This window comes from Thunnus thynnus, chromosome 1 (genome assembly GCF_963924715.1).
Source record: "Thunnus thynnus chromosome 1, fThuThy2.1, whole genome shotgun sequence".
NCBI lineage: Eukaryota > Metazoa > Chordata > Actinopteri > Scombriformes > Scombridae > Thunnus > Thunnus thynnus.
The window spans coordinates 27,526,597-27,598,685 of NC_089517.1; the positions used below are offsets into that span (position 1 = coordinate 27,526,597).

At 39.1% G+C, this 72,089-nt stretch overlaps 4 protein-coding genes and 2 long non-coding RNA genes across 6 annotated transcripts; 4 read left to right on the top strand and 2 right to left on the bottom strand.

Moving 5' to 3' along the window:
* Positions 1–1,624: 1,624 nt before the first annotated feature.
* Positions 1,625–7,062, top strand: LOC137185700 (mucin-7-like). Its single transcript, XM_067594018.1, has 3 exons — positions 1,625–2,851; positions 3,449–4,860; positions 5,458–7,062. The coding sequence occupies exons 1-2, from the start codon at positions 2,659–2,661 to the stop codon at positions 4,552–4,554; spliced, it is 1,299 nt and encodes a 432-aa protein (XP_067450119.1). The 5' UTR covers positions 1,625–2,658; the 3' UTR covers positions 4,555–4,860; positions 5,458–7,062.
* A 2,404-nt stretch (positions 7,063–9,466) lies between these two features.
* Positions 9,467–13,294, bottom strand: LOC137185707 (uncharacterized). The gene is made up of 3 exons (XR_010928901.1): positions 11,081–13,294; positions 9,911–10,269; positions 9,467–9,720 (listed from the first exon to the last, which is right to left on the bottom strand). It is a non-coding gene; the product is annotated as an uncharacterized lncRNA (long non-coding RNA).
* Positions 13,295–15,578: 2,284 nt separating this feature from the next.
* On the bottom strand, positions 15,579–18,181 carry LOC137189490 (uncharacterized). Its single transcript, XR_010929648.1, has 2 exons — positions 16,593–18,181; positions 15,579–16,452 (listed from the first exon to the last, which is right to left on the bottom strand). It is a non-coding gene; the product is annotated as an uncharacterized lncRNA (long non-coding RNA).
* Positions 18,182–22,773: 4,592 nt separating this feature from the next.
* On the top strand, positions 22,774–27,461 carry LOC137189495 (calcium-binding tyrosine phosphorylation-regulated protein-like). Its single transcript, XM_067599401.1, has 3 exons — positions 22,774–23,248; positions 23,846–25,255; positions 25,853–27,461. Exons 1-2 carry the CDS (start codon positions 23,056–23,058, stop codon positions 24,196–24,198), a joined length of 546 nt encoding a protein of 181 aa, XP_067455502.1. The 5' UTR covers positions 22,774–23,055; the 3' UTR covers positions 24,199–25,255; positions 25,853–27,461.
* Positions 27,462–46,996: 19,535 nt separating this feature from the next.
* On the top strand, positions 46,997–51,382 carry LOC137188964 (serine/arginine repetitive matrix protein 1-like). Its single transcript, XM_067598569.1, has 3 exons — positions 46,997–48,680; positions 49,278–50,203; positions 51,293–51,382. Exons 1-3 carry the CDS (start codon positions 48,488–48,490, stop codon positions 51,380–51,382), a joined length of 1,209 nt encoding a protein of 402 aa, XP_067454670.1. The 5' UTR covers positions 46,997–48,487.
* LOC137185712 (mucin-7-like) lies at positions 50,118–52,905 on the top strand. The gene is made up of 2 exons (XM_067594039.1): positions 50,118–50,689; positions 51,293–52,905. The coding sequence occupies exon 2, from the start codon at positions 51,620–51,622 to the stop codon at positions 52,382–52,384; it is 765 nt and encodes a 254-aa protein (XP_067450140.1). The 5' UTR covers positions 50,118–50,689; positions 51,293–51,619; the 3' UTR covers positions 52,385–52,905.
* Positions 52,906–72,089: the final 19,184 nt, after the last annotated feature.

A 72,089-nucleotide genomic window follows, 5' to 3' on the forward strand; every position in this document is an offset into this window, starting at 1 on the left:
CTGGAGGCTCAGGCTGTCTTACATACCTTATCACACTGCTGGGTCTGACGGTGCTGTGTGTATCATTATGTGTTTTTGTGTGTTAGCTACAGTATAAGTGCAATTCTTGTGTTTATGTTGTAATGATGGAAGGCGGATGTCGGATGATGATGTTAAGTGCATGATGATAGTGCTCAGGCTGCATTTGCTCCCCACAGTAATTTAGGTTGACTGATTATTTAATTGACTTTTTAATGGCTGACACTGCTTTTTGTTATGTTTAGTTGCATGATCATATCCTAACAGCTAGTGTACATCTTTATAATGAACTTGTACAATTGAGACACTAACAATTTAACACACAAACTCAGAATTTTGTTTACTTAAGCGAAATATTATTTTGCCTTTATGTGCTTTCATGCAAATAAAAATATTCCTTCTTGTTAATTTGATGGTTTTTCTTATGTGATAACAGCTGATCAGTTTGCTCAAGTAAGAACTTTTTTTTGCAAAATCAATGATGTCTCCAACACTTCCTCTGTTGTTACAGTTGTACCTGGTTCCAGACATTTCAAGCTAAGATAGAAAGTAAAAGGGAAAACTGCTGGTGCTTTCTCCACCATCTGACTGGATGCCTACTAAGAGCCAATGGCTCCTCTTCTTTGTATTTCTTGACCTTATCCTCAGCCCGATCATACAGTGACAGAGGAGAGCCCTGCCTTGGATGAGCTTGGATGAGAAGACGTCTCTCTAAATAAATCTGCTAGAGCACAGGTACCTGCTGAGTTCATATTTCTTCTGCAGTGCAGGGATTTGGAAAAAAAAAACACTGTCAGCTATTTCTTGTTCTGGTACATAGTTCTTTTTTTTTTTTTATTTGAAATTGAAATTACTAATACAGTTTTAAAAATCAAGTCATCATAACCAAGGCCAGATGGCTTACATTGTCATATTTAATTATATGTGTGTATGAATATGTGCGCTGGAAATAATACAGTGACACACTCTACATGTGCCAACCAAAACTGAGAAAAACATTTTCTCAGTTTGACAGATTTCCCTCTGCTGTCATGCTGTGGGCTTCCAACTTTTGTCTGAGAAACGAAACAGGAATGAGAGAGAGAAAAAAGTGAACCCACAGAGAATTATTAGCCGACCCTGCAGTTCCTTTCTCTACAAAGCTCATTGATTTGGTTTTCCAGCCCACAACTTCACTGTTTTGATTCAGGCAGTCTGCAGCAGAAGGCTGTTTTCATTGAGAAATCAAGTGAACACTACCTGCCAAGCATCAAACAGCAAATAATCTGAATAGGCTACTGTTTGCTAACAAGTTCACAAATACAACCTAAAAGGTGATTACATGTGAATGTTGTCCTCACAGTGTGTTTCCGCTGCCCCCGAGTGGCCAAAAAGTGTTACCTGCAGGATTAATGATAAACATAATCTTTCTGTTACTTAATCATGCAAAAGGATTCTGTTGTGATAAAACAAAAAGGAGGGAGAAAGCCAATTGTAAGCAACATACATGCCTAATGCATGCCATGAAGAGGACTTAAGGTGCACAGGTGAAAGAACGTGATAAATGAGAGGCAAATAAAGTCACATTAGTGAGGCAGAGTTTGTTAATTATCCAGGGTAATACCTTTCTGCAATATTTTTTATTGATGTTGTCAGACAATCAATACATGAGTATTACTATAACAGCACAACATTTAGACCTGTACAGGCAGCAACGAGAGCAGCTGCAAATAAACTAAAATGTATATAAAATTATTGTCAGGTTGGGGAAGCAGGAGTGGACGCCAAACGCAGAGGCTGGAATGCAGAGTTGATGAAAAAATCTCCTTCAATCGTGGATGGTCATTAACAGGCAAACAGAGCTGAACAGAACTAGCAGACGAAACAAAACGAATGATCCAACAAAGACTCAACTCAAAACCAGACCTTAAATACAGACTAAACTAATCAGGGAATGGGGAACAGGTGACGAGACACAAGGGCAGGCTGGGAGTGATTGGCTGAGGAAACACAGGAAGCAGGGCAAGGCTGACGAGACTGATACAAGGCAGGTGTGGGGAAGACACAGAGCAGGGCTAACGAGGGTGAAGCAGGGCAGGTGAGGAGGAGTACATGAACACACACAAGGGAAACACAGTAACAAAACCAAAACCCAGAAAACACAATACTCTAAATACAACCCACACCAACCTGTCCAAGAACCATCATGAACCTAAACTAAAGTATACAACACACCAGGCTAAACAACAAAAGGCAGTCCAAACCCACCACCCAAATATAACAAGAAAGGAAGGACTAAACAAAAGTGCAAACCAGGAGACCCCAAAGAACACAAGAACATAAAAATACCAAAAAACACACAAAGTCCAGGCAGGGTGTGACAATTATAATGTTAGAAATAGTTAATAATGAAAAAAAAAGGTTTTTATGATTAGTATTGTAAATTAAGGTGGCTAAAAAGTCAAATACAATCAATGATGTAAACATTCTAAAAAAAAACAGTATGACTCAATAAATAGACCTCAGAACACAAATGATGTCAGAGACTTCTATGACCTATCAAAGGCTTTCTGCAGGAGGGGGTACAAGCCAGTAAAGCTTAGTTCACATTTAAGAGTCTAACATTACTGTAAGAAAGAGTACTTTCGAAGAGACGTAAAGATGACTTCCCACAATTTGTGCCCTTACGGACTGAAGAGCTTGTTGGAGTGTATTACCAGAGCAGCACTGCTATCTCAACCTGGTGATAATCCCGACTTTTTATTTGAGTATTTATCAGAGCTGATCAACTTCAGAAGATGTCACCCTGAAGATGATCCCAAGATTGTTTCCTTCAACTACCAAGAGATGTGGGGTAAGCTACTGTTCAAAAATATATAATATAATCCTTATTTATTTCATAATTTGTAATAATTAATTACACAGCAAGCTAACCTGATCAAGGACTTTTTCATAGATTAGTCAAGTAATGTTAGCTTAAGGTTTTGATGCAGCCAATCAGCCAAATACTTCACCCATTGCAACACAGTAACTTTTGAAGTGGTGAATAAAATTAATATTCTTGCAATATTTAAAACAAACAATCAGATACTTACATTTAAGTTTTGTTTAACTTATGTGTGGGCCAGTTTAGAATCTTGTTAGTGAGGGTTTATACATTTTGTAGTCGTAGTCATGACAACATTTAAACTGCTACATTTGTTGTTTACACATAAAATTTCAGACTCCGTTCACACTAAACAACCTGCTTCAACTTTCAAACATATCAAAAACACTTTATCAATTTTAATCCAAGGCTAGTTAAAGTATTGGCACAAACTGAATGGATTTAGATCAGAATTAAAGGCAGAATTAAGACATCACTGCAAATAATATATAATAAAAAAAGATCATTGAATTCTATCTCTTGTGGCACACAATCTCATGTCATTTTGTAAATTGCCCTTTCCAGAGAACAAGTTCCTGGGAACGAAAAAAGCGTCAAAGACTCCAATCACCGCGTCTGCAGCAGCACCACAAGTTCCATCGCAGGCTGAGGTAGAAGAGACTTTGAAGGAGCTGTACTTGGATTTGGCATCTTCTACTGATGGAAACGTTGTAAAAAAACCTCAAAAGGAGAGAATGCCAACCAACAAAACTTCAGGAAAGGACAAGAAGCCCTCTGCATCTCCCATGTATCCCACACCGACACCACCTCCCCGTGTGGGAAGACAACATGGGATGAATGTACCACCACCTTTCCTTGTTGTAAAGGGAGAAAGGAAGCCTGCACCACCCCCCCGCAATGTCAGCATAAAGACACGTAGAGTGTCCTCAGTGAAGGTTCCTATTCAACAGGAGAGTAAAGGAACCTGTGAAGATGTCAGGAAAACGCCACAAACTCGCCGGCGCACACTAACACCAATTCCAGCCAAATCTTCAGAACCGGAGAAGGTTTCAGTGTCAGTATCCAGAGTGGCCAGTAAACCTGCCAAACCTTCCAGTGTTCCCATACCAATAGTGACACACAAGCTTGTTCTCCCACCTATTCCACAGAGGAAAAAACAAGATGGCCAGGTATCTGTGGTCAAGGGCAAGGCTGCGCCCACTAAACCCAGGAAAAGTTCACCAATGAACAGGGAGGTGATGCCAGACGAGACCAGCAGCAGGCCTCCAGTACGCAAAGCACGGGGGCCACTAAAGGCAAAGGCAAAAGCAGTACCAAAAATAGCTCCTGTACCTGGACCAGAGAGCACTAAAGAACCAGGACCAGAGAGGCCCAGAGAGACCACACCTGCCCCACCTACTGATCCGAAGCCAGAGAAGAAGAGGATACGTCCTGACACGGCACCAGAGAAAACCAGAGCACCGAGAATTCTGCGGCCACTGAGGGCAAGGGTAAAGCCGGTGGAAGACAGGACTGTAGAGGGTATTCAGGGTACAGCCTTCGGTAGACCAGGCTCTAGTACTTTTACTAACACTCACCCTCATTTGGCGCATGTGGTCCATATAATAAGATATAGACGGATGCAGATTAGATCCTCTTCTCAGGGTCACAGTGGTCCCTCATTAAGTTAACCACACCACTATTAAATATAAGGAGGTTTCCCAAATAGAGTAATTCCACTAGTGCCCCCATAGTGAGAGTCTAACATTACTGTAGGAAAGAGTACTTTCGAAGAGACGTAAAGATGACTTCCCACAATTTGTGCCCTTACGGACTGAAGAGCTTGTTGGAGTGTATTACCAGAGCAGCACTGCTATCTCAACCTGGTGATAATCCCGACTTTTTATTCGAGTATTTATCAGAGCTGGTCAACTTCAGAAGATGTCACCCTGAGGATGATCCCAAGATTGTTTCCTTCAACTACCAAGAGATGTGGGGTAAGCTACTGTTCAAAAATATATAATATAATCCTTATTTATTTCGTAATTTGTAATAATTAATTACACAGCAAGCTAACCTGATCAAGGACTTTTTCATAGATTAGTCAAGTGATGTTATCTTAAGGTTTTGATGCAGCCAATCAGCCAAATACTTCACCCATTGCAAAACAGTAATTTTTGAAGTGGTGAATAAAATTAATATTCTTGCAATATTTAAAACAAACAATCAGATACTTACATTTAAGTTTTGTTTAACTTATGTGTGGGCCAGTTTAGAATCTTGTTAGTGAGGGTTTATACATTTTGTAGTCGTAGTCATGACAACATTTAAACTGTTACATTTGTTGTTTACACATAAAATTTCAGACTCCGTTCACACAAAACAACCTGCTTCAACTTTCAAACATATCAAAAACAGTTCATCAATTTTAATCCAAGGCTAGTTAAAGTATTGGCACAGACTGAATGGATTTAGATCAGAATTAAAGGCAGAATTAAGACATCACTGCAAATAATATATAATAAAAAAAGATCATTGAATTCTATCTCTTGTGGCACACAATCTCATGTCATTTTGTAAATTGCCCTTTCCAGAGAACAAGTTCCTGGGAACAAAAAAAGTGTCAAAGACTCCAATCACCGCGTCTGCAGCAGCACCACAAGTTCCATCGCAGGCCCAGGTAGAAGAGACTTTGAAGGAGCTGTACTTGGATTTGGCATCTTCTACTGATGGAAACGTTGTAAAACAACATCAAAAGGAGAGAATGCCAACCAACAAAACTTCAGGAAAGGACAAGAAGCCCTCTGCATCTCCCATGTATCCCACCTCCTCGTGTGGGAAGACAACATGGGATGAATGTACCACCACCTTTCCTTGTTGTAAAGGGAGAAAGGAAGCCTGCACCACCCCCCCGCGATGTCAGCATGAAGACACGTAGAGTGTCCTCAGTGAAGGTTCCTATTCAACAGGAGAGTAAAGGAACCTGTGAAGATGTCAGGAAAACGCCACAAACACGCGCACACTAACACTAATTCGAGCCAAATCTTCAGAACCGGAGAAGGTTTCAGTGTCAGAATCCAGAGTGGCCAGTAAACCTGCCAAACCTTCCAGTGTTCCCGTACCAATAGTGACACACAAGCTTGTTCTCCCACCTATTCCACAGAGGAAAAAACAAGATGGCCAGGTATCTGTGGTCCAGGGCAAGGCTGCGCCCACTAAACCCAGGAAAAGTTCACCAATGAACAGGGAGGTGATGCCAGACGAGACCAGCAGCAGGCCTCCAGTACGCAAAGCACGGGGGCCACTAAAGGCGAAGGCAAAAGCAGTACCAAAAACAGCTCCTGTACCTGGACCAGAGAGCACTAAAGAACCAGGACCAGAGAGGCCCAGAGAGACCACACCTGCCCCACCTACTGATCCGAAGCCAGAGAAGAAGAGAATACGTCCTGACACGGCACCAGAGAAAACCAGAGCAATTCTGCGGCCACTGAGGGCAAGGGTAAAGCCGGTGGAAAACAGGACTGCAGAGGGTATTCAGGGTACAGCCTTCGGTAGACCAGGCTCTAGTACTTTTACTAACACTTACCCTCATTTGGTGCATGTGGTCCATATAATAAGATATAGACGGATGCAGATTAGATCCTCTCCTCAGGGTCACAGTGGTCCCTCATTAAGTTAACCACACCACTATTAAATATAAGGAGGTTTCCCAAATAGAATAATTCCACTAGTGACCCCATGGTGATTTTGAAATGCTTGAAATTCAGCCCCGACCTAATTTCTGTCATGCTGCCCACCAGGTACCCATCAGCCTTGGAAGGGGGTCCCCTCTTGTGTGATCCTTCTCAAGGTTTCTTCCCCCTCTACCTGTTAAAGGGTTTTGGAGGGAGTTTTTCCTTGCCCACTTGAGGGGGGGGCCTTATCATGTGGGTTTAATGTAACATAATTAAATGTTAAATTCGAGGTGGTCAAGGGCGTAAGTTAGGGTTAAGGTTGTGTACACACACACACATATACATACATACATATATTCATGAGTATACAAATACACATACATCATATGGGTTAAATTTGTTAAATGTGTTAGATGAGTCTGGTCGAGTTGGCGAAAGTTTGGTTTCACAAGGTGATGGTGGGGGATGCATATACATATATATGCTATATAAAACTGTTAAAATCAATAAAATACCTTAAATAGATTCCACAGTTGTGATATTTTATTATTACTGAGAACAAACCTTAAAACAATGTGAACTCTCACCTGTAAGTCATAGCTCTTTGCCAGCAGCAAGATGGCAATTGATGTAGATTCATTATTTATGAGTTATTTGTTTCTATAGGCGGATGGTTCTGCCCAATTTACTGACTGAGAAAAAGACATTTCCCGTCTAAACTTGATTTAATTTAAATAACTGGCTAAGAAGTTAAATTGTCCCACAAAAAAGAAAAGATTAGAGTCAAAAATGAATACAGATTTGCGTGGGAGAACAGTTCTTCTTTCTAACCCCATTAATCATATTAATCTTATTAATACCTGGTAAAGACACTGAATAAAGCACGTTAAAAATCAGTATTTCTCTCATGCTGTTCTGCGGACACAGGACATGTGGATGGGCCGTGAGTCAAACTACCGCAGTTTGCTCGGCTTGTTTTGACAACTTAAGATCCAGACATTCAGGAGGATTTTAACGGGAGCTGAATTATCCACAGAGGTCTCCTCCTCCCGAAAACAAACTTACACGGTAATTAAAAGTGGTAAAAACACTGAATGAAACAGTTTCATGTTAAAAATCAGTGTTTCTCTGACGGACATCGGATGTCCGGATGGGCTGCTGATAACGTTTTCTCAGCTTGTTTCTCTGATAATTTAAGATACAGACGTTCAGGAGGTTTTTTTGGAGCCAGATTATCAGCAGGGGACTCCTCTGCCCCAAAACAAATTTACACATGGATTAAAACCGGTAAAAACACCGAATAAAGCAGTTTTATGTAAAAAATCAGTGTTGTGCAGGTGTACTCTTTGGAAGAGGGGGTATGACGCCATTGAGAAGTGACAAAATGAAATGGACCGTTACCTTGATTAAAATCACGGATTTCTCTGGGTTTGAAAATTGTTGGAAATATTTGGGATATTGTAAGTACACAACTGAACAAAATATATAAAATAGGTCTAGTTGTTTTTTAGACATTTCAATGTGGAATAGTTCCATATTATCCCAGACAGCAGACCAACACTGAATCAATGTTGATTGATCAACGAAACTATCATTGAATCAATGTTGAAATTTAACTCTAACTCAAAGTAAATAAAACATCCTTCAATCAGACATTAATTAACATGCAATTTTATTTATTTGTGCCCCACATCCTGTTTGAACAGGAAATAACATCACATTCAGGAAAGCAAGAGGCTCTCAAAATGTCATTTCATTCATTCAAAATGTATAGAGCTTAGAATCTTAAAATACAACTTATATGATAAGTTAGATGACAAAATGACTTAAACAATTAGATGGGAATGTTAATTCTGAATTTATTAAAGCAGAATCCGCATGATGCACTAAAGTTTGAATGTCATAAATTCTTGCGAAAATGAAGTGTGTGGACACAGCTTTTTTTGCAGCTGTTATTTCCAAGAGAAAAGCCTGGAAAATCATAACATATGCAAAAAGCAAGAGAAGTAAATGCAAATGGAAGCTTGCCAATATTTAGAGCTTAAAATACAATTTATGTATTACAGATTATGTTAAATTGGGTGACACACTGACTTAAAACATTCCTATCTATCAGCACAATGCCCTTAACAGTGCACAAAAATTGAAAAGTCATAAATTCATATGAAGTTTAAGTGCAGAGACACCTTTTTTCTACAGCTCTATTTGCCAGGAGAAGAGCCTAGAAAACCATGACAACATATACAAAATGCAAACTCACCCACAAAGACAGAAACACCACAGTACTACAGACTCAGATATTACCATAGTTCAACACTGTTCAGGACTTGATACTTTCCAAGGACTGAGGATACTCTCCTGAGGCCAAAGGGTGGCCTTAACCCTCATTAAATGTCCCCAAGCTGTTCAGAGGCATAACAAAGCCATTTTTTGCACTGTCACAGCAAAGACAAACTCTGAGGCCTCCTTTTTCTCTGCATTCACTTTTGTAATGCATCTATAGAATAAAAAAACAGGAAATTAGAACTGCACAGTGTGTATGGGGTGTGTCAGTTGCAGAGAATTATTAGTGCTGAATTCACATGCCTGAATATCTGTTGTTATATTCTGATTATACTGAAAGAAAATTCTATCAGGATTTGAGTTTTTTTTCTCATTTCATGCATTTATTTACATTACTAGATTGCTCTGATCACATTATATTTGCAAAACATAAATATATTGAATATTACAAGGTATTCCCACTAAAACATATGAAATACGTGGCTTATTTTCTATTTAATTACAGTCTAAAGCTGGCAAAGTGTCTTGCTTTGGTTTGTCTGTTGGCATGACCAAGTTATGATAGACAGAAGGTGGGTCCATAATATTTGGAAATGTGACCAATTATGTGTAATTAATTTGCCACAAAATCAAGTACTAGTGTAACTTGAAATTTGATAAAATGTTTATTTTGAAGTTAAATTCAAATTTAAGACTATTTGACTTGATATAGACATTTTCCTTTTAAAGACCTGCAGACACACTGGTGGACTGAATGGAAAAGCAAGGTAAAATCCAACTTGGTTCCATGTCTGTAGCTACTACAGTCCTTTAAATATGGTACTTGGTATGGGGCCCAAACAGTGATCCATTGGCACTAGAGGGAAGGTCACAGGGTCACCAACATTGACAGGATTCACCCTGTAGGCAACATTAATGTTTACAAAAAATTTCATTGCAATCCACCAAATAGATTTTGAGATATATCAGTCTTGACCTTACTGCTGACAAACAGACTGACGTGCAGGGTTCCAAGCAGACCAAAAACTTTTGCACATAAAATTTATGGGATGGAAGATATTTTAAGAAAAAGAAAAAACTGAAATCATACCATAATTGCCCTTTTTCTCCATTCTCCACTGACAGTGAATGCAGTTTTTTGTTTATGCGTATCTTTCAGTTTCTTCCCTGCACAGTTCATCTGAGAGGCCAGCTGATACTCAGGGGCATATTGGCATAGAACATGAATAGGTTACAAAAAATGCCATGCAGGTACATGGGAACATATTTTTCATATTCAACATATCCAAAACAATATTTGTCTAATATGTGGTGAATGAAAAACTTGCTTTTCTTAAAAAACTTTAGATTTAAATTACCATCACACATCTGCCATCTTCACTCTGACGATCCGCTCAGCTTCTTCCAACTTGGTCTTTCAGAGAAGCTGGCACTGCCTGGCTCTTTTACCTCAACAAAAGATGTGTTTTATCATTTAAGTGAATTAGTAAAACCCCCGTCACCCCCACCTATATTGATATGGTCATTCACATACAATTTCTCAAGTGAGTGGCTTGCCATTTGTGGAGTTTCCAGCATTCTTACATAAAATGTAGCACTTTACATCTTGGTAAAGGAGCTCAAAACTAGCAGGGCTTGCAGTGACTGAATGGATAGCAATCTCTAAATTTTTACACACAGACCATGTGCACTATGTAAATTTTTTTTTTTTTTTTTTTTTTTTTTTTACTAAGACTATTTTTTGGCATTTCTGATTTATTTGATATTGATAGTGAAGAGAGACAGGAAAGGCAGAGGAGAGAGAAGGGATGACATGCAGCAAAGGGCCTGGGCTGTATTTGAACCCAGGCCGCTGTGGTAAGGACTCAGCCTTTATACATGGTATGCATGCTCTACAAGGTGAGCTACCGGGCACCCCCACTACCTAAAGTGAGAGAGCCAAACCACAGCCACTGACTACAGTGGGATGAAAAAGAGCATATCAGTCTTTTAAGCATCAGGGGCCAGATTTAAAATATATAGAGGTAAATGGACTATTACTATGATTGTTAATCAGCCCAGTGTTTAAAATGAAAACATTATGAGCAGACATGCAGTCAATGGCTGTGAAATATAACATTTTCTATAGATTTCCACTAGCATAAAGTCATTGTGGTGTTGATTGGTTGCATTACCAGAGCAACTGGTTCCATATTTTTTGTGCTTTGTTAAAGTTCATTGTCAAGTTCATTGTTTTAGATGTCTGTGGTAAGAGCCCTACCAGCAGGTAAAAGTTGATGAAAACAGAGCTCAAGGTGATGCATATCTTTCTCCTGGCTGAGGGCAGCTGCCACATCAGGAGAATGAAGAAGGCCATGTTGGGCACCAGCAGCAGAGGGTCCCAGAACTTAGTTATCAAAGGCAAAAAACACAATACATGTGATATTTACGATTGATTACTTTAGTCAATGCAGCAGTTTGTATCTTGCCTGTTTACTGGAGCCTACAACTTCCTAGAGGTCAAGCAAAAGTGCAGTAGAACAGATAGCTGTGGCCTCTGACTGTGGCAAATATCAGTGACAAAGTGACAATAACCATTTGTTATCTCTCTATATAAAGCAAGGAATCTCTGTCTGTATGTATGTATGTGGGTTTCTATCACGTATCTCGAGAACCGTTCATCCGATCGACTTCATACCTAGCAGGTGGATTGCTGGGTAAACGATGAAGTGCAATGTTGATGTGTGAAATTGTCTGGATGAGCAGTTCTCGAGAAACATATACCAAACACCTCATAAATAACGTTGATTTGCTTCTTCTTCTACCCATGGGATCAACAAACTTAAATACTGACAGCGCCAGTCTGTATGTTGAGTTATGTATGTTCACGACATAGTGCAGGATGTCTCAGGAACCTTTTGAACAGACACTACAGTTCATCTGATCAACTCCAGCTCAACTCAAAATTGTACACGTGTGAAGAGTTTGGTAAATTAGTAACAATTACCAAATTGTAACATCTACCAATAGCCTGCATACGAGGCGTTTAGGGAACATGGGTAAATTATAGTGTTTACTGATAGACTGCATGTGAGGCTTTTAGAGAATATGGGTAAATTATAGGCTGTGTTCGAAATCGCATACTAACGTACTACTCATACTAAGTATGACGTCAAATTGAGTATGTAGTGCGTTCCAACTGCATAGTAAATGGATTTTGTGTATGCGAGAAATACCCGGATGTATACTACATTAGCAAGAATTTCTGAGTATGCGGTGTGAGCTTACTGGACACACTCAACTGCCCCACAATGCATTGCGTCTCTTCAGACTGCGCAATGGAGGAGATGAGCCAGGCTAAAAGCTGTTGTAATTTTCGCTGTAGGACTGTTAATATGTCACTTCATTAAGTTTTAATATTTTTTCAGGCGAGAAAGTAACCATTTAGATTCACAATATGGGGTCAAGTTATCCAAATAACGCCTGTTCGTAAATTTGCTCCAATGTTTTCGGAGATGTGAGGAGCCGCTGGCCGGGATCAGCTGGTCATCTCAGCTGCTAGCAGCCTGACTCCTGAGATGATCAGACGGTCAACGTCCATCGTCATCTTGGGGAGAACATGATCCACGAACTGATCGTTGCAGCTCTTTGTTATATGATATAATTCCTTTTGGGAGATAAATGTTAGTCTCACAGATGAAATCTAACAATTATAACTGCCACATTAGTTTTTCTGAATGTAAAGTGAAACTTCATGTTTTTACTGGACAGAACAACAGCGCTGCCTCTGGGGCTCTATATGTACACATATCACCACATTTACATACATATAAATGGATTAAAATGAACAAATCAGTCTGTATTAAATTTCATTTTATTTTATTAAGCGTCCCCTGGTCCTCAAAAGTTTGTACTCCTGAGTCAAACTTGCCAACTCCTCAACCCAGCTACCCGTCTTTCTGTCCTTGATCTATGATCTATGATGATCGGTGAGTGCAAGGCGCTGACTACAAGGCGGCGCCATCTTTCTCTGTCTGACCAAGACCCCACCGTACTTCCGCCATTCGGTTCTCGTGTGACGTGACTTCCTCCCATAGTCACGTCCGCGCCGCAGACCGACAACGTCATCACGTCGGGCCCCGTCACCGTCTTGTCGCACACACACACACACACACGCACGCATTCCCCTGCATGTGTTCAACCCTGTACATAGCTGGTGTTTGTTTGGTAGAATTAGATTTTAGAATAGTTGTTTATTGAATGAAGCATTTGTTAACTTTGTTAATTTTGCTAAGTTTAATAAACACTGTTATATCTTTAAAAAGAAGTTCTTTTGTCATTATTGTGTGTAACATGTTGTGAAAAGTGGCTGATTGAAGGAGTCAGAGCTCGAATTCACCCTTCTTTATTCAAGCTTGAATGTTGATCTCTTAGATATTAACATTCTAGGTGAACTCCCATTTATGAGACTACCTTGTTTGGTTATTGGTCCTGGTTTCCGGGTGGTACCCCGTATTTGTTAATTCATATTAATAATTCTATTAATTGTTATGATTAGTTAATGCAAATAATCAACCGTGTTCCTCACAGATCCAACAGTTGGTGCCCGAATTATTGATTAAGATTAACAATATCTTGAATTATTGCTAATAACCAAACACACTGCCGGTCCCAATAGGAGCATCGGTAAATTGTAGCATCTACCAATAGTCTGCATGAGAGGCATTTAGGGGAGGGCCACAACTCTCTCTAGGTATTGAGAAATCAGCCCGTTCCAAACGGGCACGTTTTGAACAGGCACTGCACTAGTGCCTTAAAATAAACAAGCACAAATGAAGGTGTTGTTAAATGTATACGGCACTGATTAGCACAAATGTATGATGATCTCATCCTGAAATTAGTTAGCCTACCATTTCTCGAGGATTTCCCCATTCCTCTGCTGGAGGTGGATGCACCAATAATGCCTGGTCCTGTCCTTCTGTTGCAAAGGAAGGAGGAGCTAATCACAGTCAACTAAAGCTTGGGACAAACACTGACACTATAGCCTCTGATTACTGTCAGATTTTTGTAGAATCAAAAACATAAAATTACACTGAATAAGCATCTAATTGAGGACATGACAAATTTATTGGAGACATATATAGGAAACATGAATTTGTTGTCTTTTTTAAACAACACTCATATCAATTTGTGAAATATGAATTAACTGCATCATTAAGTGCAATATGAATTAAGTGCTGTATGAATCACTGCTCCATGACAACAGGAACAAACAAGCTTCACAAGGGTAGCCAGTATAACAGACACTTGGCCCATCTGAATAGTAGTAATGTACAATAACACATAACACTGCCAACACATTCATGATGGCCATAAGCCGTCGTCAGAACAAACCCACTGCAATAAACAAGACAGTTATGTATTTTAACAGTCTAGTAAAGTATGTTAAAGTTTGTGAGGGAATAACCACATAAGCACTAACAAAATCTCTTTTTTTGAAGCAAAACAAATTTGATAGTGTAGTTACTTAACTTGTGTGTTAGGGCTCTGGCTGGGTCTCTAGTTTTTCTCCTTGTGTTTCTGTTTTTTTCCCCCTGTGTCTCCTCCTCCCCAGTTTGTTTGTGTGTGTGTGTGTGTGTGTGTGTGTGTGTGTGTGTGTGTGTGTGGCCACGGCTTCCCTGACCTGATACCTGGGTTCAATTCCACTCCTGTCTACAATCAGCTCGTCAAGCCTCAGCTCAAATACTCCAGTTCCCCTTCCACTCATCGCCAGATTGTTCAGTCACCTTAGTGGTACCTACACTCTCGGCCACTCGGTATTAGCAATACTAGAGTTATTTCCATGTGCTCTCCTTTGCCCAGGTCTCCAGTGTCAACCTGGTCATCTGTTGTTCTTCAGCTGCAAGCCCATTCTCCAGCCACACCATGCGAAGCGCACCCAGCCACCTATCTCTCTCTGCCACACAACCCCTCTCCAACCCGCCTGCCCCTTGCCAGCACCAGCCTCCCTCCCTCCCTTCTACCCTCCAAAGGTTGCTCATTAAACCATCTTTTTCTCATCCATCCATCTGTTTTCTGTGTCTGCTTTTGGGTCCAAAAACAACCTCAGCTGTAACATTGTGATTAAAAGATAGTATCTGTTTTATGTTTTAGGGAGGAATACCCCTCTGCTAGCTCAATGTGGTTGTAACATTGGGGTTAAAAATTTAACAGCAAAACTATTTTTGTCAGCTCATATTAGCTGCTGCATCAACACCACACAGTATGTTGAAATTGGGCGATTGAGCTTGATTTCTGTATTGGAGATAGGGTCGAGTCACCAAGGCATTGGATTTATACACTAGAAGACTTTGAAAAGACTTTTAAAAGACTTAAGTCTGACACCCTCTCACATCTAAAAACAATGTGTCATAAGTCACTAAGTTTACTTACAGACTAAGATTTTGCAAAGACTGGGGATCTTGCAGGGCCACTATTTGCAAGACTACAACTAAATTCATTTTGAGATTATTTCCCATCCTGCTCCTGGTGAAATTTACAAACAGAAGCTGCCCTCGTGTGTGCAGTGAAAAACCAGCCAAAAACAAAATGTAAATTAATTAATTCAGTTATTACTGACTTACTTACTTGTTACAACCACTGTGAAGAGAAACAACAGACACTACACACTGATTGTTCCTGTTATTAAGTCATTTTCATTTAACAACTCTTTTTTTACAAATAATATTTTAAGGGGTTAACATTTCTTAGATCATTTCAGCTAAGACAATCACATTTCAAAAGGTGTCGCCTTGTACTTGAAAAATGCCTTAAATTTCCAGGTTTTCCAGGATGCGTGGGAAAACTAGGTATTTTTGCAACATTAAAACAGCTACACAGTTTATACAGCTGCCCACAGAAACCACATTCAACCATTAACTATCTGGACACAGCACTTTCAGCTGCTGGATGTTGGAGTATTTCTGTTTGAAAACCCTGCAAACTCCATGAAATACAGTAGAAACAGCAGCAGCCTGGAAAATTATACAAAGGCAGAAAGCGGCAGGTTTAACTCCTCCAACTAGACTGAAATCATGTGTGAAAAAGCAGTAAATACACTGCAGACACACAGCAGCTGAAAGAAAAGGGGAGGAGGGATATTATGAGCTTTAAAGTTTCATCGGGATCATCAATATCATGTTTACAATTAGCTGATAATCATCCTGATCAGCCACCATCAGTAATCAATACAAAAACACATTATTAGACTGTAAACCATTAGGGATGTTCTTAATTATTTTATTATTATTTATTTAATTTCGACTGACTAATACTATCAGTTAAACAGTTAAAGTTGGAGTGCAGGAGTGCATTTTTGTCTCCCACTTCTGGCAGTGATTGTCTGCCACAGGCATGCAGCTCACTCTTAAGAAGGTCTGAATCTTAAGTTATCAGAGAAACAAGCTGAGTAAACGTTAGCAGCAGCTCAGCTAACAGCCCCTACTGGGCGTCCAGCGCCAGCCGAACAGCATCAGAAAAATAATGATTTTTTTACGTGAAACAGTTTTATTCAGTGTTTTCACCTGCTTTAATCACCGGGTCTGTTTGTTCCGGAGAGGAGGAGACCTCTGCAGAACATTTGGCTCGTGGTAAAAACCTGCTGAACGTCTGGATCTCAAATTGTTAGAGAAACAAGTTAAGCTAACATTAGCAGCAGCTCAGCTAGCAGCCTCTACTGGGCATCCTGTGCCTACTGAACAGCGTCAGAGAAATGCTGATTTTTAACGTGAAACTGCTTTATTCAGTGTTTTCACCTGTTTGAAACATTGGGTCCATTTATTTTGGAGAGGAGGAGCCCTCTGCAGATAATTCGGCTCCCGGTCAAAACATCCTGAACGATGAACACTGAAGTAACCCTAACCTGAAGAAACTGGTTGTATAACAAGACAACAACTCCCATGATCCCATGCTACTTCACACTGTCATCACACTCCGTCTTTTGTTATTGTATTAACTGAGAGACCACTAGCAGCTGAAATTACATATTGTGCATTTAAGCTAAGTTACTGGAGGAGTCTATAAGAGCGCGTAACGTTAAACGTTAGCCTAACCTTACTCTGCCCTGGAAGCAACATGAGGAGAACTGCACTGAGTTGCACCAGCTGTGCTTAAGTTCAAACGTAGCCTCGTTTGAACGTAAATTCTTACTTAGGCCGGAGTTTACGTGCTACTAACATTTTAAGGGTTGCACCAGCTGAAATAGTTACAACATAGGCATAAGTATAACTTAAATATTACACCTAGCCCTTAGTAGGTGTAAAGTCCTCCGTATAGTAGCAGTTGGCACGGTTAGCATGGTGCATCGTTTTGAAAGGTGGGATAACTTATACCGGCTGTTTTGCGTCGGCAACATGTTCTCCGTGATAGATTACATCCGTTGGACATTTATGATGACCTTGATTTATACTCGTGCTTTAGTTTTCCATGAGCGGAGATACAACAGATTACCGACCTTCTAGCAGCAGACCTGCAACATGACACGGACAGAAACGGTGCCCTCAGTCCTTCCCTACAAGTGTGTCTGGCTCTAAGATATTTTGCCACAGGATCATTTCAAAACTTGGTTGGTGATTCAAGTGCATAAATCTACTGTATGTAGAGCAATAAGATCAGTCGCACTATTGTTGTGTCAGCGCTTTAACGACTACGTTAAGTTTCCAACTCAGCCTGAGCAACAGAATATGATGCGTGAGAAGCTCTACCAGATAGCTGGTTTCCCCGACCTACTTGGCTGTGTAGATGGCACACACATCAGGATCAAGAGACCCAAAGACAACGAAAATTATTTTGTGAACAGGAAGGGATACCACTCAATCAACACTCAGACTGTGTGTGATGCTGACCTTGTTATCACAAATGCTGTGATCAAATGACCAGGGGCAAAGCATGACAGCTTCATCCTCAAGCAGTCTAGCCTTTGGAGAAATTTGAGGCAGGAAGATACCCTGGGAGGTTGCTGGGAGACTCAGGATATCCCCTGAGAAAATGGCTTATGACCCCATACCTAAGTCCAGCAAGTGTCAGTGAGCAGCGCTACAATTCAGCACACACAAAGACAAGAAATGTGGTGGAGCGATGCATAGCTGTTCTGAAGAACCGATGGGCCTGTTTGCAAAGAGGTTTCATCCAAACATCATTTCCTACATTATTTTTGTTGTATATTTTACAAATCTGTGTTAAAAGCAGACAAATTCTTACCAGTATAGCTTTATAGATGGTCTGGCTTTGTGTTGGTAAAGTTATGATCATGATTGATTGTTTTCAATGGATGCATTGATCTGGCTTGAAGTGCTTTTAGTCAAGTTGAAAAATAACACTTGTATAACTTTTAGCTATATTATATATATACATATATGTGTGTGTGTGTGTGTGTGTGTGTATATGTATGTATGTATGTATGTATGTGTGTGTGTGTGTGTGTGTGTGTGTACATATATTTATATATATATATATATATATATATATATATATATATATATATATATATAAATACTTTCATATTTTCATATAGGCATCTTAATGGAGACTGACAGAGCTGCAGCTGTAGCCGGTGCCTGTGTTGTCTTTCACGACATGGCAATGATGTGGAAAGTACCACTGGTGGAGGAGGGAAATACAGATGATGGGGATGACAGAGATATTCCCTTTTACAACAAGGACCTTACTGCATCCTACTTTGGATGAGCTGAAACTCAAAAGCTACATAATAGGCATGAAAAAAATGTTTATTTAATAGGCCTACTGTAAATACAACAACACAATGTTTGAAATATAAAACTGCACAAATAAATAACAATAATTTCAAAATTTCATTAAAATGAATATAATTGATATAATAATTCAGAATAAATATGATAAATCTATCATTTTTTTCAACAAGCTGTGAACAAGCTACTGCAATAAGAGGCCTACTGTAAATACAACAAAGTCTTTGAAATATGAAACTGCATAAAAAATAACACTCAATAATTTAAAAATCAAAATGAAATAATAAATATAATTAATAAATTAATTTATAATGAATTATTTTTTTCAGAATGTTTTTCTTTTTCATTCTTTCTGCAAATCCAACAGTATTAGCAATAATTATTAGTAACATAATTAGTAATAACAGAATTAGTAATAACAGTAGTAGTAATAACAGAATTAGTAACAATAGAATTAGTAAGATTTGGCCGAATTATAAGATTTGTTCATTTTTTTTACTGTCTAAAAATAATGTGACTAACAGAGGAAAGTTATTGTGTGCTGGTAAGTGTGATGGTGTATCCTTGTGCTTTTATATCTTCTTGTAATTTAAATAGTTCTAGGTTCAATTTGATCTTTTCAAGCTCAATTTTTTCTGTTTCTGCTTTGATCCTTTGATCTTGTGTGTTTCCTGTTGGAGCTTCTCAATTTCAGCAGTAAACAGGCGACATCTTAATGTGTTGACATGATCCTCTTCTGTGCTCGGAGCAGGAAGCCTCCTGTTGCCTTTAGCTGCTGGACTGATCCTCAGGGGACTGTGTAGGCTGACTGTCCACATCCAATCCAGTGAAGGTGGGCTCTGGAGGTTGGAGGGATGGTGGCAGACATGCTTCTGCAGGTGGGGGCAGAGGTTGTTCAGGAGTATGAAGGAGGGGTTGTGCTGCTGGTGGGAGAGATGCTTCCAAAACAGGCGCTGGAGCTTCTTCTGCTGTGCCACTCTCAATCCCAAATGAAATTACAATTACTGAGGGGGGAGTCGTCTCCCCCTCAGTAATTGGAAGAAAGAAAAAATTCTTTCACATCCCTGTGCTCCACTCCCTTTACACAGATGGCGCCCGTGATATCCTCCCATATTTGTTGTTTTTTTTTTATTGGTGACAAAGTTATTACATTTAGATTCCAGTGATTCTTTGCTTTGTTTATATTTTGTGAGACAGATGGCCAAATCCCTGAAACAGTACACAAACTAATGTCAACATAGTAATTTATTACACTATGTTATAGGACTAGCACTTGAAAGATTAACGTTAGACACTGACGTTATAGTGTTGGCAAGCAAATATATAGCGTTAAACAACTTTCTAATTAACAACTACTAATTTATAACAGTTTTTGCTAGTGTGGGCTATCATTATGTGTGTTACAACGTTACAATTTCATCTCAAACAGTGTACCGTTATGTTACCCTATGCTGCAGTTGAAGGTTTCACCACTCGATGTCACCATTGTTATTTTTCACTAGCTGTAGACCAAGGTTGTAAGTGAGGTAACACCTTATCATAATGTTTTGCCCGAGTTAACTCACCTTTTTTGTTGCTGTCTGGTGATAACCGTTTTTTAGCTTTTTTTTAGCTGTTAATGTCAGCCGTTTAGCCGTTTAATGTCTAATGTCTTGGCAATTGTGTAGCAAAGTGTTAAAAGACAAATGGGCACGAGCTTGTTTTTGCACACACTTAATGAGCATGACAGGTTTTAACATATAAAAATAATGTTACATTAAAAACAACAATTAATACAGTGATTGGCAACTCAAGTACTTTATTTTCTGAGACGATCGTAATGTGGTAAATTACAAAGCAATGATAATGAAAAATGCTCACCACAGATGTAATGTGACAAAGTTACAGTCTATGAACCTAACGAATAGCAATATCATTATTATTTGGTTAGTGTTAATGAAATATGAAAGCTCTTAACCCAGATTGTCAGCCCAACTGTCATCATGTTTATGTACTTTGACAACACGGTAATAAACACTGAGTCAAGGATGGTGCTTTTCCCTGATTGGTCACAGAAAGTGAAAACGTCATTTTCTGCAACAATATTTCAATTAGTGTGGACTTTATGCCAGTGTAGATAAGATGAACACTACGTCTGCGTGGTGCAACTAAACATCGACACGGATTTAAGATCAAACTAACTAGTTTCAACGTATCATTTAGTGTGGACTTTACACCCTATCTTAAGAGAGAACTTACGCACAGCTGGTGCAACAGGCCGCTGGATTTTTAACATTAACAATAGTGGAAACACTGACAGGGTTTTTCACAAGTAACTCAGCATTTAAAACTAAGGAATAGTTGCAGAGGTCAGCCACCCAATAAAACCATAGCTATATACCCGCTCAAAAAAATAGCTATAGCTGAATAGGAAAAAGCTAGCATGCAACTCTCACTATGCTAAGTGCTCATTCAAATTTCTTGCTGAAATAATAATTAAAAAGGCCTATTAGCTGTTTCTGCACCCAACTCCTATAAATGGTTAGCATTGCCCTCAAAAACCTAAATATAATTTATCATCAACAAACCATAGCAAATAGGAAATTAATGCTAACCCTGCTAGCTATGTGTTAGCGATACCCTGCTAATGCTAACGCAACATCATCAGTAGGACATAACCTAACTTAAGCTATGCAACACAACATCCATTAACTGTGATGAGCTAAGTATGCTAGTAAATGAGCCAGCAAGAAAACTATTCTTCTTCTTTTTTTGTAAGATAACATGACAATTGGCAAAAAAATATTCAAAATGTACTATATATGGATTTTGTGTTCTCCTCCAAAACCCCTCAGTCAATGTATCTTCCTCTCTATCCTGTCTTCCTTTGCGAAAGACACTTAACTACAGCTCAGATAAATGGGAAATCTGAGACACACTTACCAAAAAATAGGAGTTCCAGAACTGTTGTTTTTTGTTTTGGTTTTTTAAAAAACAAGTTAAAAAAGTTAGTTTGTAAAAAAATTTCCCAGTTCCCATTTGTTTTGAAAGCAGCATAAGGTCAAGTGAGGAAAAGGGAGAGGACTCTTTTTAAAAAATGCACAAATCATTGTTAGTTGTCATTCAGTTTACCTCATGCTTTTCCCCCCTATATGTCCATGAGAAGGCAGTGTTTTAGAACATACAGTACTGTGAAAAAGTTTTAGACACCCTAGATGTTTAGATTCTTAACCATTATGCAATACCATCAGGGAGGTGTCTGATCGGTCCCAAATTTATTCATGACATGGCAATGGCCCCAAGCATACAGCTAGAGTCATAAAGAACTATTTTCAGCAACAAGAAGAATGATGAGTCCTGCAACAGATGATATGGTACGGCCCCCACAGAGCCCTGATCTCAACATCATGGAGTCAATCTGGGATTACATGAAGAAGCACCTGAGATGGCCTAAATAATAAATCCACAGAAGAACATTCTTTCTCCAGGATTGTTACAACAACTTACTTGCAAATTACCATGAAAAACTGTGTTAAAGTGTACCGAGGAGAACTGCTGCTGTTTTAAAGGCAAAGCTGCTCACAGCAAATTGATTTCATTTAGGTTTCTGCTGTTTACTCAATGTTGCAAGAAGTTAATTGATGACTTAAAAAAAATTATAGCAATATTTCTGTAAGCATTCTCACTTTACTTTTAGCTTTTGCACAGTACTGTATGTCGTTAATATGAAAAGAGGGCTGAAATGTAATAACTTATTAATACCTTAAAGGAAATAGAAGAGATACTTCTGATACAAATAAACAATGGTATAACAAATAATAATAAATACATAAAAACTATTGATTAAATAATTACACAGGTGCTCTGCTAAAAGGTGTAGCAGCAAAAATAATTATTTATAGTAATCATAATAATAATGATAACACTCGGCAGCCCCACCCCTACATTTGGGGCATATTCTATTGCATAGAAGCCAAAATGTGTCTGTTGGTGGGTTATGAGGTCACAAAATTAACAGGGTTCATCCTCTGAGTAGCATGAATGTGCTTGCCAAATTTCACGGAAATGCAGCCAATAGTTTTTGAGATATGTTGCCTTGAAATGTTGAACAAAGGTTGGACCAAAGGATAGACCGACATGGCAATCCTCAGCCCCACTTGCCAGTGGGGAATTATCAACACTGATTCAATGTCTGTCTTGAAAAAAGCAAGGAATCATCAACATTGACTCAATATTATTTAGCCTGGAATATTCAACCTCAACACTGTGATGGAATTTCAATGTTGAATCAATGTCACCTTGGTATAACTTTAAGGTGGCTAAAAAGTGTAATACAGTCAATGATGTAAACATTCTAAAAAATTCAGTAACCTATGACTCAATAAATAGAACTCAGAACACAAATGATGTCAGAGCCTTCTATGACCTAACAAAGGCTTTCTGCTGGAGGGGGTACAAGCCAGTAAAGCTTAGTTCACATTTAAGAGTCTAACATTACTGTAGGAAAGAGTACTTTCGAAGAGACGTAAGGATGACTTCCCACAATTTGTGCCCGTACGGACTGAAGAGCTTGTTGGAGTGTATTACCAGAGCAGCACTGCTATCTCAACCTGGTGATAATCCCGACTTTTTATTTGAGTATTTATCAGAGCTGATCAACTTCAGAAGATGTCACCCTGAAGATGATCCCAAGATTGTTTCCTTCAACTACCAAGAGATGTGGGGTAAGCTACTGTTCAAAAATATATAATATAATCCTTATTTATTTCATAATTTGTAATAATTAATTACACAGCAAGCTAACCTGATCAAGGACTTTTTCATAGATTAGTCAAGTAATGTTAGCTTACGGTTTAGATGCAGCCAATCAGCCAAATACTTCACCCATTGCAACATAGTAATTTTTGAAGTGGTGAATAAAATTAATATTCTTGCAATATTTATAACAAACAATCAGATACTTACATTTAAGTTTTGTTTAACTTATATGTGGGCCAGTTTAGAATCTTGTTAGTGAGGGTTTATACATTTTGTAGTCGTAGTCATGACAACATTTAAACTGCTGCATTTGTTGTTTACACATAAAATTTCAGACTCCGTTCACACAAAACAACCTGCTTCAACTTTCAAACATATCAAAAACACTTTATCAATTTTAATCCAAGGCTAGTTAAAGTATTGGCACAAACTGAATGGATTTAGATCAGAATTAAAGGCAGAATTAAGACATCACTGCAAATAATATATAATAAAAAAAGATCATTGAATTCTATCTCTTGTGGCACACAATCTCATGTCATTTTGTAAATTGCCCTTTCCAGAGAACAAGTTCCTGGGAACGAAAAAAGCGTCAAAGACTCCAATCACCGCGTCTGCAGCAGCACCACAAGTTCCATCGCAGGCCCAGGTAGAAGAGACTTTGAAGGAGCTGTACTTGGATTTGGCATCTTCTACTGATGGAAACGTAAAAAAACCTCAAAAGGAGAGAATGCCAACCAACAAAACTTCAGGAAAGGACAAGAAGCCCTCTGCATCTCCCATGTATCCCACACCGACACCGCCTCCCCGTGTGGGAAGACAACATGGGAAGAATGTACCACCACCTTTCCTTGTTGTAAAGGGAGAAAGGAAGCCTGCACCCCCCCCCCCGCGATTTCAGCATGAAGACACGTAGAGTGTCCTCAGTGAAGGTTCCTATTCAACAGGAGAGTAAAGGAACCTGTGAAGATGTCAGGAAAACGCCACAAACACGCCGGCGCACACTAACACCAATTCCAGCCAAATCTTCAGAACCGGAGAAGGTTTCAGTGTCAGTATCCAGAGTGGCCAGTAAACCTGCCAAACCTTCCAGTGTTCCCATACCAATAGTGACACACAAGCTTGTTCTCCCACCTATTCCACAGAGGAAAAAACAAGATGGCCAGGTATCTGTGGTCCAGGGCAAGGCTGCGCCCACTAAACCCAGGAAAAGTTCACCAATGAACAGGGAGGTGATGCCAGACGAGACCAGCAGCAGGCCTCCAGTACGCAAAGCACGGGGGCCACTAAAGGCAAAGGCAAAAGCAGTACCAAAAATAGCTCCTGTACCTGGACCAGAGAGCACTAAAGAACCAGGACCAGAGAGGCCCAGAGAGACCACACCTGCCCCACCTACTGATCCGAAGCCAGAGAAGAAGAGGATACGTCCTGACACGGCACCAGAGAAAACCAGAGCACCGAGAATTCTGCGGCCACTGAGGGCAAGGGTAAAGCCGGTGGAAAACAGGACTGTAGAGGGTATTCAGGGTACAGCCTTCGGTAGACCAGGCTCTAGTACTTTTACTAACACTCACCCTCATTTGGCGCATGTGGTCCATATAATAAGATATAGACGGATGCAGATTAGATCCTCTTCTCAGGGTCACAGTGGTCCCTCATTAAGTTAACCACACCACTATTAAATATAAGGAGGTTTCCCAAATAGAGTAATTCCACTAGTGCCCCCATAGTGAGAGTCTAACATTACTGTAGGAAAGAGTACTTTCGAAGAGACGTAAAGATGACTTCCCACAATTTGTGCCCTTACGGACTGAAGAGCTTGTTGGAGTGTATTACCAGAGCAGCACTGCTATCTCAACCTGGTGATAATCCCGACTTTTTATTCGAGTATTTATCAGAGCTGGTCAACTTCAGAAGATGTCACCCTGACGATGATCCCAAGATTGTTTCCTTCAACTACCAAGAGATGTGGGGTAAGCTACTGTTCAAAAATATATAATATAATCCTTATTTATTTCATAATTTGTAATAATTAATTACACAGCAAGCTAACCTGATCAAGGACTTTTTCATAGATTAGTCAAGTGATGTTATCTTAAGGTTTTGATGCAGCCAATCAGCCAAATACTTCACCCATTGCAACACAGTAATTTTTGAAGTGGTGAATAAAATTAATATTCTTGCAATATTTAAAGCAAACAATCAGATACTTACATTTAAGTTTTGTTTAACTTATGTGTGGGCCAGTTTAGAATCTTGTTAGTGAGGGTTTATACATTTTGTAGTCGTAGTCATGACAACATTTAAACTGTTACATTTGTTGTTTACACATAAAATTTCAGACTCCGTTCACACAAAACAACCTGCTTCAACTTTCAAACATATCAAAAACAGTTCATCAATTTTAATCCAAGGCTAGTTAAAGTATTGGCACAGACTGAATGGATTTAGATCAGAATTAAAGGCAGAATTAAGACATCACTGCAAATAATATATAATAAAAAAAGATCATTGAATTCTATCTCTTGTGGCACACAATCTCATGTCATTTTGTAAATTGCCCTTTCCAGAGAACAAGTTCCTGGGAACAAAAAAAGTGTCAAAGACTCCAATCACCGCGTCTGCAGCAGCACTACAAGTTCCATCGCAGGCTGAGGTAGAAGAGACTTTGAAGGAGCTGTACTTGGATTTGGCATCTTCTACTGATGGAAACGTTGTAAAACAACATCAAAAGGAGAGAATGCCAACCAACAAAACTTCAGGAAAGGACAAGAAGCCCTCTGCATCTCCCATGTATCCCACCTCCTCGTGTGGGAAGACAACATGGGATGAATGTACCACCACCTTTCCTTGTTGTAAAGGGAGAAAGGAAGCCTGCACCACCCCCCCGCGATGTCAGCATGAAGACACGTAGAGTGTCCTCAGTGAAGGTTCCTATTAAACAGGAGAGTAAAGGAACCTGTGAAGATGTCAGGAAAACGCCACAAACACGCGCACACTAACACTAATTCGAGCCAAATCTTCAGAACCGGAGAAGGTTTCAGTGTCAGAATCCAGAGTGGCCAGTAAACCTGCCAAACCTTCCAGTGTTCCCGTACCAATAGTGACACACAAGCTTGTTCTCCCACCTATTCCACAGAGGAAAAAACAAGATGGCCAAGTATCTGTGGTCCAGGGCAAGGCTGCGCCCACTAAACCCAGGAAAAGTTCACCAATGAACAGGGAGGTGATGCCAGACGAGACCAGCAGCAGGCCTCCAGTACGCAAAGCACGGGGGCCACTAAAGGCAAAGGCAAAAGCAGTACCAAAAACAGCTCCTGTACCTGGACCAGAGAGCACTAAAGAACCAGGACCAGAGAGGCCCAGAGAGACCACACCTGCCCCACCTACTGATCCGAAGCCAGAGAAGAAGAGGATACGTCCTGACACGGCACCAGAGAAAACCAGAGTAATTTTGCGGCCACTGAGGGCAAGGGTAAAGCCGGTGGAAAACAGGACTGCAGAGGGTATTCAGGGTACAGCCTTCGGTAGACCAGGCTCTAGTACTTTTACTAACACTTACCCTCATTTGGTGCATGTGGTCCATATAATAAGATATAGACGGATGCAGATTAGATCCTCTTCTCAGGGTCACAGTGGTCCCTCATTAAGTTAACCACACCACTATTAAATATAAGGAGGTTTCCCAAATAGAATAATTCCACTAGTGACCCCATGGTGATTTTGAAATGCTTGAAATTCAGCCCCGACCTAATTTCTGTCATGCTGCCCACCAGGTACCCATCAGCCTTGGAAGGGGGTCCCCTCTTGTGTGATCCTTCTCAAGGTTTCTTCCCCCTCTACCTGTTAAAGGGTTTTGGAGGGAGTTTTTCCTTGCCCACTTGAGGGGGGGGCCTTATCATGTGGGTTTAATGTAACATAATTAAATGTTAAATTCGAGGTGGTCAAGGGCGTAAGTTAGGGTTAAGGTTGTGTACACACACACACACACATATACATACATACATATATTCATGAGTATACAAATACACATACATCATATGGGTTAAATTTGTTAAATGTGTTAGATGAGTCTGGTCGAGTTGGCGAAAGTTTGGTTTCACAAGGTGATGGTGGGGGATGCATATACATATATATGCTATATAAAACTGTTAAAATCAATAAAATACCTTAAATAGATTCCACAGTTGTGATATTTTATTATTACTGAGAACAAACCTTAAAACAATGTGAACTCTCACCTGTAAGTCATAGCTCTTTGCCAGCAGCAAGATGGCAATTGATGTAGATTCATTATTTATGAATTATTTGTTTCTATAGGCGGATGGTTCTGCCCAATTTACTGACTGAGAAAAAGACATTTCCCGTCTAAACTTGATTTAATTTAAATAACTGGCTAAGAAGTTAAATTGTCCCACAAAAAAGAAAAGATTAAAGTCAAAAAATGAATACAGATTTGCGTGGGAGAACAGTTCTTCTTTCTAACCCCATTAATCATATTAATCTTATTAATACCTGGTAAAGACACTGAATAAAGCACGTTAAAAATCAGTATTTCTCTCATGCTGTTCCGCGGACACAGGACATGTGGATGGGCCGTGAGTCAAACTACCGCAGTTTGCTCGGCTTGTTTTGACAACTTAAGAACCAGACATTCAGGAGGATTTTAACGGGAGCTGAATTATCCACAGAGGTCTCCTCCTCCCGAAAACAAACTTACAATAAAAAAGTGGTAAAAACACTGAATGAAACAGTTTCATGTTAAAAATCAGTGTTTCTCTGACGGACATCGGATGTCCGGATGGGCTGCTGATAACGTTTTCTCAGCTTGTTTCTCTGATAATTTAAGATACGGACGTTCAGGAGGTTTTTTTGGAGCCAGATTATCAGCAGGGGACTCCTCTGCCCCAAAACAAATTTACACATGGATTAAAACCGGTAAAAACACCGAATAAAGCAGTTTTATGTAAAAAATCAGTGTTGTGCAGGTGTACTCTTTGGAAGAGGGGGTATGACGCCATTGAGAAGTGACAAAATGAAATGGACCGTTACCTTGATTAAAATCACGGATTTCTCTGGGTTTGAAAATTGTTGGAAATATTTGGGATATTGTAAGTACACAACTGAACAAAATATATAAAATAGGTCTAGTTGTTTTTTAGACATTTCAATGTGGAATAGTTCCATATTATCCCAGACAGCAGACCAACACTGAATCAATGTTGATTGATCAACGAAACTATCATTGAATCAATGTTGAAATTTAACTCTAACTCAAAGTAAATAAAACATCCTTCAATCAGACATTAATTAACATGCAATTTTATTTATTTGTGCCCCACATCCTGTTTGAACAGGAAATAACATCACATTCAGGAAAGCAAGAGGCTCTCAAAATGTCATTTCATTCATTCAAAATGTATAGAGCTTAGAATCTTAAAATACAACTTATATGATAAGTTAGATGACAAAATGACTTAAACAATTAGATGGGAATGTTAATTCTGAATTTATTAAAGCATAATCCGCATGATGCACTAAAGTTTGAATGTCATAAATTCTTGTGAAAATGAAGTGCGTGGACACAGCTTTCTTTGCAGCTGTTATTTCCAAGAGAAAAGCCTGGAAAATCATAACATATGCAAAAAGCAAGAGAAGTAAATGCAAATGGAAGCTTGCCAATATTTAGAGCTTAAAATACAATTTATGTATTACAGATTATGATAAATTGGGTGACACACTGACTTAAAACATTCCTATCTATCAGCACAATGCCCTTAACAGTGCACAAAAATTGAAAAGTCATAAATTCATATGAAGTTTAAGTGCAGAGACACCTTTTTTCTACAGCTCTATTTGCCAGGAGAAGAGCCTAGAAAACTATGACAACATATACCAAATGCAAACTCACCCACAAAGACAGAAACACCACAGTACTACAGACTCAGATATTACCATAGTTCAACACTGTTCAGGACTTGATACTTTCCAAGGACTGAGGATACTCTCCTGAGGCCAAAGGGTGGCCTTAACCCTCATTAAATGTCCCCTGTTCAGGGGCATAACAAAGCCATTTTTTGCACTGTCACAGCAAAGACAAACTCTGAGGCCTCCTTTTTCTCTGCTTTCACTTTCGTAAGGCTAGAATAAAAAAACAGGAAATTAGAACTGCACAGTGTGTATGGGGTGTGTCAGTTGCAGAGAATTATTAGTGCTGAATTCACATGTCTGAATATCTGTTGTAATATTCTGATTATACTGAAAGAAAATTCTATCAGGATTTGAGTTTTTTTCTCATTTCATGCATTTATTTACATTACTAGATTGCTCTGATCACATTATATTTGCAAAACATAAATATATTGAATATTACAAGGTATTCCCACTAAAACACATGTAATACGTGGCTTATTTTCTATTTAATTACAGTCTAAAGCTGGCAAAGTGTCTTGCTTTGGTTTGTCTGTTGGCATGACCAAGTTATGATAGACAGAAGGTGGGTCCATAATATTTGGAAATGTGACCAATTATGTGTAATTAATTTGCCACAAAATCAAGTACTAGTGTAACTTGAAATTTGATAACATGTTTATTTTGAAGTTAAATTCAAATTTAAGACTATTTGACTTGATATAGACATTTTCCTTTTAAAGACCTGAAGACACACTGGTGGACTGAATGGAAAAGCAAGGTAAAATCCAACTTGGTTCCATGTCTGTAGCTACTACAGTCCTTTAGATATGGCACTTGGTATGGGGCCCAAACAGTGATCCATTGGCGCTAGAGGGAAGGTCACAGAGTCACCAACATTGACAGGATTCACCCTGTAGGCAACATTAATGTTTACACAAAATTTCATTGCAATCTACCAAATAGATTTTGAGATATATCAGTCTTGACCTTACTGCTGACAAACAGACTGACGTGCAGGGTTCCAAGCAGACCAAAAACTTTTGCAAATAAAATTTATGGGATGGAAAATATTTTAAGAAAAAGAAAAAACTGAAATCATACTGTAATTGCAGCCAAAACTGAAATCATACCACAATTGCCCTTTTTCTCCATTCTCCACTGACAGTGAATGCAGTTTTTTGTTTATGCGTATCTTTCAGTTTCTTCCCTGCACAGTTCATCTGAGAGGCCAGCTGATACTCAGGGGCATATTGGCATAGAACATGAATAGGTTACAAAAAATGCCATGCAGGTACATGGGAATATATTTTACTTGCTAGACAATATTCAAAACAATATTTGTCTAATATGTGGTGAATAAAAAACTTGCTTTTCTTAAAAAACTTTAGATTTAAATTACCATCACACATCTGCCATCTTCACTCTGACGATCTGCTAAGCTTCTTCCAACTTGGTCTTTCAGAGAAGCTGGCACTGCCTGGCTCTTTTACCGCAACAAAAGATGTGTTTTATCATTTAAGTGAATTAGTAAAACCCCCGTCACCCCCACCTATATTGATATGGTCATTCACATACAATTTCTCAAGTGAGTGGCTTGCCATTTGTGGAGTTTCCAGCATTCTTACATAAAATGTAGCACTTCACATCTTGGTAAAGGAGCTCAAAACTAGCAGGGCTTGCAGTGACTGAATGGATAGCAATCTCTAAATTTTTACATAAATAAATGTTCACTATGTAAAAAAAATTTTTAATTTTTTTTACAAAGACTATTTTTTGGCATTTCTGATTTATTTGATATTGAGAGTGAAGAGAGACAGGAAAGGCAGAGGAGAGAGAAGGGATGACATGCAGCAAAGGGCCTGGGCTGTATTTGAACCCAGGCCGCTGTGGTAAGGACTCAGCCTTTATACATGGTATGCATAATCTACAAGGTGAGCTACCGGGCACCCCCACTACCTAAAGTGAGAGAGCCAAACCACAGCCACTGACTACAGTGGGATGAAAAAGAGCATATCAGTCTTTTAAGCATCAGGGGCCAGATTTAAAATATATAGAGGTAAATGGACTATTACTATGATTGTTAATCAGCCCAGTGTTTAAAATGAAAACATTATAAGCAGACATGCAGTCAATGGCTGTGAAATATAACATTTTCTATAGATTTCCACTAGCATAAAGTCATTGTGGTGTTGATTGGTTGTGTAGCACTCGGCTTCTAACACTACTATTTAGTAAGGATTTTAATAATGTTGGAACAGAATCAGAGGATACCAGATTCGAACAGGAGGCAGAAATGGTTATTTGCAACATTAAATGACCACATGAGACAAGAAGCTGCAAACTGGTACCTTGTAATATCTTTTTTTTTAAATAAACAAAATAAATAAAAAAAATAAAATAACTTTAAGTGCAGTTAATAGTTCAATTCCACAAAGTCAGTTTCTCAGTTTCAATTTAGCAACAAATTATTTCTTCTGTCACTTTTTCTTTTGGTTTTGAACCACTGAGTTCTTTTCAACTACTTGTCTGTTTTGACTGGGTGCACCCTTCTATAGGTAAACTAAATTCTCAATATCTGGATCCAAGGTTAGTTAGGTAACAATATCAGAACCATATCCTGTTCAATATTATCACTTCACAACACTCTTCAACCTTGCAACAGTTCACCATTCACTGCTCTAGCAATAACAAAATCACTTTAACCAAGGCACAATAATACACCATATCAATAGTATGAATACTTAGTCCACTCATTTAAACCAGTGCTGGTTATGGCTCGGTCCTTCCACAGGCACAGGGAATGCGTTTGAAGAAGAATGAAGAAGGTAAGCGTCTTTTCCAAATCAAGTCAAAAAATGAAGAGTAAAGTCAGAGTCTGGGATTTTGGATTGTGCAAGTGGGGCTGGGGGTTGAGCATGAAAGTGGTGCTGGCCTTGTGCAGTTAACATGTTTACCCTACCGCCGTGGCAGGAGAGAGGTAAGGTTGACAGTTCTCGGCTCTGGGCTCTCGGTTCAGGGATCTTCAATCCAGGGATCTAATGGTCTTGTCTGGTTTGGCTCACCATCAACTTCAAATCAACTCAAAAAACCTGACTTACAGTCATTGACACGGCCAGAAATGATCATTAATCAATTGCCATTCTGATTTGTCAGGAATGATTAATTCCTTAAACCTCAACAAAATATATACATATAATGTAAAAAATCAACACATTTTAAATAACCTTTACAGTAAATGAATTTCTGAGTAAAATGAACTAAATAACTATTTTTTATCTTAACCTGGTATTTTTAAATTAAAACAATATTACATGAATTACAGACCAACAGTGTGAACTTTACACTCTATATTCTTGGGTGATTCTTCAATTCGGGGCACTTTTGACTTTTGGAGTTTTGAAAAAATAATGTTCTTTAATCTCTGTTTTTTCTATTTCAAAAGGTTTATCAATTGGTCTGGAACAAAGATCTTAGCATAGCTTTGATTGTACTTCATGATAATTTTGATATTATGATGCTCTTTTCAAAGTTGTCACAGCAAAATGTCATTACCATCACAAAAACAAAACAGTGATTTTAATACAAAATGATTTGACAAGCAAAGTTTTCACAATCATTCCAATAAGTACAAAACATGCTCTTTAAGAATTATGTTCTAAATATTTGTAAGTACATTTAAAATACATTTTAACAACATGTTCTCACAAACTTTTTAATATATTGCCTTGTCTCAACAATGAAATATTGCGTAATAATCAGAATATTTGAATTGCAATGTATATTTTTTCAGAAAATGCAAATTTAGACTTTTAAACATTACCACAATGATTGAGGTAAAACCCAAGTTAACAAAAAAGTAATATTTTCTATAAAAAAATGTCTTGTGACGGTAATGACAATGTATTCCGGTAATGACAACATGTTTTGGTAATGACATAAAAATTAACACTGGTGTTTTTTGTTGTTTTTACAACTAATGAAAGATAAAGAAAATACTACTTTTTAAAAAGAACACCTTTTGAACACTTAACCTTCCATTAAAACGAATCACTTGGTAAACTACCACAGCATTGCTTATGTAATATCTTCTTTGGGCCAGCTGGCTCATTTCTGACATAAAAAAGGATCAAACAAGAGAATTGGCATGCTCAACTCAAATGTCCCATATGATGGGTGCCAATCCAAAAATGATAAAATGGAAAATAAAGTTTTCAGCACTCTCAAATAAGTGTGTAGCATTTTAATTCATGCACAGCAACAGTGGCGTGACCCATATTAAACAACAGTCAGGGACCTGCCGGTGATTATCAACCAGCTTATACAAATCATCAGAACAATGTCATTGAAAGACAAATACTAGTACGAAATACAGTAGAGTAAGAAAAATAGTATTTAAGTCAGTAAAAAACATATATCACATTCTGTGACTGCAACAACCACATAAGTAACCAATTGATTTTACACACTAGCAATAAGAAAATGCACTTAACAATATAAAAACTCATCATGTGCAGAACCTCAATAGCAGAATTAAAGTGTCTGGCTTCATTTTTTAGCACTTTTTTTTAATTAACAGCACTCAAATATCACTTTGTAAAAAGATATTTTGACAGTTTAGAGTGTGCTACCAATATAAACCTTAGACACAAGTTTGTCTCATTCTCATTCTCATTCACATTCTCTGGTAGCCTCATGTGCCTTTTTGTGACAGGCTGGGGCTCTGGGACAAGACCAAGCAGATCATGTGGCTGATACCACAGGACATCATCTTTCATAGGCCAAAAGAAACGGTTCTTGCTAATGATGCTCATTGTTTTCACAAGGGTACAACCTGCTGCATCTACATCCTGAATGATGCCTGGATACACATCTTGGTCATATTGAATGGCACACCATTGTCCTATCAGTTGATCTGTGATCTCTGAAATGGGGACAAGTGTTGATGGCTGTATGTCCATCTCAGGTGGCTGCAGATCCAGGGGTGATCCTTCCTGGCTTGTAGTTGGCTCATCTCGCTGAATGGCCACTGTCTGTGGGCCATAGCACTTGCACTCCTCTGGAGCTGAACAGAAACAGCTGAGTACTCGCCACTTGATGTGACCTGGATTGTTGGTGAAAATCTGTACAAAAATTAAAACAATTGGATGTTACTGAATATGCTACATTCACAGAGTACATAAAGACTAATTTAATAAATAAATATTATAATATAATATATAAAATACTCCACCTGATGTATTTTCATTGTTCCATGAACTGTTTCCAGTTGATTTGGTAGCAAGGCATCCTTTGCTGAAATGTCTTCTTCAGTGACATGGAAGAGCTTGATCTTTGATTGCTCCTTCGACAGGACATCGAAGAGGATCTCACCACTTGGTATATCTATTCCACGGGCAACAATAGCATCAGCATTTCGTTTTATTGCTGCCCCAACTCCATCCGCAGGCCCTTTGCCATGCCCGGCCTCCAAAAAGTTCCAGGTCACCCTGTTGAACCCAAACCTAAAGGGCATTGTGGAGAGTAAATAAAAATTCTTCTTGGATCGGTACTGGGTTGTAGGGCCGTCACTTATGACATGCAGGGTTGTTGCAGAGGGGTTCTGTTCCTTCAAGTGGGAGAGCACAGGAGAGAGATGTGCCCATATAGCTGAAGGATCATGCCTCATTGATGAGGAAACCGAACACAATGACGATATCCCTTTTCCTGTGTAGGCAACTCCAGTGTGAAGGGATGCTTGCTTGTGTGAGTCGCCAAAATGTACGGCTTGAATCTCAGATGCGTATTTGCAAAGATAATTCTCAGCAAAATCCACTTGAAGAATAATCTCACTCTGCCCAACATTTTCTTTCAGACGACTCAGCGTGGTGTACTGATGGCGGATGTTGAAGACATGTCTTGCAAACCTCTCTTTTAAAGCAGTTGTGTAGTCTTCCAAAAGAGATTGAAGGGTACCATATATCCGCTCCTTTGTTGTTAAGTGTACATTGAACTTGTGTTTTGTTCCATCTTTGTTTGTCTTCTCACGTTCTTCAACTTTATTTTTCCAGTTAAACCAATAGGTCTGTAAGCCAGGATCAAATTCACCAGTTTGCAGCTCTTTTGCTTTGCAGAGGTTACACTCTCTGTATGCACATTCTTTTGTTGGCTTTTCACAGCATAAGGTCTCCATCATCCTGTCAGGGTTTTTGCTTTGTATCACTCTATGATACGCTAGCTTGTCAGCCATAAACTGCACATTGGCATGTATTTTGCATAAGCAGGTATCTCTGTCGCGTGAAGTAGGTGTCACAACCCAAAAAGGTCGGTTTTTGCAAAACTCTGTATATGACAGCTTCAACAGTGGACTTTCCATTTTGAACTTCAGATAAAGGTTGTGAAGTGTGTCATTTAGAAAACGCTTCTGCTTTTTCACCTTCTGTCGGGTGAGTGTCTCCCTTTTCCCTGTTGTTGCTCTGCTGTTATCGTCTTGTTCCAAGAATATCTTAATTCTCTCAGTGGTATCCACGCTGATTATGTTTTTGTAGGGTTTCCTATGAAAGTGAAGACCAGCAGGCCGTTCGCTGTTTTTCCGCATCATCTTGGCTGAGAAACCAAGTTGGTTTTGCGCTTCTTTCACCAAGTGGTACTTCTTTAGAATCTTCAAAGCCAGAATCTTTGACACTACTTGTTTTTCTTTTGTGCCAGAATCCTTATATTTTTTTCTCAGCTGAGAAAGCACTACATTCTGAAACAGTAGTGTTCTTCGAAGGGCCTTCGGTTTTAGCTGCATTTGTTGCTTTAATTTCATTTTGGGGGATTCTGAAATTTTCAGCTTCTCGGAGAGCCTTTGATATCTCTTTTTATACTTCTCAACCTTTCTCAGACCATGTTCAAGCTTCAGATGGTACTCAGCAAGGTCACGGTAAGCTTTTGCCCTATTTGCTCTCACTTTTTTCCGTCCTCTCATATGACTTGGGGTTTTATGATGAGAACTGTCAGAAACATCAGGTGAAGCTTCAAGAATGGGTACTTCATTCTCATGTTCTTCCTGACCTATAGGAGATATGGGGGGGGTGTTTTCAGTTATATAACTTTGTATCTTCTCTCTGTTCTTATCACTGGCCCTTTTGTTTCTTTGGTTAACTTTCCACTGACGTCTCCTGCATCTTTGTTCCCTCTTTGATAATTGTGATATGGCTTTCAATTTTCCTGTCTCTTTTCTTTTTTTGTATCTCTCTTTTTCTCTTTCAAGACATTGCTGATATTTCTCAGGATCTTCCTTGATTTTGTCTCTGTATTTTTTTGACCGTTGAGCTGGTTTAGCTGGGGCCATGTTGACATCTTCAAACAAAAATGTAAATAATGGTAGGTCACTGTTCAATTATGTATCATAGTAAAGTAGTAAATAGTAAATTAAGCTAATATATTCTAGTTATAAGGTAATAAACAGATAAATTGTCATTACCATCACTGATTGTCATTACCATCACAGTCACTTGTGTGATGGTAATGACACGTGATGGTAATGACAATTTTCACTCTTTGCAGAAAATTTTAGCTAAGTTTTAGACTTGCTAAGCTAACTGGTTAGCTAGCATACAATGTACACTGAATATATGTAAATAAAGTGAAATTTCCCATTAATGAATTAAAATACACAAATGGTAACTTGTTTGGTAATGACGCCTAATAAACATACTCTCAGATCAGGATGTATAAAACACCAAATTACTTACATATATGGGCATAAAAAAATCAGACCTCTGCCTCATGTCAGTTTTAGTTTATTTAAGCTCTACAACAGTCGGCTAATTGCACTGTTCAGCACTAAATGCTAATTTTTATTAGGTCTAGGCTCATTCACTTGAGCTAGCCAGCTTAGCCTAGCATCGTGTGGCGCAGCATTTAATTGTTTACTTTTACTACTACTCACCAATTCCGGAGTTCCTCTGTGTCACTCGGCAGGTTTCAGTGAGCAGCCTCTCACACACACACCTCTACGAGCTTACAACAAAGTACAGGCTGTTACTGTTTTGTTTTAACAACATTATTTGGTGTTTTTACTGTTTTATCTGAGTTATATTTTTACCGTTCAGCAGCACGTTGTGTAGCTTGCCTGCGGTGCTGTGCACCTGCACTCTGATTGGCTGAAGCACTTCTGTGTTGTTAACCCTTTGTGACCCGGGTTACAGTTGCATAACCACAGCAACTGGTTCCATATTTTTTGCACTGTCATGTTAAAGTTCATTGTCAAGTTCATTGTTTTAGATGTCTGTGGTAAGAGCCCTACCAGCAGGTAAAAGTTGTTGAAAACAGAGCTCAAGGTGATGCATATCTTTCTCCTGGCTGAGGGCAGCTGCCACATCAGGAGAATGAAGAAGGCCATGTTGGGCACCAGCAGCAGAGGGTCCCGGAACTTAGTTATCAAAGGCAAAAAACACAATACATGTGATATTTACGATTGATTACTTAAGTCAATGCAGCAGTTTGTCTCTTGCCTGTTTACTGGAGCCTACAACTTCCTAGAGGTCAAGCAAAAGTGCAGTAGAACAGATAGCTGTGGCCTCTGACTGTGGCAAATATCAGTGACAAAGTGACAATAACCATTTGTTATTCCATTGTGGAATCTCTGTCTGTATGTATGTATGTGGGTTTGTCTATCACGTATCTCGAGAACCGTTCATCCGGTCGACTTCATACCTAGCAGGTGGATTGCTGGGTAAACGAGGAAGTGCAATGTTGATGTGTGAAGTTGTCTGGATGAGTGGTTCTCGAGAAACATATAACAAACACCTCATAAATAACGTTGATTTGCTTCTTCTTCTACCCATGGGGTCAACAAACTTAAATACTGACAGTGCCAGTCTGCCATTGCAACCCACATTGTGGTCGGAGATGGGACTACACCCATAGCAATAAGAACTACCATAGAGAATTTATTGAAAAAGTTTAGAGAGTTATGTATGTTCACAACATAGTGCAGGATGTCTCAGGAACCTTTTGAACAGACACTACAGTTCATCTGATCAACTCCAGCTCAACTCAAAATTGTACGCATGTGAGGCGTTTGGTAAATTAGTAACAATTACCAAATTGTAACATCTACCAATAGCCTGCATACGAGGTGTTTAGGGAACATGGGTAAATTATAGTGTTTACTGATAGACTGCATGTGAGGCTTTTAGAGAATATGGGTAAATTATAGGCTGTGTTCGAAATCGCATACTAACGTACTACTCATACTAAGTATGACGTCAAATTGAGTATGTAGTGCGTTCCAACTGCATAGTATGTGGATTTTGTGTATGCAAGAAATACCCGGATGTATACTACATTAGCAAGAATTTCTGAGTATGCGGCGTGAGCTTACTGGACATACTCAACTGCCCCACAATGCATTGCGAGGAGATGAGCCAGGCTAAAAGCTGTTGTAATTTTCGCTGTAAGACTGTTAATATGTCACTTCATTAAGATTTAATATTTTTTCAGGCGAGAAAGTAACCATTTAGATTAACAATATGGGGTCAAGTTATCCAAATAACGCCTGTTCGTACATTTGCTCTGTTTTCGGAGATGTGAGGAGCCGCTGGCCGGGATCAGCCGGTCATCTCAGCTGCTAGCCGTGCTTTTCGCTGACCGTGCGAGAACGGCCACCATCTGCATCCGAGCCAAGGACAGAAAGACAGACTACACACACACCCTGCTCGCTTTCTGAAGCGACCAAGTAAGAGGCATAAGTCTGGGCAGAGGCAGTGTTAGTTGTGTGTTCTTTTCAGCATCAGTTGCTGTTGTTTAGCATTTAGCTTTTTAGCTTTATTGCTATTGTTTTGTTGTGTGAGTTGACAGACCGCCGAGTCCATTTTTCTCTGCTTTACTCTTAGGAGTATTTTAAGTTTGCTGCCTGTTTAGTTGTGTTCACCACGCTAGACTGTTTTGTGTTTGTCCCGCTCGGGACTACCGTGTGTTTGTGTCATTGTGAGTGAGAAAGTAAGTTGCTTTGTCGATCAGAAACCAGACAACGTGCGTCACAGACTGCCGTCTGTATGTGCGCTCTCTGTGGACAAAGGAACTGCTTCTCTCCCTCTCATGATCGCTTTCTCTCCTTCTTCCCTCTCTTTTGACTAACACATATACGCGCGCACACACACATGCATACACACACCAACATCTTTTTGCACATCTGATGGTCAGATAACGTCGGACAAAGCTTTGCTTTGTCTTTCCTTATCCGCCATCAGACTTGTGTGTTTTTCACGGAATTGGGTGAGTGTAAGACGCCTACTACAAGGCGGCACCATCTTGCTTCTGTCTGACCAAGACCCCACCATACTTCCGCCATTCGGTTCTCGTGTGACGTGACTTCCTCCCATAGTCATGTCCACGTCACAGACCGACAACGTCATCACGTCAGGCCCTGTCGCCATCTTGTCGCACACACACACACGCACGCATTCCCCTGCATGTGTTCAACCCTGTACATAGCTGGTGTTTGTTTGGTAGAATTAGATTTTAGAATAGTTGTTTATTGAATGAAGAATTTGTTAACTTTGTTAATTTTGCTAAGTTTAATAAACACTGTTATATCTTTAAAAAGAAGTTCTTTTGTCATTATTGTGTGTAACATGTTGTGAAAAGTGGCTGATTGAAGGAGTCAGAGCTCAAATTCACCCTTCTTTATTTACCCTTGAATGTTGATCTCTTAGATATTAACATTCTAGGTGAACTCCCATTTATGAGACTACCTTGTTTGGTTATTGGTCCTGGTTTCCGGGTGGTGCCCCGTATTTGTTAATTCATATTAATAATTCTATTAATTGTTATAATTAGTTAATGCAAATAATCAACTGTGTTCCTCACAGATCCAACAGTTGGTGCCCGAATTATTGATTAAGATTAACAATATCTTGAATTATTGCTAATAACCAAACACACTGCCGGTCCCAACAGGAGCATCGGTAAATTGTAGCATCTACCAATAGTCTGCATGAGAGGCATTCAGGGGAGGGCCACAACTCTCTCTAGGTATTGAGAAATCAGCCCGTTCCAAACGGGCACGTTTTGAACAGGCACTGCACTAGTGCCTTAAAATAAACAAGCACAAATGAAGGTGTTGTTAAATGTACACGGCACTGATTGGCACAAATGTATGATGATCTCATCCTGAAATTAGTTAGCCTACCACTTCTCGAGGATATCCCCATTCCTCTGCTGGAGGTGGATGCACCAATAATGCCTGGTCCTGTCCTTCTGTTGCAAAGGAAGGAGGAGCTAATCACAGTCAACTAAAGCTTGGGACAAACACTGACACTATAGCCTCTGATTACTGTCAGATTTGTGTAGAATCAAAAACATAAAATTACACTGAATAAGCATCTAATTGAGGACATGACAAATTTATTGGAGACATATATAGGAAACATGAATTTGTTGTCTTTTTTAAACAACACTCATATCAATTTGTGAAATATGAATTAACTGCATCATTAAGTGCAATATGAATTAAGTGCTGTATGAATCACTGCTCCATGACAACAGGAACAAACAAGCTTCACAAGGGTAGCCAGTATAACAGACACTTGGCCCATCTGAATAGTAGTAATGTACAATAACACATAACACTGCCAACACATTCATGATGGCCATAAGCCGTCGTCAGAATAAACCCACTGCAATAAACAAGACAGTTATGTATTTTAACAGTCTAGTAAAGTATGTTAAAGTTTGTGAGGGAATAACCACATAAGCACTAACAAAATCTCTTTTTTTGAAGCAAAACAAATTTGATAGTGTAGTTACTTAACTTGTGTGTTAGGGCTCTGGCTGGGTCTCTAGTTTTTCTCCTTGTGTTTCTGTTTTTTTCCCCCTGTGTCTCCTCCTCCCCAGTTTGTTTGTGTGTGTGTGTGTGTGTGTGTGTGTGTGTGTGTGTGTGTGTGTGTGTGTGTGTGTGTGGCCACGGCTTCCCTGACCTGATACCTGGGTTCAATTCCACTCCTGTCTACAATCAGCTCGTCAAGCCTCAGCTCAAATACTCCAGTTCCCCTTCCACTCATCGCCAGATTGTTCAGTCACCTTAGTGGTACCTACACTCTCGGCCACTCGGTATTAGCAATACTAGAGTTATTTCCATGTGCTCTCCTTTGCCCAGGTCTCCAGTGTCAACCTGGTCATCTGTTGTTCTTCAGCTGCAAGCCCATTCTCCAGCCACACCATGCGAAGCGCACCCAGCCACCTATCTCTCTCTGCCACACAACCCCTCTCCAACCCGCCTGCCCCTTGCCAGCACCAGCCTCCCTCCCTCCCTTCTACCTTCCAAAGGTTGCTCATTAAACCATCTTTTTCTCATCCATCCATCTGTTTTCTGTGTCTGCTTTTGGGTCCAAAAACAACCTCAGCCGTAACATTGTGATTAAAAGATAGTATCTGTTTTATGTTTTAGGGAGGAATACCCCTCTGCTAGCTCAATGTGGTTGTAACATTGGGGTTAAAAATTTAACAGCAAAACTATTTTTGTCAGCTCATATTAGCTGCTGCATCAACACCACACAGTATGTTGAAATTGGGCGATTGAGCTTGATTTCTGTATTGGAGATAGGGTCGAGTCACCAAGGCATTGGATTTATACACTAGAAGACTTTGAAAAGACTTTTAAAAGACTTAAGTCTGACACCCTCTCACATCTAAAAACAATGTGTCATAAGTCACTAAGTTTACTTACAGACTAAGATTTTGCAAAGACTGGGGATCTTGCAGGGCCACTATTTGCAAGACTACAACTAAATTCATTTTGAGATTATTTCCCATCCTGCTCCTGGTGAAATTTACAAACAGAAGCTGCCCTCGTGTGTGCAGTGAAAAACCAGCCAAAAACAAAATGTAAATTAATTAATTCAGTTATTACTGACTTACTTACTTGTTACAACCACTGTGAAGAGAAACAACAGACACTACACACTGATTGTTCCTGTTATTAAGTCATTTTCATTTAACAACTCTTTTTTTACAAATAATATTTTAAGGGGTTAACATTTCTTAGATCATTTCAGCTAAGACAATCACATTTCAAAAGGTGTCGCCTTGTACTTGAAAAATGCCTTAAATTTCCAGGTTTTCCAGGATGCGTGGGAAAACTAGGTATTTTTGCAACATTAAAACAGCTACACAGTTTATACAGCTGCCCACAGAAACCACATTCAACCATTAACTATCTGGACACAGTACTTTCAGCTGCTGGATGTTGGAGTATTTCTGTTTGAAAACCCTGCAAACTCCATGAAATACAGTAGAAACAGCAGCAGCCTGGATAATTATACAAAGGCAGAAAGCGGCAGGTTTAACTCCTCCAACTAGACTGAAATCATGTGTGAAAAAGCAGTAAATACACTGCAGACACACAGCAGCTGAAAGAAAAGGGGAGGTAATATTATGAGCTTTAAAGTTTCATCGGGATCATCAAGCATATCATGTTTACAATTAGCTGTTAATCATCATGATCAGCCACCATCAGTTATCAATACAAAAACACATTATTAGACTGTAAACCATTAGGGATGTTCTTAATTATTTTATTATTATTTATTTAATTTCGACTGACTAATACTATCAGTTAAACAGTTAAAGTTGGAGTGCAGGAGTGCATTTTTGTCTCCCACTTCTGGCAGTGATTGTCTGCCACAGGCATGCAGCTCACTCTTAAGAAGGTCTGAATCTTAAGTTATCAGAGAAACAAGCTGAGTAAACGTTAGCAGCAGCTCAGCTAACAGCCCCTACTGGGCGTCCAGCGCCAGCCGAACAGCATCAGAAAAATAATGATTTTTTTACGTGAAACAGTTTTATTCAGTGTTTTCACCTGCTTTAATCACCGGGCCTTTTTGTTCCGGAGAGGAGGAGACCTCTGCAGAACATTTGGCTCGTGGTAAAAACCTGCTGAACGTCTGGATCTCAAATTGTTAGAGAAACAAGTTAAGCTAACATTAGCAGCAGCTCAGCTAGCAGCCTCTACTGGGCATCCTGTGCCTACTGAACAGCGTCAGAGAAATGCTGATTTTTAACGTGAAACTGCTTTATTCAGTGTTTTCACCTGTTTGAAACATTGGGTCCATTTATTTTGGAGAGGAGGAGCCCTCTGCAGATAATTCGGCTCCCGGTCAAAACATCCTGAACGATGAACACTGAAGTAACCCTAACCTGAAGAAACTGGTTGTATAACAAGACAACAACTCCCATGATCCCATGCTACTTCACACTGTCATCACACTCCGTCTTTTGTTATTGTATTAACTGAGAGACCACTAGCAGCTGAAATTACATATTGTGCATTTAAGCTAAGTTACTGGAGGAGTCTATAAGAGCGCGTAACGTTAAACGTTAGCCTAACCTTACTCTGCCCTGGAAGCAACATGAGGAGAACTGCACTGAGTTGCACCAGCTGTGCTTAAGTTCAAACGTAGCCTCGTTTGAACGTAAATTCTTACTTAGGCCGGAGTTTACGTGCTACTAACATTTTAAGGGTTGCACCAGCTGAAATAGTTACAACATAGGCATAAGTATAACTTAAATATTACACCTAGCCCTTAGTAGGTGTAAAGTCCTCCGTATAGTAGCAGTTGGCACGGTTAGCATGGTGCATCGTTTTGAAAGGTGGGATAACTTATACCGGCTGTTTTGCGTCGGCAACATGTTCTCCGTGATAGATTACATCCGTTGGACATTTATGATGACCTTGATTTATACTCGTGCTTTAGTTTTCCATGAGCGGAGATACAACAGATTACCGACCTTCTAGCAGCAGACCTGCAACATGACACGGACAGAAACGGTGCCCTCAGTCCTTCCCTACAAGTGTGTCTGGCTCTAAGATATTTTGCCACAGGATCATTTCAAAACTTGGTTGGTGATTCAAGTGCATAAATCTACTGTATGTAGAGCAATAAGATCAGTCGCACTATTGTTGTGTCAGCGCTTTAACGACTACGTTAAGTTTCCAACTCAGCCTGAGCAACAGAATATGATGCGTGAGAAGCTCTACCAGATAGCTGGTTTCCCCGACCTACTTGGCTGTGTAGATGGCACACACATCAGGATCAAGAGACCCAAAATCTTTGAAATATGAAACTGCATAAACAAATAACACTCAATAATTTAAAAATCAAAATGAAATAATAAATATAATTAATAAATTAATTTATAATTAATTATTTTAATTAATTTAATAACTGTTAGTAATAACAGAATTAGTAATAACAGTAGTAGTAATAACAGAATTAGTAACAATAGAATTAGTAAGATTTGGCCGAATTATAAGATTTGTTCATTTTTTTTACTGTCTAAAAATAATGTGACTGACAGAGGAAAGTTATTGTGTGCTGGTAAGTGTGATGGTGTATCCTTGTGCTTTTATATCTTCTTGTAATTTAAATAGTTCTAGGTTCAATTTGATCTTTTCAAGCTCAATTTTTTCTGTTTCTGCTTTGATCCTTTGATCTTGTGTGTTTCCTGTTGGAGCTTCTCAATTTCAGCAGTAAACAGGCGACATCTTAATTTGTTGACATGATCCTCTTCTGTACTCGGAGCAGGAAGCCTCCTGTTGCCTTTAGCTGCTGGACTGATCCTCAGGGGACTGTGTAGGCTGACTGTCCACATCCAATCCAGTGAAGGTGGGCTCTGGAGGTTGGAGGGATGGTGGCAGACATGCTTCTGCAGGTGGGGGCAGAGGTTGTTCAGGAGTATGAAGGAGGGGTTGTGCTGCTGGTGGGAGAGATGCTTCCAAAACAGGCGCTGGAGCTTCTTCTGCTGTGCCACTCTCAATCCCAAATGAAATTCCAATTACTGAGGGGGGAGTCGTCTCCCCCTCAGTAATTGGAAGAAAGAAAAAATTCTTTCACATGCCTGTGCTCCACTCCCTTTACACAGATGGCGCCCGTGATATCCTCCCATATTTGTTGTTTTTTTTTATTGGTGACAAAGTTATTACATTTAGATTCCAGTGATTCTTTGCTTTGTTTATATTTTGTGAGACAGATGGCCAAATCCCTGAAACAGTACACAAACTAATGTCAACATAGTAATTTATTACACTATGTTATAGGACTAGCACTTGAAAGATTAACGTTAGACACTGACGTTATAGTGTTGGCAAGCAAATATATAGCGTTAAACAACTTTCTAATTAACAACTACTAATTTATAACAGTTTTTGCTAGTGTGGGCTATCATTATGTGTGTTACAACGTTACAATTTCATCTCAAACAGTGTACCGTTGTTACCCTATGCTGCAATTGAAGGCTTCACCACTCAATGTCACCATTGTTATTTTTCACTAGCTGTAGACCAAGGTTGTAAGTGAGGTAACACCTTATCATAATGTTTTGCCCGAGTTAAATCACCTTTTTTGTTGCTGTTTGGTGATTACCGTTTTTTAGCTTTTTTTAGCCGTTAACTTCAGGTTTTTTTGCCGTTTAATGTCTAATGTCTTGGCAATTGTGTAGCAAAGTGTTAAAAGACAAATGGGCACGAGCTTGTTTTTGCACACACTTAATGAGCATGACAGATTTTAACATATAAAAATAATGTTACATTAAAAACAACAATAAATACAGTGATTGGCAACTCAAGTACTTTATTTTCTGAGACGATCGTAATGTGGTAAATTACAAAGCAATGATAATGAAAAATGCTCACCACAGATGTAATGTGACAAAGTTACAGTCTATGAACCTAACGAATAGCAGTATCATTATTATTTGGTTAGTGTTAATGAAATATGAAAGCTCTTAACCCAGATTGTCAGCCCAACTGTCATCATGTTTATGTACTTTGACAACACGGTAATAAACACTGAGTCAAGGATGGTGCTTTTCCCTGATTGGTCACAGAAAGTGAAAACGTCATTTTCTGCAACAATATTTCAATTAGTGTGGACTTTACGCCAGTGTAGATAAGATGAACACTACGTCTGCGTGGTGCAACTAAACATCGACACAGATTTAAGATCAAACTAACTAGTTTCAATGTATCATTTAGTGTGGACTTTACACCCTATCTTAAGAGAGAACTTACGCACAGCTGGTGCAACAGGCCGCTGGATTTTTAACATTATCAATAGTGGAAACACTGACAGGGTTTTTCACAAGTAACTCAGCATTTAAAACTAAGGAATAGTTGCAGAGGTCAGCCACCCAATAAAACCATAGCTATATTCCCGCTCAAAAAAATAGCTATAGCTGAATAGGAAAAAGCTAGCATGCAACTCTCACTATGCTAAGTGCTCATTCAAATTTCTTGCTGAAATAATAATTAAAAAGGCCTATTAGCTGTTTCTGCACCCAACTCCTATAAATGGTTAGCATTGCCCTCAAAAACCTAAATATAATTTATCATCAACAAACCATAGCAAATAGGAAATTAATGCTAACCCTGCTAGCTATGTGTTAGCGATACCCTGCTAATGCTAACGCAACATCATCAGTAGGACATAACCTAACTTCAGCTATGCAACACAACATCCATTAACTGTGATGAGCTAAGTATGCTAGTAAATGAGCCAGCAAGAAAACTATTCTTCTTCTTTTTCTGTAAGATAACATGGCAATTGGCAAAAAAATATTCAAAATGTACTATATATGGATTTTGTGTTCTCCTCCAAAACCCCTCAGTCAATGTATCTTCCTCTCTATCCTGTCTTCCTTTGCGAAAGACACTTAACTACAGCTCAGATAAATGGGAAATCTGAGACACACTTACCAAAAAATAGGAGTTCCAGAACTGTTGTTTTTTGTTTTGGCTTTTTAAAAAACAAGTTAAAAAAGTTTCGTAAAAAAATTTCCCAGTTCCCATTTGTTTTGAAAGCAGCATAAGGTCAAGTGAGGAAAAGGGAGAGGACTCTTTTTAAAAAATGCACAAATCATTGTTAGTTGTCATTCAGTTTACCTCATGCTTTTCCCCCCTATATGTCCATGAGAAGGCAGTGTTTTAGAACATACAGTACTGTGAAAAAGTTTTAGACACCCTAGATGTTTAGATTCTTAACCATTATGCAATACCATCAGGGAGGTGTCTGATCGGTCCCAAATTTATTCATGACATGGCAATGGCCCCAAGCATACAGCTAGAGTCATAAAGAACTATTTTCAGCAACAAGAAGAATGATGAGTCCTGCAACAGATGATATGGTACGGCCCCCACAGAGCCCTGATCTCAACATCATGGAGTCAATCTGGGATTACATGAAGAAGCACCTGAGATGGCCTAAATAATAAATCCACAGAAGAACATTCTTTCTCCAGGATTGTTACAACAACTTACTTGCAAATTACTATGAAAAACTGTGTTAAAGTGTACCGAGGAGAACTGCTGCTGTTTTAAAGGCAAAGCTGCTCACAGCAAATTGATTTCATTTAGGTTTCTGCTGTTTACTCAATGTTGCAAGAAGTTAATTGATGAATTAAAAAAAATTATAGCAATATTTCTGTAAGCATTCTCACTTTACTTTTAGCTTTTGCACAGTACTGTATGTCGTTAATATGAAAAGAGGGCTGAAATGTAATGACTTATTAATACCTTAAAGGAAATAGAAGAGATACTTCTGATACAAATAAACAATGGTATAACAAATAATAATAAATACATAAAAACTATTGATTAAATAATTACACAGGTGCTCTGCTAAAAGGTGTAGCAGCAAAAATAATTATTTATAGTAATCATAATAATAATGATAACACTCGGCAGCCCCACCCCTACATTTGGGGCATATTCTATTGCATAGAAGCCAAAATGTGTCTGTTGGTGGGTTATGAGGTCACAAAATTAACAGGGTTCATCCTCTGAGTAGCATGAATGTGCTTGCCAAATTTCACGGAAATGCAGCCAATAGTTTTTGAGATATGTTGCCTTGAAATGTTGACCAAAGGATAGACCGACATGGCAATCCTCAGCCCCACTTGCCAGTGGGGAAATATCACCACTGATTCAATGTTTGTCTTGAAAAAAGCAAGGAATCATCAACATTGACTCAATATTACTTAGCCTGGAATATTCAACCTCAACACTGTGATGGAATTTCAATGTTGAATCAATGTCACCTTGGTATAACTTTAAGGTGGCTAAAAAGTGTAATACAGTCAATGATGTAAACATTCTAAAAAATTCAGTAACCTATGACTCAATAAATAGAACTCAGAACACAAATGATGTCAGAGCCTTCTATGACCTAACAAAGGCTTTCTGCTGGAGGGGGTACAAGCCAGTAAAGCTTAGTTCACATTTAAGAGTCTAACATTACTGTAGGAAAGAGTACTGTCGAAGAGACGTAAAGATGACTTCCCACAATTTGTGCCCGTACGGACTGAAGAGCTTGTTGGAGTGTATTACCAGAGCAGCACTGCTATCTCAACCTGGTGATAATCCCGACTTTTTATTTGAGTATTTATCAGAGCTGATCAACTTCAGAAGATGTCACCCTGAGGATGATCCCAAGATTGTTTCCTTCAACTACCAAGAGATGTGGGGTAAGCTACTGTTCAAAAATATATAATATAATCCTTATTTATTTCATAATTTGTAATAATTAATTACACAGCAAGCTAACCTGATCAAGGACTTTTTCATAGATTAGTCAAGTAATGTTAGCTTAAGGTTTAGATGCAGCCAATCAGCCAAATACTTCACCCATAGCAACACAGTAATTTTTGAAGTGGTGAATAAAATTAATATTCTTGCAATATTTATAACAAACAATCAGATACTTACATTTAAGTTTTGTTTAACTTATATGTGGGCCAGTTTAGAATCTTGTTAGTGAGGGTTTATACATTTTGTAGTCGTAGTCATGACAACATTTAAACTGCTACATTTGTTGTTTACACATAAAATTTCAGACTCCGTTCACACAAAACAACCTGCTTCAACTTTCAAACATATCAAAAACACTTTATCAATTTTAATCCAAGGCTAGTTAAAGTATTGGCACAAACTGAATGGATTTAGATCAGAATTAAAGGCAGAATTAAGACATCACTGCAAATAATATATAATAAAAAAAGATCATTGAATTCTATCTTTTGTGGCACACAATCTCATGTCATTTTGTAAATTGCCCTTTCCAGAGAACAAGTTCCTGGGAACGAAAAAAGCGTCAAAGACTCCAATCACCGCGTCTGCAGCAGCACTACAAGTTCCATCGCAGGCCCAGGTAGAGGAGACTTTGAAGGAGCTGTACTTGGATTTGGCATCTTCTACTGATGGAAACGTTGTAAAACAACCTCAAAAGGAGAGAATGCCAACCAACAAAACTTCAGGAAAGGACAAGAAGCCCTCTGCATCTCCCATGTATCCCACACCGACACCACCTCCCCGTGTGGGAAGACAACATGGGAAGAATGTACCACCACCTTTCCTTGTTGTAAAGGGAGAAAGGAAGCCTGCACCACCCCCCCGCGAAGTCAGCATGAAGACACGTAGAGTGTCCTCAGTGAAGGTTCCTATTAAACAGGAGAGTAAAGGAACCTGTGAAGATGTCAGGAAAACGCCACAAACACGCCGGCGCACACTAACACCAATTCCAGCCAAATCTTCAGAACCAGAGAAGGTTTCAGTGTCAGTATCCAGAGTGGCCAGTAAACCTGCCAAACCTTCCAGTGTTCCCGTACCAATAGTGACACACAAGCTTGTTCTCCCACCTATTAAACAGAGGAAAAAACAAGATGGCCAGGTATCTGTGGTCCAGGGCAAGGCTGCGCCCACTAAACCCAGGAAAAGTTCACCAATGAACAGGGAGGTGATGCCAGACGAGACCAGCAGCAGGCCTCCAGTGCGCAAAGCACGGGGGCCACTAAAGGCAAAGGCAAAAGCAGTACCAAAAACAGCTCCTGTCCCTGGACCAGAGAGCACTAAAGAACCAGGACCAGAGAGGCCCAGAAAGACCATACCTGCCCCACCTACTGATCTGGAGCCAGAGAAGAAGAGGATACGTCCTGACACGGCACCAGAGAAAACCAGAGCACCGAGAATTCTGCGGCCACTGAGGGCAAGGGTAAAGCCGGTGGAAAACAGGACTGTAGAGGGTATTCAGGGTACAGCCTTCGGTAGACCAGGCTCTAGTACTTTTACTAACACTCACCCTCATTTGGCGCATGTGGTCCATATAATAAGATATAGACGGATGCAGATTAGATCCTCTTCTCAGGGTCACAGTGGTCCCTCATTAAGTTAACCACACCACTATTAAATATAAGGAGGTTTCCCAAATAGAGTAATTCCACTAGTGACCCCATGGTGAGAGTCTAACATTACTGTAGGAAAGAGTACTTTCGAAGAGACGTAAAGATGACTTCCCACAATTTGTGCCCGTACGGACTGAAGAGCTTGTTGGAGTGTATTACCAGAGCAGCACTGCTATCTCAACCTGGTGATAATCCCGACTTTTTATTTGAGTATTTATCAGAGCTGATCAACTTCAGAAGATGTCACCCTGAGGATGATCCCAAGATTGTTTCCTTCAACTACTAAGAGATGTAGGGTAAGCTACTGTTCAAAAATATATAATATAATCCTTATTTATTTCATAATTTGTAATAATTAATTACACAGCAAGCTAACCTGATCAAGGACTTTTTCATAGATTAGTCAAGTAATGTTAGCTTAAGGTTTAGATGCAGCCAATCAGCCAAATACTTCACCCATTGCAACACAGTAATTTTTGAAGTGGTGAATAAAATTAATATTCTTGCAATATTTATAACAAACAATCAGATACTTACATTTAAGTTTTGTTTAACTTAGGCCTATGTGTGGGCCAGTTTAGAATCTTGTTAGTGAGGGTTTATACATTTTGTAGTCGTAATCATGACAACATTTAAACTGCTACATTTGTTGTTTACACATAAAATTTCAGACTCCGTTCACACAAAACAACCTGCTTCAACTTTCAAACATATCAAAAACACTTTATCAATTTTAATCCAAGGCTAGTTAAAGTATTGGCACAAACTGAATGGATTTAAATCAGAATTAAAGGCAGAATTAAGACATCACTGCAAATAATATATAATAAAAAAAGATCATTGAATTCTATCTCTTGTGGCACACAATCTCATGTCATTTTGTAAATTGCCCTTTCCAGAGAACAAGTTCCTGGGAGCGAAAAAAGCGCCAAAGACTCCAATCACCGCGTCTGCAGCAGCACCACAAGTTCCATCGCAGGCCGAGGTAGAGATTTTGAAGGAGCTGTACTTGGATTTGGCATCTTCTACTGATGGAAACGTTGTAAAAAAACCTCAAAAGGAGAGAATGCCAACCAACAAAACTTCAGGAAAGAACAAGAAGCCCTCTGCATCTCCCATGTATCCCACCTCCTCGTGTGGGAAGACAACATGGGAAGAATGTACCACCACCTTTCCTTGTTGTAAAGGGAGAAGGGAAGCCTGCACCACCCCCCCGCGATGTCAGCATGAAGACACGTAGAGTGTCCTCAGTGAAGGTTCCTATTCAACAGGAGAGTAAAGGAACCTGTGAAGATGTCAGGAAAACGCCACAAACACGCCGGCGCACACTAACACCAATTCCAGCCAAATCTTCAGAACCGGAGAAGGTTTCAGTCTCAGAATCCAGAGTGGCCAGTAAACCTGCCAAACCTTCCAGTGTTCCCGTACCAATAGTGACACACAAGCTTGTTCTCCCACCTATTCCACAGAGGAAAAAACAAGATGGCCAGGTATCTGTGGTCCAGGGCAAGGCTGCGCCCACTAAACCCAGGAAAAGTTCACCAATGAACAGGGAGGTGATGCCAGACGAGACCAGCAGCAGGCCTCCAGTACGCAAAGCACGGGGGCCACTAAAGGCAAAGGCAAAAGCAGTACCAAAAACAGCTCCTGTACCTGGACCAGAGAGCATGAAAGAACCAGGACCAGAGAGGCCCAGAGAGACCACACCTGCCCCACCTACTGATCCGAAGCCAGAGAAGAAGAGGATACGTCCTGACACGGCACCAGAGAAAACCAGAGCACCGAGAATTCTGCGGCCACTGAGGGCAAGGGTAAAGCCGGTGGAAAACAGGACTGCAGAGGGTATTCAGGGTACAGCCTTCGGTAGACCAGGCTCTAGTACTTTTACTAACACTCACCCTCATTTGGCGCATGTGGTCCATATAATAAGATATAGACGGATGCAGATTAGATCCTCTCCTCAGGGTCACAGTGGTCCCTCATTAAGTTAACCACACCACTATTAAATATAAGGAGGTTTCCCAAATAGAGTAATTCCACTAGTGACCCCATGGTGATTTTGAAATGCTTAAAATTCAGCCCCGACCTAATTGCTGTCATGCTGCCCACCAGGTACCCATCAGCCTTGGAAGGGGGTCCCCTCTTGTGTGATCCTTCTCAAGGTTTCTTCCCCCTCTACCTGTTAAAGGGTTTTGGGGGGAGTTTTTCCTTGCCCACTTGAGGGGGGGGGCCTTATCATGTGGGTTTAATGTAACATAATTAAATGTTAAATTCGTGGTGGTCAAGGGCGCAAGTTAGGGTTAAGGTTGTGTACATACACACACATATACATACATACATATATTCATGAGTATACAAATACACATACATCATATGGGTTAAATTTGTTAAATGTGTTAGATGAGTCTGGTCGAGTTGGCGAAAGTTTGGTTTCACAAGGTGATGGTGGGGGATGCATATACATATATATGCTATATAAAACTGTTAAAATCAATAAAATACCTTAAATAGATTCCACAGTTGTGATATTTTATTCTTACTGAGAAAAAACCTTAAAACAATGTGAACTCTCACCTGTAAGTCATAGCTCTTTGCCAGCAGCAAGATGGCAATTTGATGTAGATTCATTATTTATGAATTATTTGTTTCTATGTGAAAGACTTATCTATTCTGTCCAATTTACTGACTGAGAAATTATTATTATTATTATTATTATTATTATTATTATTATTATTATTAGGGCCCGAGCACCGACCGGTGCGAAGCCCTATTGAAACTGAAGGAGTTATTAGGGCCCGAGCACCGACCGGTGCGAAGCCCTATTGAAACTGAAGGAGTTATTATTATTATTCCTCCGAAACAAACGCATTTTTGAGGGCCTAAACATGCACGAAAACTCATTAAAATTTGCACAGATGTCAGGACTGGCGAAAATTTCGATATTTTATAAAGCGGGACAAAATGGCTCGACAGCGCCACCTAGAAAGTCAAGAAAATTGAGCCCCTCGATACAGATTGTCGTAGGAGAACGAAATTCGGTATGCATATGTATCATGACCAGACGCACCAAAAAGTCTCAAGGACACATAGCCTAACTCCAACAGGAAGTCGGCCATTTTGTATCAAAGTTGAAATTTTGCACCGATTTTGTCATTTCCAGCCCGCATACTTTAAGGAACTCCTCCTAGAGATTTGACCCCAGGACTTTCAAATTCGGTCCGTATCATCTACAGGCATAGGAGATTAAAAGTTGCTAAAACAATTCTCATTAGTCTTTCCTAGGGGGCGTGGCTGGGCGGCGAATTTCGATCCTTCGCCATGAAAAATGAAACGGCTATAACTCCGGCATACATGATCCTAAGAGAGCCAAACCTTTTGTGCTTCATAAGAGTCCCGCCCTGAACGGGTCCATGTGACAATACAGGATATGAGTCATAGCGCCACCTCCTGGCAACAGGAAGTTACATGTTTTACGCTCTGACGCCCTGTGGGCAGCACGGTGATCGAATCCAGCTGAAATTTACTGAGAATAGCCTCAAGACCTTGGAGATCTTATATTATGAAGTTGGTGACCCTTCGTTGAAAGGTGTTGCCATGGCGACGCGGCGAATTTCGATGTGACGCCATGAAATTTCAATGCCTTATAACTTGACTCCACGTGGTCTGATCTTTTCCAAATTTCATATGCTTGTTAAGAGTCCCAATCTGAACACATGTTCAGTCTCATATTTAGCGAAAGTCATAGCGCCACCTACTGGCAACAGGAAGTATCATGCGTCGTACTTTGTCTAATTACTCCTAGGAAATTTGGCTGATGCACCTGAAATTAAGTCAGCTAATAAACAAGACCTTGGTGATGCTACATTTGGCAGCTCATGACCCAAAACTGAATGCTGTTACAATGGCGACACATCCTTCGCCATGAAATATGATACTGTTTTTCAGGGAGAAGGGATTGCTCTACAGTCATGAAACTTGACACACATGTCTAGAGTGATGTCAGCTAAAATCCTATGTGGTCGCTTTGAATGGGCGTGGCAAAATGGCTCAACAGCGCCCCCTTTAAAATTTCAAAATTGCAGCCCCGCCTTCCAGATTAACGTAGAAAGATGAAATTCTCAGGGCACATGTATAATGTCAACACGCACAAAAAAGCCTCCTGAAGCCTTATTGTAAGTCGAACAGGAAGTCGAACGGCCATCTTGAAAAAAATGGTACATTTTCGCCTTTTCTTGGCCATTTCGCATACCTTGTATTTTAAAGAACTCCTCCTACAGAATCCATCGTAAGGACTTAAAAATCAGTGTGTGTCATCTAGACTAGTGTATGATCATGATGGTTTGGCCGTGGCGTGGCGTTGACTTTTGATGTTTCGCCATGACAGAGGAAATTGATATAACTTGAGTGTACACGGTTGGATCTACCTCAAACTTCACAGGTTTGATATCAATCCAGGCCTGAGCATGTCTACTTTAAAATATTCATTCAGTGATGCAAACTGGCTCGATAGCGCCCCCTACAGCATTTCAACGCAGCAGTCCCAGCTGAAGGCAAAATAGTGCACAAAGGAAGTGATGTTTCTCTCCTTGATTTGACAAACACTGACAAAAGACCTTCGACTGGGCAACACTTTGACATGCGCTGGAGGACATGCTTTTATGTAAATGTCAAATTGATCAGCAGGGCACCACAGGGAATCGAACCCCACCCCAGTATAAACCAGGAGTAGCCATTACCGGTGCCTTTTGCTTTTTGACACTACATAGAAGGAAAAGCAAAACCTGCATTACCCACAGCATATGGCAGCATTTCATATTATGTCAAAATGACAATTATATTGTAGTTGTTCACCAAATGTCATTTGTGCATTATCAAATATTATCAATACATGTTAGACTTATAAATGCTGTTGTAATGCAGGAAAAAGAAACCCTTGTCATTTATTTTTACAACACCTAATACACAAAATGGTTAAAAATACCAGTTTCATTTCATATTTCATGCTTGGCCATAAATAAGCTTAAATAACATACAACTCATAAAGTTAAAAATCACCAAATAATGCTCACTAAAAACATACATCTACAACAGTTGTAAAGTATTACTGTCCTATGTCAGAAGATATACATTTAAAAGAACAAACAACCGCCTCATGATCACTAAAATATGTTGGCAACACTACTGATTCAATTTCATAATGTGATGTTTTCACATACACATGGTCAATTAATGTGCCCTTCTCTGTTGTGGGCTGTGTAACATATTGAATGTACCCTTTGTCTGTTAGAAATTTGCAGATTGTTGATGATTTCAAGATGTCCTCATTAAAATCTCCCATGATTGCAATTGTGTTACTTTTTGGATCTAGCCAATCAACTAATTTGCCTAGATGTTCTTTAAATAAAGACATGGGATAAGATGGTGGTCGATAAATGACAGCTATTAATATGTTACATGTAACATAGTTATAAATAAAACATTCCAAATTCACATTTGTTGCTTTGATAATATTATATTCCAAATTGTCTGCACTATAAAAGCCGACTCCACCATGCTGTTGTCCTTGAAGTTCAATCAGTGCTGGATTGTTGCTATTGTAAGATAAACTTCGTGGACAACCATGAAAAGTAAAACCATCAATCTTTACAGCTTCAAATGAGGAAGCAGCAGGTAGCCATGTTTCTGTAACAGCAATACAGTTCAGCTGCAATTGCTGTGTACATAATGCCAAATCAGATACATGGTGTGTCAAATTTTGCACATTCATCAAAAATACAGTAAAACTACTTGTACTAAATTTGTGTCTAGTTATATTTTGGTTCAAGAATTGAGGCATACTCTGAATTGTATCCTGAATACCATCCTTACAATATATGGCTTTATCTTCAAAATCTTGAATCACCAAACCTGACAAACTTCTAACACGACTTAGGGCTACATATGCCTGGCCTGCAGAAAATACTTTCTTAAGAGAAACAACAGCACTATCTACAGTAATACCTTGTACTTTATGTACCGTACAAGCCCAAGCAAGTTTCAGCGGAAACTGTCGTCGCATACCACCTTTGTTAGTAACTTTTTCTTCCTCTGGTTCAATACCGGTGGAACCAAAGAAAACTAAGCTACTCGTCGATTGTTTCCTCCTCTGCGCGCCAACATGCTCATCATCAAACTTAACATACACTTTGAGAGGAAACTTACCCTTATCTGCACCAACTATATGAGTTACAGTACCGCAAACCCCATTAACAAGACCATCTGTAACATCCACGTTTTTACACAGCATTACACGCGCATTTTCACCCAACAACAGCTGTTCAGTCAAACGTGTTATATGTTTTCGCATGATGTCCATTTTTCAATTCTAGTTTGCCTGTTTTCTTATTATTCACAAAATCCTGAGCATCTATCTCGACATATTCAGGACAAATGTTAAGCAGCTGTGCCAAATTATGCTCATTTACTTGTTTATTTGTAGGAAATATGTGTAAAGCTGAGCTGACTTCACCAGTTTCACAATGTTTCAATATTTGTATGTCACTGCTTAACATTGGGGTTCCTTTTGATCGAGTTCTCACCCTGTTCAATAGCTCTGCGAACACGTTATCTTTTTGCCTAACGATTTGTTTTAATTCAACGACCTTAAACAGATTAGACCACAAGCTGACACCTACATCATCTACATATAGGGGTTTCCCTTTTACTGGAGGCAACTGGAAAAAATCTCCAACAGCAACTACACTCACATTTCCAAATGGTGAGAAATCACCGGTTTGCTTAATCTGTCTTAACCTACCGTGAATGTATGACAACAACCTATGATCAACCATTGATATTTCGTCGACTATAAAAATCTGAAGATCACTATATTTAGCGCGCAAAGAATTAACTTTTTCCTCACCCAAAGGTGTGTAGGGTAAACCAACATCTTTTCCGATACTAAACGTGTGGTGAATAGTAGATGCATGCAAATTATATGCAGCAATCCCTGTAGGAGCCGTTAATAACACACTAATATTGTCTGGATGACGACACACCGTTGACAATAGCCTCATTGCCTCATATTGAATCGCTTTTATTAAATGACTTTTTCCTGTCCCTGCACCACCTGTGATGAATACATGGAAGGGATCTGGATTTTTCCCTAATACTTTCTCTAAACACCATTGTCGAATTTGATAAAAAACAGCAAGCTGTGTCTCATTCAAAGATCTAATTAAAGCCAAACCTTCACTTCTACACATGATGTTTTTTCTTTTTTCCAAATGTGCAACATGTTGACTAGTTACTGCTAAATCTGGAATATTTTCCTCATGTTCTTCCACTATCTGTTGTTTTTCTTTTTGTTCTTGGTCACACTGTACACGTTCCAACTCTTGCTCTGGGCACAACTCACACCACGCATCCTCTAATACACCATCTCTATCAATTGTATTCTGGATTTCATCCAATTCATCTGCTTTAATTTCAAAATGACTTCTATTCAAATCAACAACTGACTTAACAGGATGTCTTGACCCATCACTAAACCTCACATGACCATTTTCGTAAAACTGTGCAAATGTCTCACAGTTTGGAGGTTTTAGCTGCACATCTGCACGATACGGCAAGAACAACTGCATTATACTTTGGTAAAACAATTCTGGATTTTTTGTCTCAGAAAAGCGCGCGTAACGAACAACTGCAGGATCTGTTCGTGTTCTTTTCGTGATAAAACCACAATCATTCTTTAATTTAATGCTGGCCTGAGATTTTTCATTTTTACTCAAAACAGGATATTCAGATGCAAATGTTGCCATACACATGTCATTGAATACACTATCATTTGGCCTATTTTTATAACGGTCAACAAAACTAGTCATCCAAACATCTTCTGAGGTACAAGCGCGCGATCTTGCCTTTTGTTTCAACACACTCAAAGGCAAACTCATTCTAACTATATTGTCCCCTGTCGGTACAAATACAACTTTCCTCGAACATTCCTTTAAATGCATATTTGTCAATATGTATACAGCTTCTTGAGCACACACATCTCTGTTATGCAAATACACACTGCCTAGATTTTTCAATGCCTCCTTTGCACTAACATTTCCCTCCTTAGATGCTTCTCTCTGTGCATTCCCTAACAACAATCCCATCTCTCTTTCTGCCTTAGACATATAAGAGATAATATAAACAACGCACGCATACGCATCAACAACAAATTGCAAGTCTAAATTTGCCTGCCAACATTTTAATAGTGGTTTGCTATACTGATTTATCCAGACTTCATTAACTTGCCTCTTTAACACAATATGTGTATTTCTAGCTAAACACGTATATGCAGCCTCAAAAGTGACCTGATCAATCCCTACACTTTGGAATAAATGTACCACACTATCAAAACTATTCTTCTCATTGGAAAGAGCATTCTTGATTTTTGTCATTATCTCTGCTGCATGTTTTTTCTTCATGTCATTTGAAGTTTTCTGACTATGATTAACACACGTTGAAGATTTATCTGTCTCACAACTGCATGCTTTTTTGCACTCTTCATCATCTTTACGGCGACATATAAACGTTCGAGCGGATGCTGGCCTCGGAAAATTGAAACGACAAACCGTGTTTTTCTTTTTACAAGTTTTTGAATGTCGTTTTGAATGCTGCTGCACAGAAGTGACAGTTTCCAATAAAGTCTCATCTTGGGATGGCAACTCACATGTTATATATTTATCAATAAATTCAACTACTTCTTCATCTGTGTTTTTATCAATCAATGGAGCATTCTCTATCCAAAACAAACAATGCACATGGGGTGAACCGCGCTGCTGAAATTCCACTCGATAAAAGTAATCCTTAATTTTACCAATCGGATGTGATGGCGACATAAGTACCTCTCTCAAAAAAACATGCCAGCGGAAATCAAACATCCTGGCCGCAGTGACAGGATTGCAGCGTAAAAGATCACACCTGTCTGCCCACTCTAAACCTGCAGCAGTCTGTGCTCTACCTTCCTGCTTCAAAATACTATCCAGAAGATTTGTCCAGCGCATATCAGCAGAAGAAAAGGAACAAAACCAGGTAGGAACACCGAGCTGACGAACACAAGCAAGCAGATCACGCTGTGCTCCTTGCCAAAAAGCTGGGGTACCTCGAATCGGTTTAAGGAAACGATACCCATCATCAAACTCCAACAACTTTTTCAAAGATTCATCATTTTTTAACATATCGTTTACCTTATTATCAGGTACGTTTTGAGACATACAGCCTTTCCCTTTTCGTAATGCTATGGATACATTAGAAACAACCTGCTCAATCTCAGACATGTACTGCGCAAAAAAGATATATTCCACATTGTGTGCAAACCTACCATCCGCATGTAGAATTCTGTTATTAAAATATCGCGACAACGTCAAACGATTTGCTCTACTTTCATGATAAGTATTATGTCCCTGCGGAAACAACACCGGAAAGCATTTGGCTTCGTTTGCATGATCAGAAAGCAATTTTACAGGACTATTTCCTTCTGCTGGAGCAAGGTTCAATATATCATCAAAATATTGATCCAGCATTTCCTGACCAATATCCACAGGCATGAGACACGTATCCTGAAACATACAATGTTGTTGTCTATCGTGCAAAAGCTCATCTTCACAATCAACTTTACCACTTTCAACATCACCATCAGTGTCTTTCCCTAAATCACCCTCTTCCCTACAAAACTCATTTAACCAAGCTTCATTAAACTCTACATCTTTATAATGCACATTTGTCCTTTTTAAATACTGCAATGCCTGCCTTACATGCATAGTATCAACAAACTGATACTCCCTGATACTAATGCCCTTTATACATTAACTTGCGTTTCAATTTTACACGCAACAAAGATCCTTCCATATTACAACGAGGCAGAACATTACTAGTCTGCACAATATTTGCTGGAACACATGTTACCGGTCCATGTACACCATTCTGTCCTCCCTTAGGTAACGCTAACATTTTCATAAATGGTATATGTAAAGAAATCAAATGCTGCTCTAAACTATTCAAACATGCCAACTCTGGTGGAATGGGATCAACTTTCAAACTGTTTATTGCACATTCAGGTGGCATTATACCTTTATTAATCTTACCATGACAAGTGTAACAAATCCACAGACAACCTCTAGCTGTATCCAACAACTGACATGGCTTTTCACAGTCCTTATTACATTTGTGTAAATACACTTCAGTGATACATTTATCTGCAAATGATGCTACTGCTTCATTCTTGTTATAAAAATCCCTCTTACAATTCAAAACCTGATGTCTAAACAACAATCTATGACAGACGCAACACACAAACTCTGGCCCATCCTTTACTTTAGCCAAAAACTGCTCCATAACAAAATCAAACTGCTCCGCCTTTTCTTTCAATTGTTGCCTCTTCACTTTGTTGGCTGCTAAAACACGCTTCTTATGGTCAGCATTTCCATAATATCTCGCTTTAGTCATGGCTTTTACACTTTGTCTATGCAACATATCTCTCCTATATTTGCTTACACTCATTTCCTTAACTTTCTCCCTATGCAACATATCTCTCCTATATTTGCTTACACTCATTTCCTTAACTTTCTCCCTATGCAACAAATTTTTCTGATATTTCCCGATACTCATTATCTTAACTTTCTCCCTATGCAACAAATTTTTCTGATATTTCCCGATACTCATTATCTTAACTTTCTCCCTATGCAACAAATTTTTCTGATATTTCCCGATACTCATTATCTTAACTTTCTCCCTATGCAACACATTTTTCTGATATTTCACTTTAATCTTTTCCTTACGTTTCTCCCTATGCTGCACACTTTCCTGATATTTCTTTTTCATTTGTAGATACTTTTTCTTTATAAAATACTTAGAAATAGCATTATTTGTTGCTGTACTCTGTTCCTGGACTTTCTGATCGCTCTTACTTGTGTTCTCTGTCACAGCGCTAACCCATGAACATTCCTCTGCACTCTGCCGTCTCAAATTGTACACTTTGGACTCAGACCTGTTCAACTTGCAGCTACTATAACAACTATGGAGTTCAGGCTGATGAACACAAACAACACTTTCATAATGGTTACCATTACAATTTTCTAAGTAGATCCCCTGTTTTGAAAAACACCTATATTTGCAACTATATTCTAGCCATCGATCATCATGATAAGTAAAGATATTAACTCCTAAACAATCTGCTGCTGCCTGTATTTCAACCTCAGTTGCCCAACTGCCAACATATCGCATTTTTGAACTTTTAATGTATTCTACCACTGAAGAATATTCACTTCTCAAGATACTTTTATAGTCCGCAGCATTACTCTCTAATTGTTTCACAACAGCAAGTCTAATTTTCCTATGGTTCTTTTGTGTTCCACTAACAGCTTGGGAAATCGCTCTAAAGAAAGTGTTGTGGGTGGAGGGGGTTCTTCTGCATTGACAACAGAATAACACACACTTCAAGGGGCACCTGTTAAATAATATTGTGACTAATACACCTGATAACAGTCAATCAACAACCACAAGAACATTTGAAAAAACTTTATTTGAACAAAACCAACAAAAAAAAATTTTAAAAAAATTATGAGGTGGAGGGTTCCTCTTCCTCTTCCTCTTCCTCTGGAGGAATGGCAGCATCTGCAGACATGGTAGACAAAAATATTAAAACAGTCATTGTGACAATAACACTTTATGACATAAATTCTTTTGAACTATATATATATATATATATATATATAATGCATATGAATATAAAACATGCAATGGTACTCAATAACATCTACAATAGCCTCTCCACAACTGAACAAACAATTACCATCTTTAATAAAACAGGCACACGCCCGCTCCACCTCCAACTGCTCCTGCAGTTCCTTTATTTGCTGCTGCGCATGGAGCAGCTGCAGTTGAAGCTGATGCTTCTGCTGCTGCTCCATGCGCAGCTTCATCTCGGCCGCCCGGCGAAGACGAATCTCTTTTGCGATCTTGTGGCAGACTCGGCCATGTACCCCGACGCTCTGCTCATATAGCTGGCGTCGGGGCACTGCCTCGTCGTTGCATGAATACTGTGAACAGATAAACACATGCTGATTTGAATCCAATTACTTGATAACATTAAAAAAAAATAAACAATAGCAAGGTAAAAATCACACCTTGATTTAAAAAAAAAAGTATTTGCCGGTTTTATAAAGTATTATGTACATGGAATTTGATTTGTATGAGCATAACATTGTATTTTTCCATATTATCATGTCGATATTATTTTCCAAATACCATATTTATTTTTCCGAGGTGTTTTGTCCAACTCATAAAGAATCTCATAAATACTCTCTACACAAAAACTACCACATTAATCACTTACAGAATGTAGCTGCAGCTCCTGCCGGAGCTGCTCCATCTCAGCATCATCAGTTTTCGTGAATTTCGAGGGTGATGCCTCAGCCATCTGCGCAACAACATAAAACCCGACACAATAATTAAACTACAAACAACAAAGATAAATACTTAATTAATAACCACATACTATGGAAAGAAAACAAAACAAAAATATCACATCATATCATATATCATATAGATATAGCACATTTTTAATTCAGAGAAAAAGTAATTAATTGTGCAACTACAAGCCTGTATATGCTTTTACACTTAAATTACACGGGGTCGTAATTTCATAAGGCGTATAAACAATTACTATCTCTGCTGAATTTTGCTATCATTTCAAGTCGCCTTCTCGCTACTTCGCTACTCTTTAGTACTTTCTGAACGCGGCAGACGCTGCCCATCCCCCACCCCACCATTTGTGCAGAGCTGCAGAGCAGCGAAACACAGCAATGACAAGTTGAGAATTAACTATGACCAAAGCTTTGCAAATAAAAATCCAAGAACAGTACTTTATTACAAAGTAACCGAAAAGCAATGAAGAGACTCAAAACTAATAAAGATATTGTCATAAAAGGTTTAATTTACGTATTACGAAATAAAAAATATAGCATAATATGTGTAATAGTAAACATGTTCTATCGTCACAAGACATATTTCGTCATGTAACATATCCCGAACTCATATTTCCTATTAAAAATGACAAGTGAAAACACAGTAGAAGAGATGCTGACCTTCAGCTTGCTTAAGTGGATCTGGTTGCCCGGCTATTTTTTTTTACACATACTCCAGGTAGCCCCGCCCCTACTCTGCCTCTGATTGACTAAGGTTAAATCGGAACATAACATGTCGACCAATCCTCATCCTCTTAATAAAGCATGGACGCTACATGAGAATGACACATGATCAAAAGCCGTTGCCATGGCAACACATCAATAGCAGCAATCAATTCCTTGTTTCAGCGACAAGGAATGGCCAACAGTCACGAAACTTGACACATGTCTGAAGAGACACAAAATTACATTTTGTATGAGTCATTGACATGTATGACACAAAATAACTCATAAGTGCCCCATAAAAAATGTCTAAATTGAAGCCCAGCCTTAAAGATTAACATAGAAAATGAAATTCACAGGGCATATGTAATTTATTCACACGCACAAAGCATCCAACAAGAAGTCCACCATTTTGAAAAACTTTTTCACTGCCATTTGTCATGCCTTGTATTTTAACAAACTCCTCGTACGGAATTTGTCGTAAGGACTTCAAAATCAGTGTGCGTCTTCAACAGGAAGTTACATGTTTTTATGCTCTGACGCCCTGTGATTAGGACGGTGATCGAATCCAGCTGAAATTTACTCAGGAAACTCTCAAGACCTTGGAGATCGTATATTATGAAGTTGGTGACACTTCGTCGAAAGGTGTTGCCATGGCGACGCAGCGAATTCCGATGTGTCGCCATGACATTTCAACGCCTTATAACTTCACTCCACGTGGTCTGATCTTTTCCAAATTTCATATGCTTGTTAAGAGTCTCGGTCTGAACACATGTTCAGTCTCATATTTAGCGAAAGTCATAGCGCCACCTACTGGCAACATGAAGTAACACGTGTCGTACTTTGTCTAATTACTCCTAGGAAATTTGGCTGATGCACCTGAAATTAAGTCAGCTAATAAACGAGACTTTGGTGATGCTACATTTGGCAGCTCATGACCCAAAACTGAATGCTGTTACCATGGCGACACATCCTTCGCCATGAAATACAATACTGTTTTACAGGGAGAATGGATTGCTCTACAGTCACGAAACTTGACACACATGTCTGGAGAGACACCAGCTAAAAACCTATGTAGTTCCTCTTAATGGGCGTAACAAAATGGCTCAACAGCGCCCCCTTTAAAATTTCAAAATTGAAGCCCCGCCTTCCAGATTAACGTAGAGAGATGAAATTCACAGGGCACATGTATAATGTCAAGACGCACAAAAAAGTCTGTTGACGCCTTATTGTAAGTTGAACAGGAAGTCGGCCATCTTGAAAAACTGGTCAATTTTCGCCTTTTTTTGGCCATTTCGCATACCTTGTATTTTAACGCACTCCTCCTACAGATTTCATCGTAAGGACTTCAAAATCAGTGTGTGTCATCTAGAGTAGTGTATGATCATGATGGTTTGGCCGTGGCGTGGCGTTGAGTTTTGATGTTTCGCCATGACAGAGGAAATTGATATAACTTGAGTGTACATGGTTGGATCTGCCTCAAACTTTACACAACAAGTCACTGACAAAAGCCCTTCGACTGAGCGTCACTTCGACATGCGCTGGGGTGCGAGGGCCCGATCATCGCTGCTTGCAGCTTTAATTATTATTATTACTTTACATACAAGGTGAACATGAATTGTTATTGTGGGGCATCGGTTATCATCTAACTATACACTCTAATGAATAAAGGCACAACAATAATAATAAAACAAAACCTTATTTGCGAATTGTCCTCAAATACGATTTTGAGGTACATGTATTTCCATTTTGTGGTAGTTTATACTTCTTCACTACAATTCAGAGGGAAATATTGTGCTTTTTACTCCATTATATTTATCTGTTACTTTACAGATTAAGAGTTTACATTAAAAAAAAAACTCATGATAAGCTTATAAAATACAAGCAACTGTTAAAGATTAAAGAAGTGGTTTTCTGTTTTTTGGGATTAGGACCCACATTTCACATGTCTCTGAGTTGTTAGCATTTTCACCAAAGAGACATTTCTCCTCTAAACTTCTCAGATGGTTTCATTTAAATAACTGGCTAAGAGGTTAAACCGTCCCACAAAAAAGCAAAGATTAAAGTCAAAAAATGAATACAGATTTGCGTGGGAGAACTGTTCTTCTTTCTAACCCCATTAATCATATTACGACCCCTCAGAATAGCTTTTTCAATATGGTGGATGTCCTTGTTCCTTTTGAGACTATACTGATCCTTTAGACTTTTGTGCATATGTATGCATATCAAACCTGAGCCACTGTACTGCATTTACAAATATGTATTCTTGTATTTAATGTATGCCTTTAGGCAACAAGAGAACTCCTGATTAAAAGACTAACTTCAGCCATGTCATGAGTTGTTGGAATAGGAATAGATGAGCAGCCCCAGGTTATTTGTATTTGTTGTGTGTGTGTGTGTGTGTGTGTGTGTGTGTGTGTGTGTGTGTGTGTGTGTGTGTGTGTGTGTGTGTGTGCGTGTGTGTGGCAGCTCCCTCACTGTAAAAGCCACAAGACCAATACACTACGCAAACCTGAAAAACTCATTGTGCACCATGCTCTGATGATCTTGTCTGTCACACCATTCACACCCACTCATTTCCACACCTTCAGTCTCTCTCTGTAGTGATCCATCTGTTTATGTCTTCTTATTCAGTCATAGAGGTTAACCTTTGCTTTGTACACACACACCGCATCTCGGTGTTCACACGTGATTAACCATTGAACGTGAGTTAGATATGACTCAGTCTGACATGAATGTCAAGTGTGTGTGTACACAGCATGGAGCCCCCTCTCACAAACTCTCACACAGACACAAACACACACTCACCTTATTGTCTCTTTGCTCCATAACTATGGTACAGTACATACAGTAGGAACAGCACTGATCTTAATCTTTGCTGCAATGTTATATCCCAATGGCGATCCTTAAGGTCATGGAGATAATTAAGACTTCATTTAATCTTATCTAATCTAATCTAACATAATATAATATGACATAATATAATCACACACACAGCAGAGCAGTGACATAAGCATGGCTTTCTAATTTCACTGCAAATGCAATAGAAATTGTATTTAGATAGGACATTAATGGATTTCAGCACAGACGTGTAAACACACTATGGTTTGGAAACTTTTTCCCACATGGGGAAGACAGACTGTAATCTCTTTTTGATGTATTTGTGCTTGCGTTTATCCTTATCCAGACAGAATCTTAATGCAACTTTTGTAAGTACTGGGATTTTGATGTGAAGTTAAGATTAGACCATAGCTGTGTTTATGATTTTAGTCCTTCTTTTAGGATCATAAGGCAAAAAAAGGAAGCTAGAGCCTGCAAGTTCATGAAATAGACTTTAATATAATATCAGCCATAACTAAACATTGTCCAGACAAGCTGCCTTCCTATGATTGATTTTATGTGTAGCGGGATGGAGAATGTGTTGTCTTCTACAAACTTCCTCATATAATTTGACACTGGTTAAAATGTCGTATGGAAAGGTGAGTGTAGGAGCACTGCAATACTAATCTAATAGTAATCGAATAAGCAGGTATTTTACATGAGCTGTTAAACACAAAAATGCTTACTCTTGCAGCACTCATGTAGAAACAACTTTCAAAGCATACAAAACAGTATGACAGCAGTTTTCTGTGCATTCTGTGTTTATTTACTTTTTACAGCCTGGTAACCTGTCGAGACACTAATAGTTGCATTTATCTTCTGTGTATTAAACTGGAGCATTGGTAATCTGATGATCCATCTACCTTTTGGTTTCAGAATTAATCATACCTCATTTAGTATATTGATGTGTTAAGTCATTAAACATCATCTCCTGTTTACAAAAAACAAAAAACGCTCTTACCCTGATTTTAAGAAGCCTGAATATGCTGGACTGAACTTGACAAATGGAAAAATATTAAGATATAATATGATTATAAATTAATGAGGATGATCTACATATTGTGAGTGAAAGCCTCGTTGCTCTCACCTCCGAAGAGTAAATCCAGGAGACAGTGTTCAAATGCAGCAGTGTGCAGGCAGCTACAAACCAAAGCAAATTTATTCTCCGCTGTTGCCAATGCTCAATCAGAAATGACACAGATCCATGGTGATGTCAAGGAGTCAAAGAGATGCCTGTGCAGCCAGCAGACAGTGTTCATAAACCTTTTTAACCTTATAATCATGCATACAGGGATATAAATAATGCTGTTACTTGTTGTTCCATGTAAACATCACAAATATTGTCAAAAACAGAATATGAGTCATAACTGGGAGTGCATATGAACAAAGTCTTTGTCTGGATTAATTTGTGGTGCGTGTGTACACATTCCTGATGAATATCATGAGAGGTCAGTAAACAATGTGAGACATTTTGAAGGCATAATTATAGACAATAAAATGATGTGCAGCTCAGCATTAGACCCTCTCAGACTCTCATTTCCCACTCATCCTCTCTCTGCAATTCCTGTTTCAGTCTCCCTTGTCTCCTTTACTTTTTAACATACTTACTTTGGAGGACCAGACCTCCCATAACATGTTATTAATGGATTAAAAAAATCTTTTAAAATACATTGAAAAAAGAAATCATTAAAAAGTATGTAGTCCAATGTATGTAACTGAATGACCTCATACATCTAGTTGGTTTGCTGAAGCCTTAAAGGCCAGTGTGGTCAGAGCTGACAGTTTTCAGCTTTATTCAAGTCCTTTTGATCATTGAAAGGATTGAAAGGAGGATAAATTATTGGACAGGGAGATAAAAATTGGGTTGATTTATGACCATTTGCACTCTTTTTCTTTTCAAGATAACTGACTGTGGGAATGGTAATATTGGTCTGTTGGTTGGTCCACCACTATGGTCTAAACTCAAACTATCTCAACAACCACTGGATTGATTACTATTACACTTTTTACATTCATGATCCCCAGAGGATGAAGCCTAATGACTTAGTGTTCATCTGACTTTTCCTCTAGCTCAACCAGCAGGTCAAAGTTTGGAGTTATCCAGTAAATTATCTCACCAGCATAATTTAGTTCAAGCCTCACAGAGCAGGGAGTAGTATGGATTCTGCTCTTCCTTCATTTCCTCTTTTACCACCTCAATTTCCTCTTTCTCCTTTTTTCAATTAGTTGAAAATTCTTCAAATCATCAAATCGAAGGCATCTGTACTTACACAGTATCCTCTCACTGTTCAGAATTCAAGCCCTCAGTTTTTTTGTTTGTTTTTCTATGATCCTTTTAACTTATGTTAAGTTTCTTTGAGTAACTTGAAAAGCACTCTATAAATAAAATGTATTATTATCATTATTATTGTTATAATTATTGATAATTATTGTTTTAGGTTGTTTTAGGCACAGCCATCTGTTATACAATGGTGTAAAATGATGTCACTGTTCAAATACTGATGCTTGATAAAACATCCGGCAGATGGAACATGATAACAGAAGCCATTTAGGTGTTATTCAAATCTAATTATAATAATATAGTTGCAAGTGGCAATGAGCGGGGTCCAGACCTTCAGAGGAAGTTGAAAACATGCCACATGCATAAATTGCTACATGGTTGGCAAGTCTGAATTAGACACCCTGGGATTTGAACCAGGGACCTTTGTTTCTCCAGAGAAGCTGACTTGCTGACTGCACCACTGGGGAGATATGGTTTCTACACACCTTCTTACAACTTGAGGCAATGACATCACATGTGCCAGATGCTTACAATAGTCAAAATGTTGGTGAGAAAGTTCTGAAAGAAATCACACGTCATTCTGCTGGTTTCAGATGTATTCTCAAAGTCATTTAAAAATTACTTCTGGCTCGTTTAAATGTCGTCACACTGTTTGTCTCCTTCTCATTGTTATTAATATTCTTATCATTATCATACCCCCTCCCCCCCATTTGCTGCTTTCCAGTACTGTGGGAAATTAGAAACTCACACCTACAGTGCAGAGGAAAGATGCAACAAATTGGACAGAGGCCTAGATGTCTACAGCAACATCTAAACATCACACTGTCTACACAGTTTCTAACATGCATGTTTTTTTCTCCGATATGCCTCCTTTGATAAGATATTTTACATTAGTAATTAAGAAATGTTTTTTGAGTCGTATTTGTGACGTACATCTTCAAAGTGGGACTTTATGGTGCATCCATGAATGCAGCATTTGTTGCAGCCAGCACTGGCAGTGGCAGCCAGTGTTGTAGTCGAGTCACTAAATCTCGAGTCCGAGTTGAGTCTCGAGCCCCCAGTGTTTAAGTCTGAGTCCAACTCTGAGTCACCAAAGAAGAGTCAGAGTCCAAGTCATCAAGGTTGAGTTTGAGTCAAGTTCCAAGATGGGCTCCAGTGCTCCACTCTGGCACGATCGAAGGGCTGACATACAAATAAGAAAGGTCTACATAAAACAAAAATGACACAGCTGTCACCATTTTATATTAATATTAATGATGCACTGATTGCAATTTTCTTGTCTGATCCTGATTTCCAATTTTTTAAAAGTCTGACCTACCGATTCTGATTTTTGCCAATTCTGATTTTCTTTCTTTATAAGAAATAAATTTCTGGAGTTAAAGGTATTACAAATTGCGAGCTTTGTGTCTTCTTCACTCATGCTAAAGATCTTCCACATCAATGACATGTTGTGTGTGTGTGTGGCTACACTGTGCCACAGCTGCCACTGTGTGCATGACGTGAACCAAAGTTCAGCTATGTGCGGAAAATCTGACTGGTAGAAAATCAGATATATGAGACAGATCTGCCAGTCACTGATGGCCGATCAGCTGAAAACCAGCCATTTTAGATCAGTGGACGATCGATCAGTGCGTCTCTAATTAATATAGCTAATATCTTATGCCAAATTAGAAGGGCCTATTACAAAAACTATTACTTCTTTATCAATTAACAAGTCCAAGTCCTCGCCTCCAACTTCCAAGTCCAAATGCAGTCAGTACTTGAGTCTGAGTCCGAGTTTGAGTCATCAGTGCACAAGTCCACGTGGAGTCACAAGTCCTGAAAATCAGGACTTGAGTCCTGGACTCGAGTACTACAACACTGGTGGCAGCAGACCATGTTTTCTGAAATTACACATTTATGCCTATTTGTTCTCATGGTTATGACTCGCGTATGATCATTTTCTTCAAAATACGATAATTTTAAGCCTCTGGTACGATACTTTAACATTTCCCATCTGGCAACACTGTGCAGAGCTGCAGTCTGCAGCTGCTGTGTGCAAAAGTGTGAAATGATATAACCTTGAATTCCAAAGTTTGATAGATGTCTAAAGGCAACACAAAATTTGAACTTCCCAGGACTATCTATCTGTGTCAACACAGGTTTCAAGCAGACACAGTATCAGACTCAGAATCGGAAACAGGGTTATTGCCAAGTAGGTTTACACATACAAAGACTTTGCCTTAGTGTTGTGGTGCATAACAGTCAAAAAATAGAAAGAAGGTAAGGTAAAGAGAAAAATACCACTACCGTGACAGATAAGTGATATAACTTTATAAATAAAAAGTTACTATTAAAACGTGAAATATCATAAATATAGCAAAAATTGAGTATTGAGTGTAGATCACCCTCGTTTTGGCATTGCTCAGAACCCAATACAAAATCACTATAGATGTAGCGTAAAACAGAAGAAAATAGACTTTGGGTCGACATTTTGCATGTGAAGTACCAGCATCACCCCTAAGGCTAGGTTTGGATAGCTGGTTCCTGGTCTGCAAAATGTCAAAGTGATGAAACGTCCAAATTTAGCTGACACCGGTTAAAATAATTCCATAACAGCTAAAGTGAAATGTTTCACTGTTCTGTGGTGGATGTGCTCTCTGCAGCTGGTGTCTGTATTCAGACAGATTGTTTGTGAGAGAAGAGACACATCACTCTCACACCACTCTTTGACTGCGAGTGAACTGTGTGTGTACTGTAGTTCAACAAGGAGTGGTAACCCTTCTCTAGAGCTGATCACCTCACATCAATTTAACACATCCCAGTTAAAGTTTGATTCATATCAGAATTTAAATCTGATGAGTAGCTCTGAATCAGGATCTTCAGTATTGGGAGTAAGTCAGATATGAGAATTACCGTGTCCTCATGCACTGGGTACAGGGTTTCTCTGAGAACTGGACAGTATCACACTGAGAGAGGGTTCAAGGGAATCAAGGTGATGGGAGATGGATTTGGGAATGGTGGAGGACAGGTGGAGGTCCTGTTTTCCCAGTCATGTTATAGCAGCCTTTGATCTAAGTTGGTTGTATGTCTGTAGGTAATGGTACATGTGCTTGTGACTGTGCTCGTGGTGGTCTGTGTGCTTGTTGCATCTGAGCTTGCCTTTGTGGATATCTTTACCTTCTTTTGAAAAACAAAGTTGGTTGCAGGAGGATCTTATTCTGCTAGAATCTTTTAACTTGTCCTACAGTATTATTTTTCAGTACTTGCAGGGTAAGTGTCTTTCAGCACCACAGCACAGACAAGACTCACAGCAGTGGTGAACACCTCAGAGAAGTGTGAACTAGTCACTGTTGAAGGTCACAATGTTGGAAGAGAAAATGCTGACTCTTGTGCAGAGAT

Coding starts and splice junctions, on each gene's coding strand:
- LOC137185700 (XM_067594018.1), top strand. CDS start 2,659: ATGACTTCCCACAATTTGTGCCCTTACGGACTGAAGAGCTTGTTGGAG. Junction 2,852..3,448: donor CAACTACCAAGAGATGTGGG/GTAAGCTACTGT, acceptor TGCCCTTTCCAG/AGAACAAGTTCCTGGGAACG.
- LOC137189495 (XM_067599401.1), top strand. CDS start 23,056: ATGACTTCCCACAATTTGTGCCCGTACGGACTGAAGAGCTTGTTGGAG. Junction 23,249..23,845: donor CAACTACCAAGAGATGTGGG/GTAAGCTACTGT, acceptor TGCCCTTTCCAG/AGAACAAGTTCCTGGGAACG.
- LOC137188964 (XM_067598569.1), top strand. CDS start 48,488: ATGACTTCCCACAATTTGTGCCCGTACGGACTGAAGAGCTTGTTGGAG. Junction 48,681..49,277: donor CAACTACCAAGAGATGTGGG/GTAAGCTACTGT, acceptor TGCCCTTTCCAG/AGAACAAGTTCCTGGGAACG. Junction 50,204..51,292: donor TGCGGCCACTGAGGGCAAGG/GTAAAGCCGGTG, acceptor TGCCCTTTCCAG/AGAACAAGTTCCTGGGAGCG.
- LOC137185712 (XM_067594039.1), top strand. CDS start 51,620: ATGAAGACACGTAGAGTGTCCTCAGTGAAGGTTCCTATTCAACAGGAG.